The sequence below is a fragment of the Chiloscyllium punctatum genome, chromosome 1, assembly GCF_047496795.1.
Source record: "Chiloscyllium punctatum isolate Juve2018m chromosome 1, sChiPun1.3, whole genome shotgun sequence".
Lineage (NCBI taxonomy): Eukaryota > Metazoa > Chordata > Chondrichthyes > Orectolobiformes > Hemiscylliidae > Chiloscyllium > Chiloscyllium punctatum.
Window position 1 is genome coordinate 102,677,349 of NC_092739.1, and position 72,089 is coordinate 102,749,437.

The 72,089-nt window shown below is 39.7% G+C and overlaps 1 protein-coding gene across 2 annotated transcripts; it reads left to right on the forward strand.

The window, feature by feature from the left end:
• Nucleotides 1-2,755: 2,755 nt before the first annotated feature.
• Nucleotides 2,756-51,294, forward strand: LOC140477943 (embigin-like). 2 transcript variants are annotated; one of them, XM_072571641.1, is made up of 9 exons: nucleotides 2,758-3,034; nucleotides 5,847-5,933; nucleotides 19,330-19,519; nucleotides 28,791-28,879; nucleotides 32,134-32,264; nucleotides 33,674-33,947; nucleotides 35,265-35,289; nucleotides 35,365-35,437; nucleotides 48,494-51,294. In XM_072571641.1, exons 1-9 carry the CDS (start codon nucleotides 2,959-2,961, stop codon nucleotides 48,506-48,508), a joined length of 960 nt encoding a protein of 319 aa, XP_072427742.1. In that variant the 5' UTR covers nucleotides 2,758-2,958; the 3' UTR covers nucleotides 48,509-51,294. The 2 variants fall into 2 exon arrangements, with proteins under 2 accessions (XP_072427743.1, XP_072427742.1); XM_072571642.1 differs by lacking the exon at nucleotides 5,847-5,933 and having other exon boundaries at nucleotides 2,756-3,034.
• Nucleotides 51,295-72,089: the final 20,795 nt, after the last annotated feature.

Below are 72,089 nucleotides of genomic sequence, written 5' to 3' on the forward strand. Positions count from 1 at the left end.
AATTATTGTTACTGTTCTCACAACAGAAGCTGGTTTGTGATTTTCTTTTTTCTTTCCTTATCTTCTTTCAAGTGAAGCTAGTCAAAGTGTGTCAAGGTACATTCCCATGAGGAAGAAAGGGAAGACACGAGGTTGAGAGGTAAATGAAGCTGGAAGACTGTTGCCATAGCAGATATCAATGTGTTATTACTAATGAGAGTCAAATTGAATATAGAAAGGTCAGAGGGAAAGTGCTAGTCCTCCAATTTATCTAGCTTCTTATACTTCTTTTCTCCTATAGTCACATCTCTGTCATAGATATCAGATTATATTTGTTCATTTCAATGTGCACAATTCATTCTTGTCATCAATGTTACACACTCTAAGACACAGTCTTCAAGTTTGCTTCTTGTTACCTTTGTGGGATATAGTGTTGACAGCTGGTATATTCTGAGAATTTTTCAGACTTCTCTTCCTGCCATTCTTTGACCTTTATTTTGCTCCTCTACCTGCCTTGATTCTATGCCTTGACAACTGCTCAAGCTTGATCTCTCCCACCGCCCCCAGCACCACACTCTCTTGATTGTTTAAATCTTCTGCGTTTCTCTAATTGTGCAGCTTGCGAGAACATCCTTTTCAGCATGGTTCAGCTTTGGACTTTTCCAATCATACAGATCCCACTTACCCCCTTACTGTTGCCAGTGCCAAAGAACTCGAAGCTACCACTCCCACATCAGTCTTTCAGCTGTATCTTCTCCAATATAATTCATCACATGGCTCAGACAGTAATCCAGAGACTATTACCTTTGAGATTCTCTTTTCAATTTAGCACCTGAATTCTCATACTCCCTCAGCAGAACCTGTTGCCCAGTTCTACTGATGTCAATGGTACTGACATGGAATATGACTAATGAACCTTACTTTCCCATTTTAAATTCTTCCCCAGCCCAGCATTTTCACTGATAGCCAATAGATGGACACTTCACTTTTTCCTGACGAAGGGCTTTTGCCCGAAACGTCGATTTTCCTGCTCCTTGGATGCTGCATGACCTGCTGTGCTTTTCCAGCACCACTCTATTCTAGTTTTTCCTGTCAGTGGGGGCAGATTATTAGTTTCCTAACTATATGTATCTTGGACGACCCTGGTGGAACAGCATTGTAATATGTGTCCTGATCTAGCTGAGCACCTGGAACAGTGTCTCAGGAGGCTCATAATAACCTCAGTAATGATCCTGCTGATTTCATGGACTTTGTAATATTTTCACACAGCATTGTTTTAAAGGCTGTGTTACTGATATGGCATGTTGAGGACTGACTCATTGGTGCGTGAATAGTGCAACCACTCTGATGAATAGATATCATCATCATCATGTGTGGCCCCTTGCAGATGAAGATGACTCTCTTCCACTCTCAGGGTGAGCTCATAGCTGGCTGTATAGACTGATGCAGCTACCACAGGCTGTTAAACTTGGGACAGGTTGTGATCATGGGAAGGGGTGTAACGTATGACAAGGATGTCATTAATTGTATGGGGTATTCCAACCATTCCTTCCAAAAATCAAAGAATTTACCCTTGGAACCCATTTCATTGATTTAAAAAAAAATTCAATCATGAGACAGGGATGTCGCTGAATGGACAGCATTTATTACCCATTTCTAGTTGCCCTTGAACAGGGGGTGTCTAATTAATTCTCACAACTGTTATAATCTTTCTTTTCCCCCTTATTCTTTCCTCTCTTTTACAATCGCCATTAAAGCCCACTCTAAATATTACGTTAATACAATTTCCTGATATGCTTTCTTTTCATTTTCTCTTGTATTCCCCTCATTCTATACAGTGTCTCTGATTCCTGTTCTGTCGACCTGAACACTTGGATTTTCCAATAACTGCTTGTGGTGTATCATATCAACTACAGTTGTAGCTAAGTTGTATTTGGAAAAATAGAGCATGTAATAATTTGTAAAACAGCTGGTAATGTGCAATTTAGGAAGTTGAGTGGGGGAAAAGTAAATTGAGGTTATGTACAGTGTTACAGCTAAAATGTATTAAGTATTTTCCTGCAATTTCTGGTGGTTCTTCTGTGGAAGGTGGGTGGAATCCCTGGACAAATGGGACAATTGACCGTTTTCCAGTGATCTGTGTATCTCACATCAAACATACAAGGAATATGAGGGCTCAAATCTTCAAATTAAATCTAGGATATGTAAGAATCATATCAAAAAGGTCAATTCCACACAAACAAATCTAGCACTACTGACTCTCCCACTCTCAAACTGATAGGAGCTGGAACATTGTGAGCTTTCAGTATCGAGATCAATAGCATTTTGTGGGTACGGCATCAAGTAATATTGAACTCAAGCTAATAAATGGAATTGAGGTACAGAAAATGCATGATCTTACTGAACTGTGGAACAGCAATGACTATTTCTATGTCATTAAGTCATGATTGTCCAAACAGAAACAAAATTGGATTTATGTAGTTCTGTCCAAATCATAATGAATAAAAATTGCAAGATTTATAAGATAAAAGATCTTGTTGTACTGCCAGTAATAATCTTGTTTTTGTAAAAAAAACTAAATATTTATTCAGACCAACAATACGGCTGTTTGATCAAGAATAAGAATCTGATCTGGGACACTTTTTTGTAACAGCTATGTTCATGAAGTTTAGGTAGATACAGATTTCTGTTGTATCCAATCATGACACTTCCAGTATGACACTTTCTCCCCACTAACTCTTTGTCCAACAAGCCAGTAGGTGTCAGGAACGTAGGTGTTGTTTGAGAGAAGGGTTCCCTCTTGAGGACTGTCGATTGCTTGATGCACACATTGTAACCTTCAGGAGGGTCAGGAGGAGAAAAAGAGGGAGAGGAGGTCCTAGGAGAAGAGATCTCTGAGATTGGGAAATAAAGGTTCCATTAACAGAAGACGACCAGAGGAGATCTCATCCAAAAGAAAAGCCATCATCTTAGTTGGAGATGGCTGGCCTAATAATAAAACAGACTCCTTCCGTTATCTTCTTGCTTGTCTCCTTTTGGGTTCAGGTCGAATCAGGTAAATGCTCCAGACTGTTTGATTTCCAGCCGGGAACCGGGGTTGTGGGCGGTTGTTGTGTTCGATTTGGAACTGGATAATGAATTGATATAAATGCAATTGGAACGACCGGGAGCTGCGTGTGAGCAGCTACGGGTTCCCTTTCGGAAGTTGCGCGGTCCTCCCTGTGTTGTGAGAAATGGTGCATCGCCATGGGTTGGTACGCAGCTGATACACTGCGAACGAATTCACTGGGGGATGGCTGCCGGAGACAGTGCTGCATACACCGTCTTTTCGGCTTCTCTGATGATACCTAGCCATCTCATTGCAGTTTCTCGCCTGCTCCTGACCACAGACACTCATCAAACACGGAAAATTCTAAAACACCTTGGATACAATGCATAGCTGCAAGAATTTGTGTGTGTGTTTTAAGTAAATATCCGGTTTAGGAATCTGGAATATATTTGCTAGGCAAATTTATGTGCAGGATTCACTGTTGTCACTTCGAACAATAATGAGGTTTCCTTGGAGATCTGTTGATGATGTGAGGTGAACATCCGTCAGCTGTGTCTGAGTGGAAAGTTGTTTCTGTGAAATGACATCTATCCTGCATCATGCTGGGTCTGGAAGGTAGGGTTGGAAAGGGATGACTTGAGGAGCTCAGACATGGACTGCTTCTGGGGTTCTAAATGTAGTCTTAATATTCGAAACAAATATACTTCCGGTTAAGATTGCTGTTGCGGACATTCTGGTAGAACGTGTGTGTGGTGAGTGTTTTTTTTTGGGCAGACTGCGTGCTAAGGTTAAAGGGTTACGCTCGGATGCTGCCGGTTGTAGTTTGAATTGAAGCAGGTACTGCAGCACGACATCCGATCTGTTTATGAATTTTTTAATTGGAAGAGGCTGAAACAGGAGAACGATGAACTTTAAGAACAAAATGCTCGCCTCCCCAATCACTTGTCCGACCTCAAGTTATAAAACCTAGGTATATTTTTCAGATACGTTCATTGTCAATGAATTATTTTCCCACTGGCTTATGAGTTCTGTTTGAGCCCAGGAAAGGATGTAGTCATTTAGATATCACATTGCGAAGAATCAGCCCGGAAGTTATTTTAACTTATTAACATTAAAAGGTGACCAATTGTAATTGTATTGTGCACTGCCTTCCAGTTTTTATTACATTAGTGCTTCAAGCTCTTACACAATTTTCTGCACAGGATCTCTGTATTTGATCACTTTTGTTTTATACGTTATCGCATTAACTACATTATTGAATACTCTATTGGCATTCTTGATGACTATTCTGCTTTGGCGCCATATATTGAATGCTGAGTTTCTCACTCACTCATCACCTGTCTTTCCAAACCATTTATATAACTCTATTGACACCTTTAACCAGGGCTTCAAGCTGATTACTTACCTTCAGGAGCTGTGGAAGTTGGCGATTTTTGTTTTAACTTGTCTTCATTTTCTGTAAGTCCTTCCATGTCGCCTCACTCTTCTATATGATCTCCACTCACTTGTAGCCAATTGTGAGTGAACAAGAGGCCAGAATTGAAGGAACAAAGATATCTCGAAAGATTGTGGAGTTGGAGAGGATTAGAGATAGCAAGGGGCAGGATTTAGAGGGATTTGCAAACACAGTTGACAAGCTGACCTCCTGCTTCTTTGACCTTGTGGCAAGCCAAGGGAACAGGACAAGTCCTAGGTAAACTCAAATTTCAGCTTTTACACATGAATACCAAAAAAAGGAGCAACTGCCTTTAATTCAGGGAAACTGGATGAGAGAGAGGAGCAGACAGCAACCAGGGAAAAAAAGTCCCCTTTTAGCCTTCAGGCAGGATGTGGTGGAACTCACTGATATGTCAACCGGATGGAACCTATGGCATTTTAGGTCCATTAGAATATTTGGCTTGGCGTGCCTGGGAATATGAATCACCGGAGTCAGTTAAGGGAAGAGAGCAAGGGAAATGACTTTTGATGGATGTTGGATGTTAAAATTCAATTAATTGAACTGAATTTAAATTGAATTCAGAACAAGCAAACATATTGAACTCTGGATGTGACTTGGCCTGGTTCCTGTAAAGAGTATAATTCTGCAGGAGGTGGAATGTAACAAGCATGATGTGGGACTTCTCATCATGTTAGAAATTTAAGGGAAGATATCTTTTCTGTCATGTACTTAGTAGACAATTTATACACTCATGAAGTTGATGTTGCTTTAACTGTATTTGTTGTTGCTCTTACTGTATTTCTGCTGGTTGGGAAAGCTCTTAGTCAGATGTGTGCAGATTCAACATTCTGTAGGTTTAGGCACTAGAGCAGGAAATCAACAGCATGATGGACAATGAACACAAAATATTGGAATATAAGTAAGAAAAGGCTATGATCAAATGTAGAGTGCTTTAATTGGGCTGCCTTTGGTGATATTACGGACTCATTTACAGCACAGAACGAGGTCATTCAGCCCATCAGGCTCACTCTGGTTCCATGTGAAGGATTCCACTCAGTTAAACTCCCCTGTTTGGATGTGTACAGTTTTGATCAAAACAAAAAGGAAGATGTTTGGAATTAAAGACAGTACAGAGCAACCAAAAGACTAATTCCATAGTGTTCGATGTCTGAGTTTCAGGAAATAATGGAGAAGCTTTAGCTTTTAGGACTTGAAAGGGGACACCCAAGAGAGAAGTCTAATGGAATAAATGTAAGATTATGGATTACAGAAAAAGAAGTTTAAAGTAACCATGCAAGTCCATTTTGCTTTAACAATTGTTTTAGAAGTCAAACTACCATGCAGTGACTTTGTTAAGGTTTATGTGATTTAAATTTCCAGATTATTCTCAATATGCAACTCCAGAACCAAAAACATCCACAGGCGATGGAAACCATTTACCAGTGGTGGAAACTATTCATTTCTCAGGTAATTCCAGGATGAAATTTCTTTCATTAATAATTAAGAATATTTGTCGTGCAAGTCTACTTTACTGCAGCATTTAATTGTACTGTATAGATCATTTAGGTAATTGTCAAAGTTAGCAACCATAAGGAGTATTTTCTTAAATATTCTTTCTTAAACTATAATTGTTTATGATATTGAATTAGATATCAAGTGAAAATTAAAATTCCTTAGCATGCACTAGGTAAGGACTTTATAAAACATAATTATTTAAAAATCACTTTTGTATAGTTTTTAATTCAGGCATCAGTAGTTAGCTGGTGTTATAAATAAAAGTATTTACCGTCAAGATGAAAATATAAAAATTCAAATTTAAACATGAGGATGGAGAATTCCAGACTGAAAAAATGATGGACTGATAAAATTTCTTTGTCCAACTAGGTTAAGGGCTGAATGTTCCAGTCACCTGAAGGTGAGTTTGCACCATAGAAGAGAGATGTCCCCATAAGATTCTGTTGGTGCCATACTGCAGTCTGTCTGCCCACCCCGTCCTGTTTACAATTTAAATGGGCAGTGGGCAAAGCTTCAGGTGGTTCTTTGGCCCTCATGCCAAATAACCTCCAATTAACTGGCCCCTTAAGAGTATCTTTCAATTTTGTAGCTGGAAAGCAGAATCGTGATGGTTTGGAAGCTGGATTGGTTAGCCTATTGAGACCTCAGCTGGGAAAGGATGTGGCTATCTCCTTCACAGGGTTCCTTTCCTGAAGGTAAGTCACCTCAAGGGCCACCCATTCTGGGTGTCTTCCCACTACCCTGTGCACTTTAGCCTTCAGCATCTTTCCACCTCCCAACACTCCCCTTGTGCTTCATATCTTGGTTACATTGAGAAATGATCTGCTCTTCTTCAGGGAGTGATTTGTTGTTTGATAGATCCTCAACCCAATCACATTGATGTAAGGTACATCGAGTATCAAAAGTAGCTTGCTGTCTCCATCCTCCTTTTAGGTTCAGATCTAAGGGGTGTGATCCCCCATAATAATGTGGCAAAGGAAATCCACATAGCAGTCTAACGAGAACAGGCTTTTTTCTTCAATAAGATGTAGTTTATTGAATGTTAGCAAGCAGGTAGAAATTACAATGGGATATAAAGTTGTTACTGATAGAATACTTGTGACTGAGTTAGTAGGTTTATCACCTTCACAATCAAAAGCAATTCTCTCACCCAAGTCAATATGACTTCATGAGATTGAGTGAGAGAATAGGGCCCTCAAAGATCAGCAAGATGGCCTTTGTGTGGAGCCGCGGAAAACGGAGGGATACGAAACGAGTATTTTGCATCAGTGTTTACTGTGGAAAAGAATATGGAAGATCTAGAAAGTAGCGAAATAGATAGTGAAACCTTGCAAGATGTCCATATTACAGAGGAGGAAGTTCTGGATGGCTTGAAATGCATAAAGGTGGATAAATCCCCAGGACCTGATCAAGTGTACCCTAGAACTCTGTGGGAAGCTAGAGAAGTGATTGCTGGGCCTCTTGCTGAGATATTTGTATCATCGATAGTCACAGGTGAGGTGCCAGAAGAATGGAGCTTGGCTAATGTGTTGCCACTCTTTGGGAAGGGTAGTAAGGACAAGCCATGGAACTATAGACCAGTGAGCCTGACGTTGGTGGTGGGTAAGTTGTTGGAGGGAATCCTGAGGGACAGGATGTACATGTATTTGGAAGGGCAAGGGCTGATTAGGGATAGTCAACATGGCTTTGTGCATGGGAAATCCGCCACAAATTCACCTGCACCTCCACACACATCATTTATTGCATCCGCTACACCCGATGTGGCCTCCTCTATATTGGGGAGACAGGCCGCCTACCTGCGGAACATTTCAGAGAACACCTCTGGGACACCCGGACCAACCAACCCAACCATTCCGTGGCTCAACACTTCAACTCCCCATCCCACACCACCAAGGACATGCAGGTCCTTGGACTCCTCCATCGCCAGACCATAGCAACACGACGGTTGGAGGAAGAGTGCCTCATCTTCCGCCTAGGAGCCCTCCAATCACAAGGGATGAACTCAGATTTCTCCAGTTTCCTCATTTCCCCTCCCCCCACCTTGTCTCAGTCCCAACCCTCGATCTCAGCACCACCTTCCTAAGCTGCAATCTTCTTCCTGACCTCTCCGCCCCCACCCCCACTCCGGCCTATCACCCTCACCTTAACCTCCTTCCACCTATCACATTTCCAATGCCCCTCTCTCAAGTCCCTCCTCCCTACCTTTTATCTTAGCCTGCTGGACACACTTTCCTCATTCCTGAAGAAGGGCTCATGCCCGAAACGTCGATTCTCCTGCTCCTTGGATGCTGCCTGACCTGCTGTGCTTTTCCAGCAATACATTTTTAGCTCTGATCTCCAGCATCTGCAGTTTTTTGAAGAAGTAACAAAGAGGATTGATGAGGGCAGAGCAGTAGATGTGATATATATGGACTTCAGTAAGGCGTTCGACAAGGTTCCCCATGGGAGACTAATTAACAAGGTTAGATCTCACGGAATAAAGGGAGATCTAGCCATTTGGATACAGAACTGGCTCAAAGGTAGAAGACAGCAGTGGGGGTGGAGGGTTGTTGTTCAGACTGGATGCCAGTGACCAGTGGAGTGCCACAAGGATCGGTGCTGGGTCCTCTACTTTGTGTCATTTATATAAATGATTTGGATGCTAGCATAAGAGGTACACTTAGCAAGTTTGTAGATGATACTAAACTTGGAGGTGTAGTGGACAGCGAAGAAGGTTACCTCAGATTACAACAGGATCTTGATCAAATGGGCCAAAGTGACAGATGAAGATTAATTTGGATAAATGTGAGGTGCTGCATTTTGGGAAAGCAAATCCTAGCAGAACTTATGCACTTAATGGTAAGGTCCTAGAGAGTGTTGCTGAACAAAGAGACCTTGGAGTGCAGGTTCATAGCTCCTTGAAAGTGGATTCGCAGGCAGATAGGATAGTGAAGAAGGCGCTCGGTATGCTTTCTTTTATTGGTCGTGTATTGGGTACAGGAGTTGGGAGGTCATGTTGAGGCTGTACAGGACATTGGTTAGGCCACTGTTGGAATATTGCATGCAATTCTGGTCTCCTTCCTATCGGAAAGATGTTGCAATACTTGAATGGGATCACAAAAGATTTCCAAGGATGTTGAGCTATAGGGAGAGGCTGAACAGGCTGGGGCTGTTTTTTCCTGGAGCTGAGGGGTGATCTTGTAGATGTTTACAAAATTATGAGGGGCATGAATAGGGTAAATAGACAATGTCTTTTCCCTGGGGTCAGGGAGTCCAGAACTAGAGGGGATAGGTTTAGGGTGAGAGGGGAAAGATATAAAAGGGACCAAAGGGGCAATGTTTTCACGCAGAGGGTGGTACATGTATGGAATGAGTTGCTAGAGGAAGTGGTGGAGGCTGGTACAATTGCAACATTTAAAAGGCATTTGTATGGGTATATGAATAGGAAGGGTTTGGAGGGACATGGGCTGGGTGCTGGCAGGTGGGACTAGATTGAGTTGGGATATCTGGTCAGCATGGACAGGTTGGATCGAAGGGTCTGTTTCCATGCTGTACATCTCTATGACTCTATGAGTGATGCTTAATACACTTAGTATTAAACCCTGTCAAGGCCACACATCTTATATTGTATCTCTCCTATGATGTTTTCCATTATTTATATTTATACATTAATGGATATAATTACACAAGATCTTCCAAAATCACCTTCCAAACCATTACATCTAGAATGACAAGGGCAGCAGATACATGAGAACATCACCACCTTCAAGTTCCCTTCCAAGCCACTCACCACCCTAACTTGGAAATATATCATTGTTCCTTCATTGTCGTGGGGTCAAAACCTGGAATTCCTCCCTGAAAGGCATTGTGGATGAACCCACAGAAAGTGGACTGCAGCGGTTCAAGAAGTCAGCTCGCACCACCATATCAGGGCATCTAAGAATTGGCAATAACTGCTGGCCACAGTTGCGAGATTGGCACCGACATCTCACAAACGAATTAAAACAATACATTTACCACCACCCATTTCCCTTCCTCCCCACCACCCCCAAGTGTCTGTCTTCACAAGTTGAGACAGTCTGATGGTTTCACTTATTTTCAGACATGGAAGATTGGGAGTTCTTTTTACTTGAAGCCCATTCACCTTGATTCTGTTCTTGAGAGTGTGAGGTCTGTAAAGTTCCAGTAAACTGGGAGACCTCTTACCTTGTGAATTTCCTTCACAGAGGATCTCTTTTCTACTGAAGTAGACAATCACTCTGCTCCATTAACTGGTCACCCTTTAATCTCATAAATTTCCTTCCTGTTCAAATGAGAAATTTTTTTTGCAATATCTTCAATCTCTGAGCCAAACAATCTCTTTTGATCATGTTCTGAATTGATCATGCTATCTTGCTGGTGTTTTCCATGGAATTTTATACAGTCCATCTTCAATCTGTATGAGCAAATCCTTATTCTCAAACTGCCAGAAAATTTGTGAAGAAGCATGTGGACACTGAACTTCTACTTGTTGGTTGAGTGGGAATCTTGCGTTTTATCCAGACAACATTTCGGCAATAGTACTGAAGACCTGTGCTGCAGAACTTGCTGCTTCCCTAGCCAAACTGTTCCACTACAGTTACAACACTGGCATCTACTCAACAATGTAAAAAGTTGCGCACGTATGTCCTGTACATAAAAAGCAGGACAAATTCAATCTGGCCAACTATTGCCTCTTCGAGCTTACTCTCCATGTAAGTAAAGTGATGCAAAGTGACATCAATAGTGCTATCAAACAGCACCTGCTGAACAATAACCTGCTCAGTAATGCCTAGTTTGTGTTCCACTAGGGCCACCCAGTTCCTGACCTTATTACAGCTTAGATCAAACATGGACAAAAGACCTGAATTCCAGAAGTGAGGTGAGAGGATAGGCCTTGCCATCAAGACCACATTCAACAGAGTGTGACATCAATGAGCCCGAGCAAAACTGGAATCAATGGGAACAGGAGTTATCTCCATTGGTTGATGTCATATCTGGCACATAGGAAGATGGTTGTGGTTGTTGGAGGTCAGTCATCTCAGCTCCATGACATCTCTGCAGGAATTTCTCAGGGTAATGTCATAGGCCTAACCATCTTTAGCTACTTCGTCAATTACCTTCCCTTCATCATAAGGGGATTTCGCCGATGATTGTGCAATGTTCAACACCATTTGCGACTCCTCAGATACTGAAGCAGTCCATGTTCAAATGCAACAAGATCTGGACAATATTCAATCTTGGGCTGAAAAGTGGCAGGGAACATTTGCACCACACAAATGTCAGGCAATGATAATCTTCAATAAGAGACAATTGGATAGACATTATCTCTTGACATACATGGGGTTACTAATACTGAATTTCCAACTATACACATCCTGAGGTCACCACTGATCAGAAACTCAAGTGGACTTGTCACTTGACCACATTGGCAACAAGACCAGGTCAGAGGCTAAGAATACTGCAGTGAATAACTCATCTCTTAACTCCGCAATTGCTGTCCACCATTCACAAGGTGCAAGTCAGGAGCATGGTAGAATAGTGTCATTGGCCTGGATGAGTGCAGCTCCAACATCACTGTAGAAGCTTGAAACATCCAGGACAAGGCAGCTGCGATATTGGCAGCGCATCTCCACCATAGATCTTCAGTAGGAGCAGTATGTGCTATCTACACAACGCACTACAGAAATTCATCAAAGATTCTTACACAGCACCTTCCAAAACCACAACCATTTCCATCCAGAAAGACAAGGGCAGCAGGTACAGGGGAACACTACCACCTGCACGTTCCTCTCCGAGTCACTCACCATCCTGACTTGGAAGTATACCTCAAATGCTTGAGTGTCACTAGGTCAAAATCCTGGAACTCCTTCCCTGTGGACATTGGGGTCTACCTATAGCCTGGTAGGTAGCATGGGACTGCAGCACTTCAAGATGAAGCTCACCTCCACCTTCTCAAGACCAACTAGGCATGGGCAATAAATTCACCATGAGTCTAGGAAGCCAATGAAATTTTCAACCAGTTGACCCTTGACTATGTATTCACTAGCTGAGATTTCCTTGACCTGCGGCTCCATATCTGACTGTTTCTAGAACAATTATGGAATGACTGGCTGTCTCATGCTGAGCTGTCCATTGACTGTAGCTAGTTTAACTTTCTCTATCATGTGAAGAAGAGTGAAGTGAAGATACGCATTCGTGCTCAAGAGCAGTATCTTCCAAACCCATGACCACTTCTATCTAGAAGGACAAAGGTAAATGATATATGGGATCACCATTACATGAAAGTTCTTCTCCAAACCATTCGCCATCCTAACTTGGAAATATATCCATTCCTGCCATGTCACTTGATAAAAATCTTTGAAGTCCCTCCCTAATAACTTTGTATGTCTGCTTACAGCAAGTGGACTGCAGTGTTTCAAGAATGGTCTTGTTGTTGACCCTACATGCATGGGTTAATAAGCAGGCAATACAGTTTAAAGTAAGGAGCAAGAAGTTTAGAAGAGATTTGAGGAAAATCTTTTCACCCAGAGTGTTGTGAGTGTCTGGAACTTACTGCCTCAAAAGGTAGTGAAGGCAGGAACTCTCAAGAAATTTAAGAACTATTTGGATAATCACTTGAAAATGCTGTAGGCAAGGCAATGGGCCAAGTGCTCGAAATTGGGATGAGAATAGATGGATGTTTGATGACCAGCACTTATATGATAAGTCACAAGGCCTCATTTCATGTTATAAAAACTCTGACTTAATGACTTTGGAGGAACTGAAGTTTGCAAATGGGTGTTTTATGTTTTGTTTCATGATATGAGGATGTCACTGGCTGAGCCAACATTTATTGCCCCTTTGTAATTGCCGAGAGCACAGCCAAGAGTCAACCACAATGCTGTGAGTCTGCAGTCACATCGAGTCCAGAACAAGGTGTGGGTTTGCGATTTCCTTCCCGCAATGGTAGAACTGATTAGGGATATTTGACATGGTTTTGTGCACGGGAAATCACGTCTCACAAACTTGATTGAGTTTTTTGAAGAAGTAACAAAGAGGATTGATGAGGGCAGAGTGGTAGATGTGATCCATATAGACTTCAGTAAGGTGTTCGACAAGGTTCCCTATGGGAGACTGGTTAGCAAGGTTAGGTTCACTTGGAGCTGTGGGGTGGCCAGGGCTTGATGAATCTTTGGCAATACACTTTAACTGAAAATGGAAATATTCTGACCTTTGTGTTTTTCTTTCCTTTTGTGCATATTAAACTTAGATGATCTTTTGTTAAAAGTACATTGTGCAGCATGTTGTGATTATGTTCAAGGACTGATCACCATAAACATGAATTTCTCACTCTTATCAGATAGGTAAGATTTGAACCAGGTAAATGCAGTCCTTCAGCTGGATAACAGTATGTAACCCTTACTTGGATCTCAACTTCATCAGTTTTTTTTTAAAAGCATTGTTGAGTCAGGGGCTTGAACACAGGACCTTCAGATTAACCAGTTGATGCTCTATCAATTCAGGTAACCCAGTGAACAGTGAGCCATTCTTTCAAAGTTTTGGGTTTATATTCAATCCTATGTTTTAATAAGCAGTCAGGACCTAATTCGGGTGGAGTACAATACAGACTAAGAGTGTTGATGTAACAGTGAAATAAGCAATACTTCAAGGTGCCAATGGTGAGAGGTTTTTGTTATTCCAGTCATCAAATAAGGAAAAGTAATTTGTCTATCTTATTCCATTGATTTACAATCAAATCATCAGAAGTCTGTCATTACTTATAAATGTAGTGTTTGTAATGAGGTCAGCCAGCTGAATGTCATAGAATTTGAGTTCCCTGATTGGGGCCTATAATCTGGTCCAACCAGAGACCTCTGGCTGACAGATTAAAAAGGGGAATATTAGACAAACTGATACTCTGATAGCTGACTCTGAAAAGGCAGTACTAGAGATAAGGACTGTTCATGTGTAAATAAAGGGTGACTTGGTAATGGGATAACTCTGTGGAGTTACTTCAATAAATAAAATGTGAAAAGTTAGAAACAAAGGATTATTGAAAAATAAGACTTGGCTTAGGACAAAATGGTTGATGATATTAAAGTAATTTAATGTGACTTCAGAAGTCTCAATGCACAATGGAGTAAGCACTTTGACAGGTTCAAAGTGGACTGGTTGTTCCATTCACATTGCATTATTCATATTTGTACTGTAATTATATGATGATGGGATTGGTAAAACTGTTGAATATATTCAAGTGAAAATCATACATCTGCTTTCTTAATGCTGGTATTAAGTGGACTAATCACTCTGTTGAATAATCAAGTATCACTATCTATGTTCAGTAACAATATTCTTTCTATCTTGTTCCTATCTAACAATGTATGTTATCCATTTAGCAAGATGGTTTATAAGAGTTGGCTGACATTTGTCAGTCTTAATTCTTTTGGTAACAAAGGAAGTTATAGGATACCAAAATCACAGGCAATGCATGCCACCATTGTGATAATAGATGGTAATGAGCCAAAGCTGCTGAATATGCCATGGCTATAAGACATCATCGCCTCTGAGAGTAGAATTCCTTTACTTGTTGAGCAGAAAATCACAGACAATAAGCAAGGAAAAGGACCAACTACTGCCAGGAACCAGTTCAGATGAACATATGTGCTATAATTAGGATAAACTGAGAAAAAAACAAGACCTGTTCAACCATTATATCAGGAATTGATACTTGACTTCCTGAATTTGCAAAACACTAACTTTTCTTTTAGGGAACCACAGTCTACTGCTCATACTAACCAGCTTACAGTTCAATCCTGAAGTTAGAATGGATAATATTTTATCCTGCAATAAATACAATACTTTACTGTGCACTGTGTAGGTATTTAATCAAGTCAATTAGCTCAATGACTGGCTAGCTCATTATCTCCAGTCATGTACCCCAGTTTATCCATATCAAGCTGTTTGCCAGAATGCTGAAGACTTTATAAGCATTACACTGTCAGCAATAAGTATTATAGTAGCTGAAATCTGAACATTCACATCTAATTGTTCAATCCATGTCTTGGTCACTTCTGCATCCGCTTTGACATATTTCTGTTTTCAGTCGTAAAACACAAAGAATAAATTCTATTACTAAATCTTAAAGACTCTGCCTTTAAACTTCCCTTATGCAGTGTTGTTCTTGGATTATCTCCTATGATCTCAAATGGAACTTGCACTGCAAAAGCTGTCAGTGAGATCCTTATGTTTCTCTTTCTTTCTGTACCATGAAGAGTTTGTGGCACCTACATCACACTTTTTGACATGATATTATTTACTAAGCAATACCTCTACCAACTGGTCTCCAACTTTATCTCACTATCAAAATCTTTCTCATCTTGATCGACAACCTACCATCTGTCTTACTTTGTGGCATGTTGTGCTTTCCCTTCTAGGAGATCATTCTTTCCTGCAGTCTCAAAAAGGTATCTATTAGTTTTCCACTGACAATCCAAAGTTTTACTCAAATAAAGCATCAGATTTACATTTAGCTATATGTTTGATGTAGTTATGTATTTTAACTGAGTGACCATAACACAGTTTGAAATTGCCTATTCATTGTCCTGAAGAAGTTAAGAGTTATTTCATTTTATTACCCAATGAAAGGTCATCAGCCTGAAATGTTAACTGTTTCTCTCTCCACTGCTGCTCAGCATTTTCAGAACTCATTTATTTCAACTGTGGTATTTTGTTGATCTGTCATTGCATTTATGTTTGCGTGCATATTTAGAATTTATCTAGTTTTGTTCTCGAAAGAAATGAAGATCTGAAATTTTAATATTCTTAAGTACAATGATTTAAAATTGATAACAGATGATAATGCTGATTGTATAACCTATTCCAAGAGAATCAATCATTGAGGCACTTCAGTAACTATTACACTAATCCACCTGTGAAAGTCAAGGTGGTCCACAGAAATTGTAATTTTCTTCAGGTCCCCCAAAAAAACCAATTCCATAATTGTCAAAGTAAATAATCACCTTAGAGACTCTTTATTTAGTCCAATTAATTTTTTGGTTCTTGCCCTTGGCCTTGATAGTGCTCATGGTTATCAGCTGGCCAGAGTTCTGCTAAGATTTTGTGCGAGTGTGATAGACAGTATTCCTAGGGTTACAGAGAAACCTCTCCAAACATGGTTCCAGGGGAAAGGGGAGAAAGCTACTTGACAATTTTCAATTATTCAGAATGTATGAGTGAAATCTGAGTGGAGCTAGGTTCTGCTTCAAACTCTAACATTGCAGTAAGTAAAAAAATCTCACCTCTGACATTCTGGGGCTGAAGGGCAGTATTTGGATTCTTTAGAAATATGTCTACATTAAATCTGCTTAGATACTCCAAAGAAAACTCTTATTTGAAGCTTACTGATCAAGGAAACGTTCTGTGAGTGGAGAACACAATGTCAGGCCTGGCATTATTCCCTGTGCAATACTCTGGACTTTGTTTAATTCAATACCTTAACTGTGTGAAAAAATATTGAAAACTCCAATGAACTGACTCTACTTGAAAATAGTTTTATTTTACACTCTTCTTTCATTCTGCATTCGTATGGGCCAGGTTTTCTGAAAAGGGGCACTCCCATGTAGATTGCATCTTCACTCCTTTTTTATGAAAATAAAGAGTTCTGCACTTTTAAAAAAATCTCTCCAGTGCAGAAATAGGTCCTTCAGCCCAACAAGTCCACACTGTCCTTTTGAAGAGTAACCCACCCAGACCATTGCCCTACTCTATTATTCTACTCTCACCCCTGACTAATGCACCTAATGTGAACACTATGAGCAATTTAGCATGACCAATTCACCTAACCTGCACATCTTTGGATTGTGGGAGAAAGCCGGAACACCTGGACTTCCCTGTCAAATCCCAAATGTAGCAAACTCTGAAGGAATTACCTAGGAAATTGGAGATTTCACTGGGCAATTCTCCTACCCCTTTGACCCTCTGAATCGCAGTATGGCAAGGGTCAGGCAGGTGATGGAGTGTTTAGGGTATGTCATGGAGGATGAGAGATATTGGGTTCAGCAGGGGGTGCATGCTGAGATGATGTCTGCTCTGGGCTGAGAGGATTGTCGGCTATGGCAGTGGGTCAGAGATGTTCAGGTTTGGTAATGGGACAGGGGATTGTCACACCCTGGTGCAGAGAGGTCTTCAGTGATGAGGAGGGATATTGAGTTATTACTAAGATATGTCAGTGGGGAAAGGGAGTATTGGGGCAGGGAAAGGTGTGGTGTTGGGGTCTAGGAAGTGGGATGGTGGGGAGGTGTTAGGTGTGGTGGCAGGTGAGTGTTAAGTACCAGAAGAGTTGGGGGCATGTATCAGGGATACAGGCAGGGATGCAGAGTTCAGTGGGTAGAGGGGATGTGTTGCAGCAAGTTACGGGAATTTAAGGGGTTTGGGAAAGATGTAGTTGGACACTTGCAAGGGAAGTATGTGAGATTTGACTAGCTACTGAGGAGTTGGGCTTGGTACTTAACAGACTAATGTTTTATAAATAGTTATTTATTTAACTGCAGCAGAAGCCTCCAAATTCTTTGATTTAAATGGAGAGATTCAGAGGGTCAAAGGAGTGGGAGAATTGCCCAGTGAAATCTCCAATTGCCTAGGTAATTCCTTCGGAGTTTGTTACACTCGGGATTTGACAGGGAAGCCCTGTGTATCTCCCATCTATGCTTCAGAAACAATTATCTGGCCACCAGAAAATCTGAGCCTGTATTTTTAAAAGTTGATGTTGTTATCAGTCAGTTTGGTTGGCTGTTTAGGCTGATGGAATCTTTAAAACAAAATATGAAAGTTTACGTCTATCTGAAGTGTATGTTATGGAACAGCACAAGACTACTTTAATCCAGCATCAGATCATACCTGCGTTAATCACTACTCCTTGGATTATGTGCTTTGGAGAGCTACAGAGCAAAGGCACATAGGTTTCAATTCATAAGAGACATAGCAACTGTTAGTGTGGAGGTAGCGCAGGGTCTTTCAATTGGGCTGGCACTTGTCATGAGTGGGGTCCTCCATAAGGACAGCTTGTCCAATCAGGAAAGCTCCCCTAGTTTGCAGGGTTGGGGGGAGGGGGGAAGATAGATGTGAACGCTCTCTGCCACATCAGTGGTTTATTAGAAGACTAAACAAAGTAGAGTTCCAGCAGCAACAGCAACAGAATTCAACTTTCAAAATTTGACCTGCTAGTCCTAAAGAAATGTAACTAAGATTTGAGTGCCTCTGTCAGTGTGTTGCTTTTCTTTCCCTCAGAGGTGAATTTATTGAGGGTAGTGGAGGGTCCAACATCTATCACCAAACCTGGAAGCAGTCCTGACTTAATTTAGTCCTGAGAAAATTAAATCCCTTATTGTCAATGGAAATCCTATAGCCAAAACTCCCGACTCCCCAGGCACATAGAATTGCAGGGCTTTCTTCAAAAGGATGGAAATCTCACCCTCAAGATCTGCCAACTAGTCAAGAGGAGCTTCAAAGGAAAGGGCAAAGGGGTGGCTCATAGTCACCTCCCACCCTCACAGTAAATCTCTCAAATGTCACCTTCTTTAATAAGGTAATGATTGCCTTGAATGAGGATCCTTCCCTACTCAGTCCTAAACAAGCCCCCCAAAATTGTTAATCTCTCCAAGTGTCAAGTCTGCCATCTTATCAGTAATGCATGATGCTGTTATCTGGGTACTAGTTGATCAATTGAGGCCCTCAGTTAGTATCTGGGTTGGAAAAATCCCTGCTCTGCAAGTGTTCCTGCCTTGGTCTTAATCAGGACAAAGGTGGGAAGACCATGGGATCTTCAACTAACACCCTTCGGCCAATTAAATGGCTATCTCACCTCAGAACATGCCCCTGTTGTTTTGAATGGTATGTAATTGGGTACAAAACCTTAGACTCTTGTTGTCTAAATGCCTTTCAAAATGGATTCCAGACCTAATATGGAGGAAAATAAGGAGGTATGCCTTTATGTCACTCAAACTGTTTCCATTATTTTACAACACAAAATCAGTGAGAACCTCATGCTATTGATCTCTGACTTTTCTTGCTTAGCTGTATACTTGGAGGATAAACTTTTCTTGGGCAAAACATTTAAAGAATTAACAATTCCTTTTGAACAGCTCACTGGTGTGTCTCTATAGGTTTTATATATATCACAGTAGTTTCCACTGCTTTGTTTCTACTTAACTTTGAATATGTAGTTTTTTGATTTCTAGAACTTTACAATAGAGCGGCAAGATTTAGACTAAATTCAAGAGAATCCTGAGGAGAAACGGTTGACTAATTTGGTGAATTCTAATTTAAACATCAAAATTAATCTTTTTATTGCCTTTGTGCAACTTTGTTTCAGGATCATCGAGACCAAAGCCAATAACGGTGAACATAACAAAGGTTACAAAAATTGTACTGTCCTGCAATTTGACTCTTCTGACTGCACACAAATCTCCAATAACTGGCATGTGGGAAAAAGATGGAAACAAGATTGACAAAAGAGAATTTGATTTTGACCAGAACACTAGCCACTTGTTTCAAAATTATGAGTAAGTAGTCAAGCTGTAGAACAAAAAACAGCAAATGTTTTAACCAAAAGTCAAAATCTTCATTCAAGTTCAGAGGTTAGGAACTATTAAATGGCATTCCTGCATAGTATTGTGATGTTGGTTTAACAAACAAATTATGATGTTCATTTTTAGATGATAATGCCACTATCAAATGACAAAGTTATGAATATTTTTATGAATATTACAGTATCTCTACCCTCGGGTTTGCTGCTTAGTATACCATTTCATTTTATTGAAATATCAAGGGATGGTTAATTCAAAAGCTGAAAAATGAAAGTATATTGTTGGCCAAAAAAGCAGAAAAGAAATATTGTGATGAAAATCCCAACTATTGGTGTAAGATTTATCATTTGTTATATGTTAACAAATCACAAAAAAAAGGCTTGCTAAATATTGACCAGGACCTACAGCATGCCACTTTATCATTTGGGCATCACAAAGTATCTCACAAGATTCTTATTTTCCTTGATACCAGTTGTCTGTGTCTGAAACCACAAAAGACCTACTGTGCATGAGAGAAAATTATGTGGGACTATTGTCCTTGATTAGTTGGTGTGGAAGTCCATTTCTAGATTACCATGAGGATACATCCTTATCTGTACTGCCTGCATATAATGTGTCACAATATTGGAAGATAATAATGAATTTTGAAAGCAATCTTCTCCAACTTAACTCATCCTTCCAGAAACATTCTAAGACTGCTGATGCCCACCACTCTTCTTCAAATGCTATCACTTCACAGTCTGTGTTTTTTTTAAGTTAAATTATTTCTACTTGCAATGTTTAATATGCTATTAAGAAGAGCATTCCATAAATGGATCACTCTTCATGTGAAGAAGAATTCCCTGATATCAGGTTCAAATTTAACTTATATTGGTTTCAAGATGTATCTTTCTATCTTTATCTCGCAACACCCTTCAAAGTAATATTTTGGTTTAATGTTGTCATGAAATTATGATCAAATTACAATCAACATACAGAAACATGGCTTGGTGGCACCAGCAAAATACATAAAATGATAGGTAGGATTCTCCTGCAAATATTTTCAAATGCAAATATTTCAATTTCCTGCAAATATTTTCAATTTCCTGCAAATGCTCGGTACCCTGAAAATTCCTCAAATCATTGAAATCAGTTAAAAGACTTCAACTGATAAAAGATTCTTGTGAATATTTCTGGAGTGATCTGAAAAAAGTTGTTTTAAATTCAGGCAAATATGGAATAGAGAGCAGAAAGAGCAAGGTGCATGGAGGCACTATATTGGAGTCAAATTCAAATTTGGTGACAGGATTTGATAACCTGGAAAATATCACTGCAGAACTGCTTTATCTTCTTATAATGTGGTGTAATTATTATTTTTACATCATCCATTGGTCAACATTTCAATTCACTTCCTTGGAAGGTTTTTTTCCTTCATTGGATGAAAAAGAGGCATTTATCACAAGCAACTTTTTTACATTATTGTGTTTATTATTTCTTCTCTCGCAGCTAACATTGGCATCCTTTATTGCTGACCCTACTCTTTGGTGTCTTTTGCCTGCTCTAACTGTATAATCCTACCAATGCCCACTTTTAATATACTTGAGGAGCAAGGTTTCTCAGCCCTCTGAGGTAGAGAACTTCAAAGTTTCATGACCATTTGAATAAAAAAAATCCACATCTCATTTTGGAATATCATCCCCTTTATTTATAAATTTTGCCACAGGGTTCTAGACTCCCCAAGCATGGGAAATATCTTAGCTGCATATATTATGTCTATCCCTTTAAGTATTTGTTGATGTCAATGAGATCACATCTCATTCTTCAAGGCTTATAGAGAGTACAGGCCGAATTTGCCCAATCTTTTTTCATAGGACAGTAATTCCACCATCCTGGGAACAAGTTTAGTGTATCTTCATTGCATCCCCTCTCTGGCAATAATGTCTTTCATGAGATAAGGAAACCAAAACTGCACACAGTACACCAGGTGTGTTTCACACTATATACTTGAAGCAAAACTTCACAACTTTTTTTCTCAAGTTCTCTTGTGATAAAGGTAAACATTCCATTAACCTTTTAATTGCTTACTCTACCTGAATTTTAGTGTGAAGTGATTGATTGACAAGGACTCACAAGTCCTTTGTGCACCTACCTCCAAGCATTTCAGAAATACTCTATACAATTGTTCTTCCTCCCGAAGTGAATAATCTCACATTTTTCCACATTATGCACCATCTGCCATGTTCTTATCCAGACACTTATCCTATCTAAGTCTCTCTTGAAACCACTTTATGTCTTTCTCACAGCATATGTTCCTGTTTAACTTTGCAACACAACAATTTGGAAATATTGCATTCGGTCCCCATGTTGAAACTATTTTAATTAAAATTAAAAATTACCCACCAATCACAGACTGCAAATGCAAGAATCATCCATTTATTCATACTGTTTTCTGTCTGTTAGCCAAGCCTTAAGCTAGGCCAGTGCATTTTTTCCTACCCCACCTGCTTAATTTAGCTCACCAGCCTCTTGTGTGGGAACCTATCAAAAACCTTCCGAAATTCTAAGTATTCTATTTCCCTTTTTTGTAAGTAACCTCATCAAAAGAACTTCAGTAAGTTTGTCAAACATATTCACAAATCATGTGGACTATGGCCCAAATCAGATCATGTTTATCCTAAGTGCCCATTTATCACGTCGTTTATGATAGATTCTGGCAATTTCTCCACTTCTAATATAAAGCTGACAGGGCAGTCATTCCCTGTTTTCTCCCTGGGTCCTTTCTTAAATAGTGGTGTGATATTTGCTAGCTTCCAGTCTTCAGGAATCACTCCCGAATCTGTGGAATTTGGAAGATGGTCACCAATTTATTGATTATCTCTATTGCCACCTCCTTCAGCATCCTTGAATTCTGAGACATTCAGATCTTGGAAACTTATCAACTTTTAGCCATATTAATCTCATGAGTGCATTTTCTTACTTCTAGTAATTTCCTTCAACCCCCTTCATTTCCCTTAGTTACTTGTATCTCTAATTCTGGGAGGTTGTTTTGTATCTTTAGTGAGTACAAAGTAACTGTTTAGCTACCCTGGCATCTCTGTGTTCTCCATTACAAGTTCTTCTGTCGGCCTGTAATGGACCCATGTATGTCCTATCCAAACATTTCATTTTTTGCATCAATAACTTGTTATATTTCAATAACTATTCTACTAAATGTTTTAATAGATATTTTTTAAAAATTCTCAGATGGAATAATGCTATTGTAATTATTAGATCATCAGTGATCATGCTAGACAACAATTGTGTAAGTTGTAATTTTGCTAATTTCAGACTCACTTGTTGGATCATGCAATCATATAATCTAAATCTTCAGAACTCCTCCCCCTTAAGAAAAAAAATGAACCATCATAATGAAAAGATGAGTTCTTTTTTTTCGACTTTTTAAAACACATTACCCTAACATATAGATAACTGTAATGTAAGTTCACCTTAATTTCTTCCCATATATCTGTGTATATATGGATCATTAAGTATAAATCTCATCTAAACTTTATCAGTTACATCTGTGATAATGCATCTGTGATTACATTCTTATAACCCGCAACACATATGAATTTTAAATTAATAGTCTGTAACATAAGACTCCAATGAAATAGTCTCATATTCTTGTCTTTACAGCATTCCAGGAATGTAAGCGGGTTATGATTTGTGTACACAACCGTCTCTGATGAAGGTACCTGCCAGTAACCACACATTTAGTCCAGCTTAGTGATCTAACTGGCTTGTTCGATTTTCTTGATATAGTCCTCCAGTCTAGGAATTGGATATGAGTCCGATTTTGTGACAATGTCGACCTTCTGATAATCCATGCAGAATTGTTGATTCCCATCCAGTTTGGGAACTAAGGCGATCGGCGAACTCCACTCGCTCTGGCTTGATTCGATGATGTCCTCTTCGAGCATGGCCTCCACCTCCATCTGGACCTGTCTGGCTTTGAAGGGATTAAGCCGATAGGGGTGTTGTTTAATCGGAGTAGTATTCCCTACATCTACTTCATGTACAATAGCATTAGTCCTCCCCAGCTGATTCTTACATTCTCAAACTGCAGTAACAAATTTTTCAACTGTGTTCTACGCTGCTGAGGCGGATAGCTTACTAACCTATCCCACTCCTCAAGGACTTCTTCATTTTTTAATCTATTTTGAGGGACATCAAAATCCACATTATCTGAATTTGATTCCCCACTCGGCGGGGCAGAAACTAAGAGCTGTTACTCCAGTTCTTTCTCTCTAGTATAATACAGTCTCAACATGTTCGCAAGACATACCTGATACCGTTGTTTTCTATCTGCCATGTGTACTAGATGGTTCACCTGACTCAACTTTTTCTCAATTTGAAAGGGAGTATTTGAAGGGATCTCCTATCACTAGTAATAGTACTGACACGTCATCCATTGGGAAAACGTCACTGTCTCAGAGCTTTTATCTGCCGCCTACTTTACTCTACACTGTGCCCTCTTTAGGTGCTGTTTAGCTAACTCACCTACTCAATTTAGTCTCTCACTCACCTCCCATACATAATCAAAGTGTGAGATTTCCGACTTTGGTCCTGTCAATTTTTCTTTAGTTAATTTAAAAGGGCCTCTCACTTCATGACCGATTATTAACTCAAAGGGAGTGAACTGAGTAGATTTGTTTGGGGCATCTCTAATGGCAACAATATGAATGGGATACCTTGATCCCAATCAATCGGGTAATCCTGACAGCATGCTGGCAACATGTCTTCAAGGTTTGATGCCACCTTTCTAAAGCTCCCTGGGATTCAGGATGATACACACTGGATTTAAGAGTGCTGTATACCTAAGCTATCTATAAACTTCTTAAACTGCCTTGTAGTAAAACTTGACTCTCGGTCCGACTGAATCTCTCTGGGTAGCCCATACCATATGAAGAAAGTTACTAAATCCTCTCCCACCTTTTTTGCCATGATACCCCATGGTGGAATTGCCTCTGGAAATCTGGTAGACACATTCATTATGGTTAACGAGTACTGGTTCCCATTTTTAGTTCTTGGGATGGAACTTCACAATCAATTATAACCCATGTGAAAGGTTCTTCAAACGTGGGAATTGGCAACAAAGGTGCTGGTTTTACTACGACCTGTGGCTTACCTACCGTTTGGCATGTATGATACGTACAGCAAAAGTTAACCACACTCTTGTGCATTCCAGGCCAATAATAATGTTTTTGTACCTCAGCCTGACTTTTTCATACCCTACATGACCTCCGACAGGTAGTTCATGTACTACCTCTAACGCTTCCTATCTGTATGCTACCAGCAACACAATCTGGTACACTTCAGCCCATTTCTCCTCTGCACTAACCTGCTGTGGTCTCCATTTATGTCTTAGGATTCTATCTTTCAGATAATAACCCTCTGGAATATTCTCTGCCACTTTTTCAGAATACACATCCACATATTTATATATATATTTTATCATCTTATCTTGCTGTTGCAAGTCCCTTAACCTTTCAGGACTAAACACTTCTGTTTGACCCTCTGCCTGTTCAGGTCTTCCCTGCACCATTACGTCAAACAGGGTAACACGAACTGAACCTCAACTCCTTCATCTTTCTGTTTACTTTTCGCTTCGTGCAGTGACTTATGATAGTGGGATCTGGTTACCACACAGTCTGGGAAAACATCAGGATATTTCTGTTTTAACTCATCAGTTTCTTATCTTCCTTGGGCTTCTCCACAACAAGGGGTGTCACTCCCACCTTGGATCCAGCCAAATCATTCCCAAAAATAAACTGAGTTCCTAGAACTGACACTCTGTCAATCACTCCCACTGTAACTTCCCCAGTCTTGAATTGGCAGTCCAACCTGATCTAATTTTCTGTCCATCTGTCCCACAATTTACCACATTCTCAGGTAACAGATCAGAGAGAGTGCTTATCCCTTACAGGATCTAACCAGTCACTGATTGTATCTCTCAAAATTATGACTTCTTGTCCTTCTTCCCCATTCTTTCTGAGTAAACTTTACCCACAGAGGCGAATTCTTTGTAGAAGTCAGGTACTAACTCCATACCCAGTCCCTGTCTAGGCTGTGCACTGTCCTGCAGCTCCTCAGCTCTTCTTAGGATCTCCTTTACTACCCTCACTAATGCCACTGGCTTAGCTTCTTTTACCACATCTTTTCCCACGGTGCCTTTCTTTAACGACCTGCACTGTGACTTTACGTGTCCCACTTTACCACAGTGGAAACACCTGAGGCCTTTCACCTGCTTTCCACCCTATCAGATTTTTTTTTATCCTGTGGTAAGTTCTTACCAGTGCTCTTTACTCTTCATTTTGTAGTGTAGGATCTCCCCTTCTCCTAACTTCTATCTCTCACAGAATGAAATTCTGGCCGTAAGCTTATCTTATGCACCAACATGTACTCACCTGCTAATCATGCTGCCCATCTCACTTCCTGAACTTTCAGCTCCTCCCCGTGAATTTTTACCATCTCTGGAAGTGAGTTTTTAAGCACTCCCAGTAGAATAATCTCTCTTAGAACCTCAAAGGTCCTATCTATTTTCAAAGCATACACCCATTGATCAAAATGATTGCGTTCAATTCTTTTGAACTCAATGTAAGTCTGACCTGGTTCCTTCTTGTGTTTCTGAACCGCTGTCTCTATGCTTCTGATACCAATTCATAAGCACTTAAAATAGCCTGTTTAACCTCTTCATAATCTCTTGACACCTCATCTGACAGCACGGCAATATACCTCACTCGCTCTGCCGACAGATTAGTCTGAACTAGCATTACCCATAAATCCTCGGACCACTCCGTTTGCTTAGCCAATTTTTTCAAATGAAATGAAGAAGCCTTCAACATCTTTCTCATCAACATGTGGCAGAGTTTTGACATTTTATATATATCACTACCTTCTCTTTTTATCTCCATCCTGTTAACTTGACTTTGCTGACTAAGTCGCAACTTCTCAAGTTCAAATTCTCTCTCTCCCTTTCTTTTTCTCTCTCACTCTCTCTTTCCTCTCTTTGTCTTTGTTTATCCTCTAACTCCATTTTCCTCAATTGTAATTTAATTTTTTTCTACCTCTACTACACATGTAGATTTCTCTGACATGCCTAAGTTCCTTCCAATTTCAGCTTTACTTTTGTCCTTGGTTAAACACAAATCTAATTTCTTACCTAATTTTAAAAGTATGGCCTTTTTCTTCTGAACTTTATGGGCAAATTTGAGAATTATCTTCAAATCCCAACACCGGCATCTCCAAATCATGTCTCATCTACGTTTTATTTAAAGATCTTGGACACGAACCTGCAAATGTTTAAATCTGCTGAGATTTTTCGTACCCCTAAACCTATTCAAATCTGTCTAAACCAGTTCACATCCTGACAATGAGCCTCCAAACTGTTATGACATGGGGTAGACCCTCCTGCTTAATTTAAATCAGCAACACTAGTCTGATAAAACCCCTGATTAAGATTTACCAACAATTCAAGTTTTCAAAACCAACCAGATGTCAAATCTTCTCTTCCTTGGTCTTCTTTTCTTCTTCTTAGGGATTTCTGTTTCACAGGTCACTGAATGATAAAGGTACCTTTAAGAGAGCTATTCTCTGAACAGTCTGCAGATGCCAGTGGTTTGGCAGTTCTCCTCCAAACTGTTCAATTTTCCCCTGTCTTAACCCTCCCTCCCCCACCCCGAGCATCGGATTGTTTTATTGGCTTTTCAGATTGTCAATATACTAAATTCAAACTTGATAAGAGTTTGATATTTTTTGGGGTATAATTTAAACTGATTGACCTAATTCAGTTAACATTTTGGGTCCAGTCTGAGGAAGGGTCACCGGACCCAAAACGATAACTCTGATTTCTCTTCACAGCTGCTGCCAGACCTGCTGAGCTTTTCCAGCAATTTCTACTTTTGTTTTTGATTTACAGCATCCGCAGTTCTTTCAATTTTTGTAACCTGGAGAGTATCAGCTGCCATTATGAAATCATGGTTAAGGAGTTGTTAGGAATGTTGTTTTCAGCATTGATGGATTGCACTGTAATGTTTAGGAAGAGAAACATCATTCTATGACCAAAGAAGATTTTGTCCATTTGACATTCATCTTTTCGTGGCCCTGGCAACTTTCAAAAACCTTGCTTGTCATCACGGTCAGTATGATGTTGGACACCTTGGCCTGTCTCTTCACACCACTTATCTTTTATCTGTGGGATTTGTTTTTAAACAACCTTGAGCTGTTGAAATTCTGCCTTCTTGAGTTGCCACCTTGAATTATTCTGCCAGGCACCAAAAGCTGCAATAGCTCTGCATCCTTTTTTTGTCGAACCAGTCCTGATGATAAGAATGCTTAATGATCTGGGCATAGAAGTCCTGTATCACTGACTGTATTGATTTGCCGTGAACAAATCCATGCTGGTTTTCCTTAATTAACTCACATGTCCTCAGGTGAATATTAATGCGGTCCTGTATTACCATTTCTGAAAGCTTCACTACCACCAAAGTTAAACTAATTGCCCTGTAGTTCATAGGCTTATCCACTGCGCTCTCCATATCGTCCTTGTTGAAGATACGTAAAATATACATTTTAAGTATCAGCCAAGCCTCCTGCCTCTCAGTCAGCACAGTCTGCTTACCGTTTGTTAACCATTAATTGCCTATATTACCAATAGAGAGTTTGAATTCCCTTTCCTGATATATATATTTATATATATATAATATATATATATATATATATTTTACTTTGCTCTTTAGAATTAGCAGTGTTAACAATTTTCAGCATATCTATTCAGTTAGGCTGAAGACTCCATGTTTCATGAAGTTAAACAACAGAGAATGAGTGGGAATTCAAGGTTTAAGAATTAACTGCCTTATTTGGTCCAACTAAATCAAAAGGTGTAGTTATGTGATAGGTGTAACATTGTTTGGTGTGAATAAAACCCATCACATATCTATATCAGATATCCTTTGGTTAGCAATGCCATTATGTAGAGATGTATTAATATAGAATGGCAGAGCATTTAAAGTTCAGTATCATGCAATTTGGCTGTGCTAGAATTGATTCTCTGCATAGGATTCCTTCCTATCTATTCAATTCATCCCATCCAATCAACATGTGGGTCTATTAATTTCTGTCTCATGTACTTATCAATCAAGGTATTAGAAATGGGAAAAATATCCAGTGCATAAAATTTAAAAAAATATTTGGGGCTTTTACAATAATAACTCATGATTTGTGTTTGCAGGTTTGATTTTCAGAATGGCAGTGATGCTGGCAACTATACTTGTGTCTTTGATACAAACCCAAAATCGGAAGGCAGGTTTGAAGTACAAAGTGAGTTTAATGCCTACGGTATAAATAAATTAGAATTATAGAACTTTACAGCCCAGAACGAGGTCCATAAGACCATAAGACATAGGAGCGGAAGTAAGGCCATTCGGCCCATCGAGTCCACTCCACCATTCAATCATGGCTGATGGGCATTTCAACTCCACTTACCCGCATTCACCCCGTAGCCCTTAATTCCTTGTGACATCAAGAATTTATCAATTTCTGCCTTGAAGACATTTAGCGTCCCAGCCTCCACTGCACTCTGTGGCAATGAATTACACAGGCCCACCACTCTCTGGCTGAAGAAATGTCTCCGTATTTCTGTTCTGAATTGACCCCCTCTAATTCTAAGGCTGTGTCCACGGGTCCTAGTCTCCTCGCCTAACGGAAACAATTTCCTAGCGTCCACCCTCTCCAAGCCATGTATTATCTTCTGAGTTTCTATTAGATCTCCCTTTAATCTTCTAAACTCCAATGAATACAATCCCAGGATCCTCAGCCGTTCCTCATATGTTAGACCTACCATTCCAGGGATCATCCGTGTGAATCTCCGCTGGACACGCTCCAGTGCCAGTATGTCCTTCCTGAGGTGTGGGGACCAAAACTGGACACAGTACTCCAAATGGGGCCTAACCAGAGCTTTATAAAGTCTCAGTAGCACAACAGTGCTTTTATATTCCAATCCTCTTGAGATAATTGACAACATTGCATTCGCTTTCTTAATCACAGACTCAACCTGCATGTTTACCTTTAGAAAATCCTCAGCTAGCACTCCCAGATCCCTCTGTACTTTGGCTTTACGAATTTTCTCACCGTTTAGAAAGTAGCCCATGCTTGTATTCTTTTTTCCAAAGTGCAAGACCTCACATTTGCTCACATTGAATTCCATCAGCCATTTCCTGGACCACTCTTCCAAACTGTCTAGATCCTTCTGCAGCCTCCCCACTTCCTCAGGCATACCTGCCTGTCCACCTAACTTTGTATCATCGGCAAACTTCGCTAGAATGCCCCCAGTCCCTTCATCCAGATCATTAATATATAATGTGAACATTATATATAATGTCCTGTGGCCCATCATGTACAAGGCAGTCATCTGGTATCTATGATCCTATTTTTCTAGCTCTTGACCTGTAACCTTATAAGCTATGACATTTCAAATGTTCACCTAAATCCTTCTTAAATGTTGTGCTGATGTCTACTACCCTTTCAGATAGTGACTTCCAAATACTCGCCACCATCTGGGTGAAGCAAATTCTTCCTGAAATCCCATCTAAACTTTCTACCCATTACCTTTAGTCTACACTCCTTGTTAAAGTGCCCTCTACTAAGGGAAAGGTTATTTCCTATTCACATGGTGTATATCCCTCATAATTTTGTATACCTTAATCAGGTCCCTGTTAGTCTCCTCTGCCCCAAGGAAACAAATCCCTGCCTATCCAGCCTCTCTTCATAGCTGAACCTTTCCAGCCTAGGCCAACATCTTGGTGAACCTCCAAACAAATGTTTCTTATAATCTGATAACCAGAACTGAACACAGTACTCTAGCTGTAGCCTAACTAATGTTTGATTCAGCTCCACTATAACCTCCCTGCCCTTATATTCAATGCCTTGACTAATACATATCCATCTGTTTTCCTAATCACCTTATCTACCTTTCCTTTTACCTTCAAGGATCTATGGACATGCACATCAAGGTCTCTCAGATCTCTTAGACTTTCTAGAGTACTAACAATTATTATGTATATCCTTGCCTTGATAATCCTGCCAAAAATCATCACCTCACACCTTTTGCTGCTGTTCTGCCCATCTGCCTGTTCTTAGAGTCCTTTAATCTAAGACTTTTGTTGAAGCTATTTACCACACCACCAATTTTTATGTCATCAATGAAATTAATGAATAAACCTTCTACACTACTGCAATCATTAATGTTCACTACAATCAGCAAAGGATCCAGCACCAAACCCTGCAGTATGTCACTGGCCACAGATATCTTGTCACCAAAACAACCTTTAACCATTACCCTCAGGCTCCTGTCACTAAGCTAATTTTGGGTCCAATTTATCAAATTATCGGGGATCATGTAGGCTCTAAACTTCTTTACCAGTGTCCCATGTGACACCTTGTGTAAAGTGTTACTGAAGTCCGTATAGATTACATCCACCACATTATCCTCATCTACACACCTAGTCACCTCCTTCTAAAAACTCAGTCAGACCTGTCAGACACGATCTTCTCTTGACAAAGCCATGCTTCATTAACGCTTGCCCCCCCAAGTGGACATTAATTCTGTCCCTCATTTTTTTTCCAAACATCTCCCTTTTACTGACATTAAATACATTATAGTTGGCCTATATTTCGCTTGTAGATCCATGGCTTAACACTACCACCTTTTGTGAATAATGGTAATATCTTAGCTATCCTCTAGCATGTATTCATTGGCAAGATGGGATTTGAAAATTACTCATGACATCTTCAGTCTCCTTCCATTTCTTCCAAGCAATCTGGGATACACTTCACCTGTTCCTGGAGATTTATTGAATTCTACACAATATATCCTTCTGTTTACTATGAGGAATTTCATAATAGATTTGCTGTCACAGGGATAAGAATTTTCAGGATTACAAATAATTAGTGTGTTAGGAATAGCTTTTCAGGCATTCTGAAGAGAACAGAAATGGCAAGAATTAATGCAGCTAGGCTTGTAAAGATTACATTCAGTTCTCGTGTATTCCTTAGATCTAGGTATCTATTTTAACAAACAAAGCAAGATTTAAAAAATACCAATCACATCTGATATGGCTAATGTATTGGCCTACTCTGCACTCACTCCTGCTTTAGCTTAAATGTGAAGCAACAAGTACATAGAAGTCAAAGAAAACATCTCCAAGACTTGGTGTGAACTAGGCAATAGTCTTTCTGAGTTCTTTACATAGGTGCTAATGGTAATGTCAAAATAAAATTTCTGCAAGATTAATTTTTCACATCATTTTTCAACAGGACACACTCAAAAATTGATATTGATTTATTTTTCTAGCCAGTTATCCTGCACAACACTGCATTGTCAATGAAGATATGACCGCAAGGCAATGGTTCAGTTAAAGATGTTTGCATTTATTAAGCATATCAAATCTGAAACACCTGCAAGAACAAGTAATTGTATATAGAGAGTCCATAATTGTATATACAGAGTCTGTAATTGCATAAGCAGAGTCCAAAACCTGGAGTAATTTACATTCAGTTTGTCTGTTTTTCCACAGTTCCTCCTATTTGGACCAAAAATATAAATGAAATACGTTCTGATGGTGATCATATTAACTTAACCTGCAAAAGTGACCGATATACTCCTCTTTACTGGATTTGGTCAAAGGAAGTCAAAGGCAGCAAGGTGGTAAGTAGTACCTGACTTTTATTACAAATAGACTAGCTATTGTTGCTGGTATAAAACATGATTATTGTGCAACGTACACCCATTGTGTCTGGTTCAATTCTACAAAACAGATGACAGCCATTTCTCAGAGCAATGCCTTGACAATTAGTCAACCTGCATAGTTTAAAATTTAAACAAATCTCGGCAACTGACTCTCAGTTATCATCTAATGGATACATTCTCCATGACAATATCTGTATCAATCAGAATTGGCTAGTCAACCAATCAGCACTTTTTTTTCATACAGTATAACTGTTGCTTTCCATTTATACTGGTATATCTTGCAAATTATCCTGATGAGTGCAAGATGAAAATTTTCAAATGTATTTTTCAGCAATACTCATAAATGGACAAGATACTCTGATAAATGCTTAAAAAGATTATGCGAAAAACTCTAAAGAAAGCCCTTAGTTGGTGAAATACTTAAGTAACAATACTTCATGCAATATTTTCTTGGTAGGTTCCATGATCCATTTGGAATTTACTTTTTTTTTTAACCCGTTGTGGAGATCAAGTGTTTGTTGCCCAATTCCAGTTGCTATTGAACTGAGATGCTCAGCCATTTCAGAGAGGAATTTAGAGTGAACCACATTTCTGTGCATCCTGAGTCATATTAGGAAACCATACAGTATTTTTACAACAATTGCCATGTTCACCATTGCTGAGACTAGTTTTGTATTCCAGATTGTCAATTGCTTTGAAATCTTGCCAGCTGCCAGAGTGACATTCGAACCCATGTCTAATGCAATGTCCACATTACATCGGAAAAACACACAAATATTTTAAGGCTTTTAAACTGCTGATGTACAGAATTAGATTTTTGATTCATTTATTTGTATTGAATAAGGTTGATAATATTGATATGGAGGCTGTTTTTAGAAAGTCAGCTTGTAGGTGTAGAACCATTGGCCCAAGTTTTATTTTAGGTTGACTCATTTGTGGGAAATGGGGTTGATTTCTTATTCTGCAAAGTTTTATTACATCTCAAAATATCATTGTTTGATAGTTTATTCCCACTCAAATCAAGTTTTTAATCTAGGGATTAACAATGAAATTTAAAAAATCAAAAGTAGTTTGAAATCTGCGTTTATAAGTTGCATAGATTGAAAACATTTGATCCCCAAAGTTTGTACTAAAAACAGGTCAAAGTTATTCAGCCCTTTAAGCCTGTCTGACCACTTGATTAGATTTTGGTTGATGTGCACTTGAACTCCTTTTGTTACTTTTATTTCATATCCTTCATAACCTTTCCAAATAAATGTAAAATTTGCATTATTGTGCCATAGAAGCATATCTTCACTTAAATCCTACCCAATGCGAAAGTACTGCAGCAATTCTCTGTTTCTTTATCTATTTATCTATTTATCTAGACCCTGAATAATGAAACAGGAGACCGATATTACATCCATAGCCTTGGCAACAAATCATCACTTTTAATAAAAAGCCTGATAATGGATAACACCACTTATTACCATTGTGATGCTGTCTATGAAGTGGGCTTCAGTGGTCTGCGGATTCATCTGAAGGTTAACAGCCTGGTTGCTGCTGTCATACCATTTGTTTGCATTGTTGCTGAGGTGCTAGTTTTAGTTATCTTCATTCTTGTATGTGAGAGAAAGATGAAACAGAAGGAAAATCTTGCTGGTAAGAGTTTTTCTTGCATTTTAACATTTACTTAAAACTGAAACAAAATGAATTTTATGCACGTCACAACTAAAATCTGTATTGGCACCTGTTTGCTCAGCACAACTTTTGCACTTTTAGGAAAACAGAATGTATTGAAAATGTCCTTTTGGCTGAGCAAAAATTATGCTTTTAGCAACTAATCTACAAGAAATGAAGCAGTAGCACTTAACTGACTAATTGTACTGACTGGTACTGGTAAGGAGAGATATCATTTTCCAGGAGGGGGGAGTCTAAAACTAGAGAACATAGATTTAAGATGAATGGGGAAAGACAAATGGTCTGTTTCCATGCTGTATGACTCTGTGAGATAGATAGATTCTTGATCTGAAGCGGAATCAAGGGTGTGGGGAAAAGCAGGAAAATGGGTGTGAAGAATGTCTGATCATCCATGATTCCATTAAATGGTGGAGCAGGCTTTAAGGGCCTCACAGCCTACTTCTTGGGGAACAACCTTTTCACGCAGAGGGTGGTGCATGTGTGGAATGAGCTGCCAGAGGAAGTGGTGGAGGCTGGTACAACTGCAATATTTAAAAGACATCTGGATGGGAATTTGAATAAGAGGGATATGGGCCAAATGGGACTACATTTATTTAGGATATCTGGTTGGCATGGACAAGTTAGACTGTAAGGTCTGTTTCCATTCTGTATATTTCTACGACTCTAAGACTCTGTGATTGGTGCACATGTACCTCTAAGTCTGTTTGTTCCCGCACCTATTTTAGAGTTGTGCTCTTTGTTCTTTATTGACTTCCTTTGTTATTCCTGTGAAATACAGCACTTCCTACTTAACTGCATGGAATTTTGCAAGTCACAAATCTGCCCAATCCACCTGCCTGGTTACATGCTCTTGATGTCTATCACTATCCTCGTGAGAGTTCACAAGTTTCCAAGTTTTGTATCTGTAAATTTTTGATATTTGAGTGCCCTATGCACTCATTGGTGAAGTCTTAAGCTGGCAAGGGCACAGATTAGGATTTCAGCATCAGGTTGATTAAGGTAAAAGCAAAGATAGGAGAAATGATCTCCATATCTGACCTTTAAAAAAGTACAATTTCAAGACATCTTTTCCTCTGACCCACACATTCATTCTATATCCATGCTTTGATCTGTTTGAAATAGTGAATACAGCAATCATTGCTATAACCTTCATCAATTAATATAGTTTTGTTCTGTATTGTTTTATTGGGTTACTATTGCAAGATATATGCTTCATGTAACTTGATTTTCCTGGTTTCTTTTCCATGTAAATATTCTGACAAATGACTGTGGCCACAGAAGGAGAAAAAATTCCAGAGAAACTGTAAGTACTTTCCTTTGGTTGTAATTCATTTTGAAATATATACTTTTCTAATGTAATTAAAGAATATTTCTATAGGACCATAGACGAGTTGCCTGATGTCACTGAAAATGGAGCTCGGCACAGAAAGGTTGAATCTACTTCAGTGCAAGTGAGTGAATAACTCATTTTAATTTCATGGTTCATAAGTTCTGTGAGTATTCTGTACCTCCTGCCAAATGTACTATGGGAAACTGAACAGTCACCTAGAATCTCTGGATGCTGCCTGACCTGTTGTGCTTTTCCAGCACCACTCTAACCTTGACTCTAATCTCCAGCATCTGCAGTACCCACTTCTGCACAGCTGTACAGTGCTCATGACTCAAGCTAAATCAAAGTGGGCTGACCCTCTTTAATTTGATTCTGACCCTCGGCACCCTTTCCGTGTGCCCAGTCCCAGAAACCACTCCACTCCCTCCTCACAAAGTATTTACCTGAGACCCTGGCTCGCAGGCTTCGTGGTGCCACCGAGTGCTGAGAGCTGCATTCTGCTAATTGGGTAAGGTAGCAACTCTCGATGGGTGAGTGGGGGAGGAGATGAAGGTGATACCCATTGTACTCTATGCTACTCTCTCCCCACCCCCACCCTCCTCTAGCTTATCTCTCCACGCTTCAGGCTCACTGCCTTTATTCCTTGTGAAGGGCTTTTGCCCGAAACATCGATTTCACTGCTCGTTGGATGCTGCCTGAACTGCTGTGCTCTTCCAGCACCACTAATCCAGTATTTGCTTTCCAGCATCTGCAGTCATTGTTTTTACCTCAAGAATTGAATGAAGACAGGTGATTCCACCCATGATCTTCAAGTAGCTAATGAAGCAAAAAAGTACTTGTTGCACTACTCATTGAGCTCAAATTAAGCCTTTGCACCCATAGTTTTAAACTTTATTGCAACACTTTATTCCTATCAACTTGCTGTCTCTTGGATGCTGTTTTTTCCAAGGAATGTGTGTGCAGTGAATTAAATCCCCCAAAAGTGTTGTCAAACCTGAGTCCCATTGTCATTTCCCTTTGTTCCTGTTCATGATAGTGCATCCTGAGACAAGTGGAGGACCCTGTCTGAAACCAATTAATATACCAAATTTAGTTCTATTTAATGCTTTCACTGCCAATGGGCAAGCTTCACACTGTTCTATCTCTCATTAAATCAGAGAAGCTCAGTGTTGTATAAAGTTATCCTGTTGATAACAGTATGAAGGTTGAAACCAGCAAGTTTGTTATTCGCCATAACGAAAGATTCGCACTGGCTTCTGGACTGAATTAATTTCATTCTTTCAAGAGACCAGCTTTGTTCAGCTATTTGCAAGTGCTTCAGTGTCTACAGAACTGAATTTGAATGTCTTGCCTGTGGGATTTCTCTGTAACATTAGCTTAACCAAGGCCACAGCACCTTGCATCCCCATTGAGAAGCAGCAGCTTTATCTAATCCAACCATAGCAAAAGGCGCAATAGCAGCAAGTTCTCTCAAACTACATGCAGCGTCACAGTACAGAGGGGTTGGACACAGGCTAGGGCAGGGCCACGAATCCTGGGCCGTGGTTATAGGGCCTAGATGTATATAAGAACTCGTGAACATCAGAACTCGGAGCAGGAGTAGGCAAATCATCTCCTTGAGCCTGCTCTGCCATTTGATATGGTCATAACTGACTTCACTTTGGCTTCAACCCCACTTTCCAGTTTGCACTTCATAATCCTTCAACCCATTATTAATTAAAAACATGTCTATCTCCTCCTTAAATTTACTCTCTCTCTGGGATAGTGAATTCCACAGATTCCTGATCCTTGGAGAGAAATAATTTTTAAATCTGCCACACCTTACCCCAAAACTACGACCTTTCACTCTAGATTGCCCCAGATGAATAAACATCCAGATGAATAAGTCTACTTGATCAATCCCAGTTGTATTTTATATACCCCAATTATTTTCCCCTTCTTCTAAACTACAGTGGATAGACACTTAAACTGCTCAACCTCATAAGTCAAACCTCTTAACTCTGGAATCAATCCAATGAACCTCCTCTGAACTGCCTCCAACTACATCCTTCCTCAAGCAGCGGAAGCAAAATTGTGCACAATACTCAAGGAAAGGTCTCACTAAGCCTCATACAGCTGTAGCAATACTTGTCCACTTTCATATTTCTTTATGCTATTCCTTTAGCAATATATGTGAAAACTCCATTTGCCTTTCTTATTATATACATACTAGCTTCTATGATTCATGCACAATAGATAGATAGATAGATAGATAGATAGATAGATAGAAGAATACAGCGCAGTACAGGCCCTTTGGCCCTCGATGTTGCGCCGATCAAAGCCCACCTAACCTACACTAACCCACTATCCTCCATATGCCTATCCAATGCCCGTTTAAATGCCCATAAAGAGGGAGAGTCCACCACTGCGACAGGCAGGGCATTCCATGAACTTACGACTCGCTGAGTGAAGAACCTACCCCTAACATCAGTCCTATATCTACCCCCCCTTAATTTAAAGCTATGCCCCCTTGTAATAGCTGACTCCATACGTGGAAAAAGGTTCTCACTGTCAACCCTATCTAACCCCCTAATCATCTTGTACACCTCTATCAAGTCACCCCTAAACCTTCTTTTCTCCAATGAAAACAACCCCAAGTGCCTCAGCCTTTCCTCATAGGATCTTCCTACCATACCAGGCAACATCCTGGTAAACCTCCTCTGCACCCGTTACAGTGCCTCCACATCGTTCCTATAGTATGGCGACCAAAACTGCACACAATATTCCAGATGCGGCCGCACCAGAGTCTTATACAACTGCAGCATGACCTCAGGACTCCGGAACTCAATTCCTCTACCAATAAAAGCCAGTACGCCATATGCCTTCTTCACTGCACTATTTACCTGGGTGGCAACTTTCAGAGATTTGTGTACATGGACACCAAGATCCCTCTGCTCTTCCACACTACCAAGTATCCGACCATTAGCCCAGTAATCCATCTTTTTATTACTCTTACCAAAGTGAATCACCTCACACTTAGCTACATTGAACTCCATTTGCCACCTTTCTGCCCAGCTCTGCAGCTTCTCGATATCCCGCTGTAACCTGCCACATCCTTCCTCACTGTCTACAACTCCTCCGGCTTTCGTATCATCCGCAAACTTGCTCACCCAACCTTCTAACCCTTCCTCCAGGTCATTTATAAAAATGACAAACAGCAATGGTCCCAAAACAGATCCTTGCGGAACACCGCTAGTGATGACACTCCAAGATGAACCTTTGCCATCAACTACTACCCTCTGTCTTCTTCCAGCCAGCCAATTCCTAATCCAAACCTCCAACTCACCCTCAATGCCATATCTCTGTATTTTCTGCAGTAGCCTACCATGGGGGACCTTATCAAACACCTTACTAAAATCCATTTATACCACATCTACCGCTTTCCCCTCATCTACCTCCTTAGTCACCTTCTCAAAGAATTCAATAAGGTTTGTGAGGCACGACCTGCCCTTCACAAAACCATGCTGACTATCCTTGATCACATTATTCTTATCCAGATGTGCATAAATCCTATCCCTTACAATTCTCTCTAAGACTTTGCCCACAACAGAAGTGAGACTCACTGGCCTATAGTTACTAGGATTATCCCTACTCCCCTTCTTGAACAAGGGAACCACGTTTGCTAGCCTCCAGTCCTCTGGCACTACTCCTGTAGACAAAGAGGACACAAAAATCAAGGCCAATGGTTCTGCAATCTCCTCCCTTGCTTCCCAGAGAATCCTAGGATAAATGCCATCAGGCCCAGGGGACTTATCTATTTTCACCCTTGCCAGAATTTCCAACACCTCTTCTCTACATATCTCAAAGCCATCCATTCTACTTATTCGTGCCTCAGTATTCATATCGACAACAATGTCCTGTTCCTGAGTGAATACTGACGAAAAGTATTCATTCAGTGCCTCCCCAATCTCTTCAGCCTCCACACGCAACTTCCCATTACTATCCTTGATTGGACCTATTCCTACCCTAGTCATTCTTTTATTCCTAACATACCTATAGAAAGCCTTAGGGTTTTCCCTAATCCTACCAACTAAGGACCTTTCATGTCCCCTCCTTGCTGCTCTTAGCTCTCTCTTCAGGTCCTTCCGGGCTACCTTATAACTCTCAATCGCCCCTATTGAACCTTCACGCCTCATCTTTACAAAGGCCGCCCTCTTCCATTTAACAAGGGATTCCAATTCCTTATTAAACCACGGCTCCCTCACACGACCCTTTCCTCCCTGCCTGATAGGTACGTACTTATCAAGGACACTCAATAGTTGCTCCTTGAACAAGTTCCACATATCAATTACGCTCTTGCCTTGGAATCTACTTTTCCAATCCACAAATCCTAAGTCATGCCTCACCGCATCATAATTTCCCTGCCCCCAGCTATAACTCTTGCCCTGTAGTACACACTTATCCCTCTCCATCACTAGAGTAAAAATCACCGAATTGTGGTCACTGTCCCCAAAGTGCTCACCTACCTCTAGTTCTAATACCTGGCCTGGTTCGTTACCCAGAACCAAATCCAGTATGGCCTCACCTCTTGTTGGCTTATCTACATATTGTGTCAGGAAACTCTCCTGCACACATTGGACAAACACTGACCCATCTAACGAACTTGAGCTATAGCTTTCCCAATCAATATCAAGAAAGTTAAAGGCCCCCATAACAACCACAATAAAACCCAGATCCCTCTGTATCACATCACTCTGACAGTTGTCTCCATTTAGATAATTTGCCTTTCTATTCCTCTGGGAGGAAGTGCGGACTGCAGATGCTGGAGATGAGAGTCAAACAGTATGGTGCTGGAAAAGTACAGCTGGTCAGGCAGCATCCGAGGAGCAGGAGAGTCGACGTTTCAAGCATAAACCCTTAATCAGGAATGTATATTCTTCTGGACAAAATGGATAACCTCACACTTATCCATTGTACAATTGATCTACCAAATTTTGGCCCATTCACCACTACTTTCTCACCTATTTTAGTGTCTCCTACAGATTTGGCAATTGTTCTTTCTATCCTTGAATCCAAGTCATTAATATAGATTGCAAACAGTTTGGACCCAAGGATCCTGTGGCATCCCACTAGTTATATCTTGTCAACTGGAGAGAGACTTATCCTGACTCTCTGCTTTCTGTTGGTTAGCTTATCCTCTTTGCAAGCTAATAAGTTACCCCTTCACCATGTGATCTTACACTGTGTGTACCTTTTGCACAGCACATTATCAAATGTCTTCTGGACATCCAGGTTTATGACATCTACAGTATCCCCATTATATATCTTGCTTGTTACATTTTATAAATCGTTCTTGGGATGCAGGCATCACTGGCTTCGCCAATTTTTATTGCCATCCCTAATTGCCCAGAGGGTGGTTTATAGTCGACCACATTGCTGCAGGTCTGGAGTCACGTGTTGGCCAGACCAGGGAAATATGGCAGATATTGTCATGGAGAAAATGTAGAGAATCACCAGGAGACGCAGAGACCAAAAGAGAAAATGCTGGAAAATCTCAGCAGGTCTGGCAGTATCTGTAAGGAGAGAAAAGAGCTGACGTTTCAATTCTAACTGATCATTTGACAAAGGTTTGACATCCGCAGTAATTTGCTTTTATTAAGGAGACGCAGTGAGTTCTTCAAGAAGTAGGTCTTTTGTTTGCAAACAAAAAACTGTGACACTGAGAAAGCAGATTCTCGAATGCCTCCGAACCTCTGGGTCCATGGACTTTTTATATTTTTTTTTTAATCATGTTTCTGTTAGCTTATTAGCATGTCCAACTATAATAATCAAAGTACCTCACTCTAACTACCCAATAAACCAGTGATGTTAGTCCCATTATCTCTTTAGTTGTACATTCTACTTAATGTTATCCTAATGTCACGGTTAAATATTTATTATCGCCTCTGCTACAATGATCTTCCATTCCAGACTAACCTGTCATGATTAGATATTTAGCTATTCCATCTATTACAGTAGTGTCCTGTCTCAAGCTGACTCTACTAACTATTAATGACATATTTAATGTCATATCCCAAATATTTATGATCCCAATCTTGCCATAATGACACTTAACAGGGAGACTACGTTTACTAACTGTGTTATCTCATCTCGCCATAGTGACCTCTCAGCCTTTACCTTACTCTGCTAAATGGTGTAAGAGCATTCCACTATTCTTATCCCATCCTGCCTTCCACAGACCACAGATTGCCAGTGGTCTTCATGTTTTAACCCTTCACATGCTTTCATGCTCTTTATTTTCCATAATATCCTTCTCTAACGGGCATTAATAATGAAAATGGATTTCATCAACATTCGATAATGCATTTGTAGCCATTATTAGACTCTTAATTCCGGTCTTTTTTTTATGGATTTAAAACTCTACCACATGCCATGGTGAGATTTGAACTGAGGTGCCCAGAACATTATGTGGGTCTCTGGTTTAATATCACAAGAACATCACATCCCCTTCAAGGGCAACTTCAAACAATTCTAGGGAATTAGTCAAACATGATTTATGCTTTATAAAAGCATGCTGACTTTGATGGATTGTGTTTTGACTTTCAAAACGTCCATTATGACCTCCTTAATAATGGATTCCAACAATTTCTCAATTAATTGTCAATTAATTTCTGAATTGTCTAGACCTAATTTTTAGACTATGTTCCCGAGTTCTTAACTCCAACCAGTCAAGCTAGTTTATATTTGTCTACTCTATCATTTCCTGTTAATTTCTTGAAGACTTCGATCAGCTCACCCCTTAACCTTTTAGATTTTAGAGAAAACAGGCTAAATTCTAGAAAGCGTGAAAATAGATAAGTCCCCTGAGCAGGATGTGATTTATCCTAGGATTCTCTGGGAAGCTAGGGAGGAGATTGCAGAGCCTTTGGCTTTGATCTTCATGTCATCATTGTCACGAGAATAGTGCCACAAGAATGGAGGATAGCAAATGTCATTCCCTTGTTCAAGAAGGGGAGTAGAGACAATCCTGGTAATTATGGACCAGTGAGCATTACTTCGGTTGTAGGTAAACTGTTGGAAAAGATTATAAGAGATAGGATTTCTAATCATTTAGAGAGGAATAATTTGATTAGGGATAGTCAACACGGTTTGGTGAAGGGAAAGTTGTGCCTCAGAAACCTTACTGAGTTCTTTGAGAAAGTGACCAAACAATTGGATGAGGGTAAAGTGGTTTATGGTGGTGTATATGGAGTTTTGTAAAGCATTTGATAAGGTTCCCCACAGTAGGCTATTGCAGAAAATATAGAGGGTTAGGATTGAGGGTGATTTAGTGGTTTGGATCAGAAATTGGCTGGCTGAAAGAAGGCAGAGGGTGGTGGTTAATGGGAAATGCTCATCCTGGAGTTCAGTTATTAGTGTACTGCAAGGATCTGTTTTGGGGCCACTGGTGTTTGTCATTTTTATAAATGACCTGGATGAGGGTGTAGAAGGATGGGTTAGTAAATTTGTGGATGACACTAAGGCCAGTGGAGTTGTAGACAGCGCCAAAGGATGTTGCAGGTTACAGAGGGACATAGCTGAGCTTCAGAACTGGGCTGAGAGGTGGCAAATGGAGTTTAATGTGGAAAAGTGTGAGGTGATTCACTTTGGAAAGAGTAACAGGAAGACAGAGTACTGGGCTAATGGTAAGGTTCTTGGTACTGTGAATGGGCAGTGAGATCTAGGTGTCCATGTACATAGACCCCTGAAAGATTGTCACCTGGGTTGATAGGGTTGTTAAGAAGGTGTATGAAATGTTAGCTTTTATTGGTAGGGGGATTGAGTTTCAGAGCCATGAGGTCATGCTGCAGCTGTACAAAAGTCTGGTACGGCCTCACTTGGAGTATTGCGTACAGTTCTGGTCACCGCATTATAGGAAGGACGTGGAAGCATAGGAAAGGGTGCAGAGGAGATTTACCAGAATATTGCCTCGTATGGAGGGAAGGTCTTATGAGGAAAGGCTGAGGGACTGGAGGCTGTTTTCGTTAGAGAGAAGAAGATTAAGAGATGACTTAATAGAGACGTAAAAGATGATCATTGGATTAGAGAGGGTGGACAGTGAGAGCCTTTTTCCTCGGATGGTGTTCACTAGCATGAGGGGACATAGCTTTAGATTGAGGGGTGATAGATATAGGATAGATGTCAGAGGTAGGTTCTTTACTCAGAGATTAGTAAGGGCATGGAATGCCCTGCCTACAACAGTGGTAGACTCACCAAATTTCAGAGCATTTAAATGGTCCTTGGATAATTATATGGATGATAATGAAATTGTGTAGATTGGTTTCACAGGTTGGTGCAACATCAAGGGCTGAAGGGCTTGTACTGTGCTGTATTGTTCTACGTTCTAATGTCTAAAATCACTCCTCATAACTGAACCCCTGAACTCCAGGTATCATTCTTGTAAACCTATGTTGTACTTCCTCCAAGACCAGTATTTCCTTCCTAAGCTGGATCTACTATCACTACTGCCACTTTCGATAAGAACCTCGGATGTAAGCTGTCAGGCTCTAACTTGTCTAAATTCAGTCTCAATATTTTGCTCAGTGCTTTTTTCCTTGTGCTGATTCTCATTTTCTTTCACTAGCAGCTGCATTACCTGTTACTATTAGGGTGGTACTAGTGTCCTCCACAATGAAAATTGAAGCAAAATACTGATTTAGTGACTTTGACATTTCTATATTGCCCACGACTAACTCCCACTTCCCAGTCTCATGTTCCAAGAGATCAACATTCACTTGAGCTATTCTTTCCTTTATACTTTTTAAAATTTGGTAATTTTCTTTCAGAATTTGCTTTTGCTCTTTTCATTACATTTTTAGGAACCCTTTGTTGACCTTTAAAATTTTCATAACCTTCCTGCCTGCCTCTTGCCTTAGCAATATGGTATGCCTAAGTTTTTGTCTTTATAATATCTTTAACTTGCTTGCTTAGCCATGGATGTTTCCCGCTCCCCCCCACCCCGGGTTGAATCTGGTTGGGTAGTGCTGCAAAGCAATAAGGGGAAGTAAAGATTAGTAGGAGTTGTTTATAGAATACCAAACTGTGGTATTAATAGTGAACATACTGTACATCAGGAAATTAGTGATGCACATAACTTTAATAATGGGTGACATCAATTTGGAAATAGGTTGGGTTATCCAAGTCAACACTAATGCTGTAGAGGATGAATTCCTAGAGAGGATAGATTTCTGGAGCAGGGTGTTGAGAAGCCAAGTAGGAATCAGGCTAGTTTAGATTTGACATTATTTAATGAGAAAAGGCTTATTAATAACCTTGGAGAGATAAGCTGGAGGAGCCTCCTCTTCAGGCTCTCTGCCTTTATTCCTGATGAAGGGCTTTTGCCCGAAATGTCAATTTTACTGCTCCTCAGATGCTGCCTGAACCGCTGTGCTCTTCCAGCACCACTAATCCAGAATCTGGTTTCCAGCATCTGCAGTCATTGTTTTTACCTTATTAATAACCTTGCTGTCAAGCAACGTTTGGAAATAGTAACCATAATATGAAATAATTTTGGAATATGTTTTATGTGATATGGTTCATTCCGAAACTGAAGTTCTAAATCTGAGCAAAGGAAATTAAAGAAGTACAAGGCACAAGTTAGCTAGGCTAGATCGGAAATATCCGTGAATGATATGATGGTATATGGGCAATGACTAGTATTTAACACAAATCCTATAAGGTCTACAAATCCTATAAAGTCTACCAGCTCATTCATGCCACGAAGGCACAGGCACACCAAGGGAAAGTTGAATCAATCATGTTTAATGGAAGAGGATAAAGATTACATTAATCAAAGAAGTGACAGATGCAAATGCCAGAAGTAATGGTGATTCTGAGGATTAGGAGCAATTTCTGGCCCAGTAAGGCAGGAACAAGAATCTGATAAGAAAAGGGAAAACAGAACATGAATGAAATCTAGCAAGGAACATAAAAGTGATCCAAAAGGACTTATCAAAATCAACTTAAATCTGGATACTAACAGAGATGTGAAGAAAGAGTTGGTGGAAGCAGCCTAGAAAATAGACTAAAGGGAAGGTCAGTAGATGAGCAGTGGCAGACATTAAAGCAGATACTCAGCAACACTCAGGAAAACTTTTGTTCAGGTCAAAAAGAATGCCTCAATGAGAAGGATGAACCACCATATAGTTAAGAATGGAGAGTATTCAATTTAAAACTAAGATACACAAAATGGCAAAAACTATTGGTAGCCCAAAGGATTGATTTTTTTTAGATGCCAGCAATGGATGATGAAAAAAAGATAAAACAGAGAAAAATTATTGTGGAAGTAAATTGACGAGAAATATTCACACAAACAGCAAGAGTTTCTGTGGGCATACAATAAAGAAGAAAGCAATGGAAGAGTGCTTGGGACTCATGAAGGATGCAATCGGGGAATTGATAAAATGTAACAGGGAAATAGCAGATATTTTAAACTGATATTTTGCATAGATTTCCACAGTGGAGGACACTATAAACATCCCAAAGATATCAGATAAACAAAATGCTAATGAGAAGCAAGTTCTTGTAACAGACTCCATTGTAATGGTCAAAATACGTGACAAATCAATGCACTGAAGACAGCCTGATTACCCGAGAAGGCCTCTTAGAAGCCTGAAAGTGTGCTCTTCCAGCACCACTAATCCAGAATCTGGTTTCCAGCATCTGCAGTCATTGTTTTTACCTTATTAATAACCTTGCTGTCAAGCAACATTTGGAAATAGTAACCATAATATGTTCCTACTTCCTCACAAGGCACACTAGTATCTCACTATTCAGCTGAAAAGGACGAAGAGGTGAGGGAGAATCCAAATGCTTCTTAACTTGCTCTTTGAGCCTTTGCTGCATTGAGCTAAGAGACAAGTTGATGGTATACAAGTCTGTGCACATCACTGGTATGCACTGTATTTAATTCTTCAGGGGAGTTATCAGTCTGTGGATTCTGGAGATTTGAATTTAAAACAGGAAGTGCTAAAGTAACTCAGCAGGTCTGGCAGCAGGGATTCTGAAGAAGCATCATTGGCCTCAGTTCTTCTCTCTCTGTAGAGACTGTCAATCCATCTGAGCATTTCTAGCACTTTCTGATCTTATTCTTATTTGCAGTTAATCATAGAATCATAGATGTACAACATAGTAACAGACCCTACAGTCCATCTCGTCTATGCTGACCAGATATCCCATCCCAATCTAGTCCCATTTACCAGCACTTAGCCCATATCCCTCCAAACCCTTTCTGTTCATATACCCATCCAGATGTCTTTTACATTGTACCAGCCTCCGTTATTTCCACTGACACATCATTCCACCACCCTCTGCCCCTTAGGTCCCTTTTAAGTCTTTCTCCTTTCACCTAAACCTAAGCCCTCTAGTTTTAGACTCCCACATCCCAGGTAAAAGACCTTGTCTATTTACACTATACAGGCCCCTCATGATTTTATAAACCTCTACAAGGACCTCCACCACCCCCCACCCCCCACCTCCCCCCAGCCTCCGATGCTCCAGTGAAAACAGCCTCTGTCTATAGCTCAAACCTTCCAACCTTGGCATCATCATTGTAAACATTTTCTGAACCCTTTCAAGTTTCATAATATCCTTCCTACAGGAGAGATAGCAGAATTGCACACAATATTCTGAAAGTGCCCTAACCAATGTCCTGTCCGGCTACAACCTGACCTCCCAACTCCTACAGTCAGTGCTGTGATCAATAAAGGCAAGCATACCAAATACATTCTTCATTTTCGTATCTACCTGTGACTCTATTTTCAAGGAACTATGAACCTGCACTCCAAAGTCTCTTTTACTGTTCGTGTTTGCTTTGGCACTGGTTCCTAGCCTTAAAAAGCTTCTTTTAAGATGTTTGCCTTTAAATTTGCTCATAGTCTGGTCACTTCTTATTGCACTCCATCTCTATGTTCCTCTTGTGCATTCCTCCCTTCCTCACTACACAATTGGTAACCATGTTTTCAGGTCTTCGTGTTTAATCTCCTATGCAAATCTGTTTTGCCTCTCCTTTAGGTTTCTCCTTAAAATCCATTTCTTTGATTAGGTTATTGGCTTCCTTGTCCTTATATCCTCTGTTTTGGCTCAGTCTGTTTTCCAAGTATACCTCTGGAAAGAGCGAGGGATGTTTCTCCTACATTAAAAATGTTCAATAAATTAAGTAGTTGATCTACAGGCAGCAAGCCTATAAGTTTTTGGTTTTGCATTATGATGTGCTCACTTGGTCTCTTTGATTATGTGAGCCTGTTGCCTATTGATAATCACTGTATTATTGGTTAAGCTGGGTGCAGATTCAAAGAAAAGTTGTAGAAAGCGTTGGAAATCGGAGCTTCAGCATGAGTACAGACATTTGTGGCCAGTGATATTTTAAAATATTGGAAATAATTTCTCATTCACATAACACCTTGATTTTATCATATCTGCATTGCTCTGAGATATAAACTACACAACAAACTAGTGAACACAAAATGTTCGCATGGTGTAGATCAAAAAATATCAGAGTGCTCATATATAAGTAATAACTCAGGAAGATATGAAATGGGAGCTGCAGAAGGCCTCTTGGCTCTTAGAACCTGCTCTGTTATAACTTGCTAGTTGACTTATGATTCTCATGGATTTCCTGAGATCTGTTGATCCGTTATAAATGAAGTTCTGTTTAATGTTTTCAGGTGGGGATAAATGAGCAGTAAACATGCTGTTAACATCAATGCCAGATAAATAGGAAGCTGGAAAACAGCAAATGAGCTTAGCATCCCAATATTCACCTACAGTAGCTGAGAAACTCTACAGATGCTGGTATCCCATCACCAAGTCATGCCTTATTTGCACATGCAAAGTCCTTGACACTTTCTCGGAGTCAGTTCTCAAAGTGAACAGAACCTCTGACACTCCTGTTTATATCTGGCAGCCAGGGCTCCCTGGTGGGACTGTTAATCTGGTCCAATCAGAGAACTCATTCTGTGAGGTCCACCTGGCTGACCTTATTCCAATCACTGCAGTAGCCATCTTACTTCATGTGGCAATTAAAATAGCCATTCGTATCTACAAATGTAACTAATAGATGTGACTTAGACCTGCTGCATTTGAGTGACTTTCTCATGGATGAGAAAAGATTTTTAAGTTGACAACTTAGTAATATGTGTGACTTTTTGTTTTTTTGCAGGAAATGCAAAACTAAGCAACAAACCTGCTGGAGCACCGTTACTTCGATATGCACCAACGTGGCACTACTGTTGGATGAACTAAGCAATATCTGTATTAAATGCTTATTCTTCATTTGTATTAGAATTAGAATAACAGCTCAAGATTAATCCTCCTGTTACCCATTCGAGCAAGGTACTTACTGAGTCTCTAATACAGCATTACTAGGCACTGTACCTTCTATAATTATTAGGTTACTTTGTCCTTTAATAATATCTGCATTATCACACCTTCTAATAACTAGTCAGCTATTGTAGCCTCCCATACCTAGTGATACTAGTAAGTTACTGTAACATTTAATAATCACTCAGATCCTGTATCCTCTATTATTTGTTAAATACCATTCCCTCGAATGAGTATGAGGCCTCACACTGTCTAATAAATATTGGATGACCTGGGGTTGTATGTAGACATAAATTGTTGAGGGTGGCAGACTGGTCACGGAAGTGGTTAATGAGCTATGCAGGATCCTGGGCAATGTTGCAAAAATAAAGTGAAAACTAATATTAGAGAGGGTGCAGAAACAGTGTATGAGAATAGTTTCAGAAAAGAGGACATTCAACTATTTGGATAGATTTAAGAAGCTAAGATTGTTTTCCTTAAAGAAAAATTGATTGAGAGATCATTTTGATGGTGGTGTTCAAAATCATCAAGGCTTTGGAAAGAGCAGATAGGGAGAAGCTGTTTCCTTTGGCTAAGAATCATTGATTGAAAATGAATGACCAAAAAGCCAAAATTGATCTGAGGAAAAATAATTTGTGTATGAAATTAGGATCTGGAATGAATTGCGTGAGAGTGCTGGAGGCATATTCCATCATTTCAAGAGATAAATTATCTTGGGAAATAAAAATGACAGGATTAAAGAGAAAAACAGGGAGAATTGGTGAAACTAGCTGAGTTGCAGAGTACCAACATGGGCTGAATGATCTCCTTTTGGTCTATTAGTAGCCATTCCAATAGTCTGTAATACTAGGTAGCATACCCTCAATAACTATTATGCACCATATACCAGAATTACTAGGCTATGCTATTCTTTAACAATTCCTCGGTGTCACAATGATTAATTACAACAGGGGTGCCTCACCTTCTATTAATACCAAGAGTATTGTCCAATCAAACAACAGTGTATTATTCCTACTTACAACCAGGAAGTATTGTAAACTCTAATAACTGCTAAGTTATTGTAAAGTCCGGTATTAGAATTTTTTTAATATATTTTTCAAACAAACAGCATTGAACTTGCCAACGATAATGGTTCACCCATCAAATACCTTTTTAAAGAAACAAGATTCAGAACTAAGAAATAGATTGCAGTTGAATGAATTTGCATTATTGGGTATGGAATTCATGACCCAAAGCTTAGACAATTTCAATCATAATATTTTTATATTAATGATAAGTTGTCCTTATCCCTATTAAGAAGAGCCCAGTTTTCCATTTGTTGTTGGATGGGAAAATAACCTTGTGCTGTAGAAAGACATTGCTTTACAAATTTATATATTTAAATGTAGTGTATATTGTCATACACTGCACTATTGTGATGTAAGAATCAATTATATAACTTAGATAGGGAGTTTATGACATATAAAATAGATTCCCTGACTAATTATGTAATTGATTTTTACACTATTATAGTACAGTGTATGATAATAAGTAATGAAACAAATGTTGAAAGGCCACAGATATACATTGTATCAATTCAGGTTAGAAAATATAATAAACACCTATTAAAATAGCTGTTGACAGTTGTGTAAAAGGATCCAAAATACCTGCTGCCAAAAACCTTGAGAACAGTGAAAGTTAATTTTTTATCTGGCAATGCACTAATGTAATTTTGGAAATAATTTAACAAAAGCATTAAAGTGGCAGTAACAAATCACAGAACAAGTACAGTCCTCCTGTGGGAGCAGAGTGGATACTGAAGCTGCTTAAACTTTCTACAATTAGTAACAATTACTAAAAGGTTTGTGGTATTCGTTGTATTATCAAATGAAGCATCACATTTCTTTCAAGAAAAACACGAGTTTTGCTTTTTTATTATTCCTACCCAAAATAGTAATCCTTCAATTGCAACAAAACTCAGTGCAATAAATTTTAGACTGAGCCAAATATTTCATTTTGCATTATCAGTGATAGTGGGGCCGATCTGAAAAGTAACTTATTTGAAGAGCAGATTGTGAATTTTAAGTGTTTTGTCAACATGATTGAACTCCTTTACTTTTTGAAGGGTTGTTGCTAACAGGAATGAACATTATAAATAAAACTATTGACTTCATGATAATGTACTTCATGATAATGATACTTTGATGCACCATTATTAGGTAGCAATCTTGGGATAAGCCCTTTTAATCTTTACTCATCCACTGGTGGCTTGTGAGTGGGGGTAGGAGTTAGAAATTTGCCTTAACTGCAATTAAACTCTTATGACACGAAGAATGTGATTGCTATCAAGTCAATTATACATATGCAAACAGCTAAGCTAAATGTTACAAAAAGGACTACCTTGTGTGTATGTGTATTGTCTTAAAGTCACAGGCTTTGAAATGCTGGTGGTAGTGTTTCACTGATCTCTTGCTGTTCCACCTGACAGAGGGAAAAGACAACCATTTGCACCATTATTCTATGCATTTTGTTGGTCTCCCACCTGAGTTCTGATCACAGATCAGTTGTATTTCACACGTTGCAGATTTTGTTTTTAAAGGAATGATATGGTTTCTTCCTGTAACTATTTTTGACAATGCAATAAACCAACATTTAAGTAAACCAATTCTGATCTTTAACTCATTACATTCCGATGACCAAGTACATGATAAGCAAACAGGTGAGAGATTTTTCATATTCTGAACAGCAGTTCTTTACTTTCTGTTACATTGATATCAAGATGACTTGCACATAGCCTTAAGTAGCAAGAGTCACATTAGGTTGATAATGCAATGAGCCAAGCAGCGAGCTAAGCTTGTAGAGACCTTGATAAGAAACAGGCCCAAAATGTTCTCAGACAAATTCTCACTCTGCTGCGAGAAATGCAACGCAAACTGAGATCAGGCACTAAAACAAATTTCCTACCACATTTTTAGCAAAGTTATTACATTGCAGAGACAGAAAGTCAACTAATATGGTGGTGCAAGTGATAGACTTATATGTCTAGTCATGGTTGGATCAGTGGCACCAGTGGAAACAGGCAAAAGTTAATACTGCAAGGGACTCATTAATATGGAGAACCAAGGTTGTTTCCACTTTGTATATAAGTGCAAAATAGATGATGTATGATCCATTTTGTAGCCAATAAGATCATTAGACATAAGATTAGAAGTATGCTTTTTAAACTATTTAATCTGCTCCATGATTCAGTGAGATCACGGCTGATTTGATAATCCTCAATTCTACTTTCCTGCATTATCCCCATCTACCTATTTCTAGTAATCTATCTCTCTCAGCGTTGATCATACTTATTGATCCAGCCTGGATAGCCTCCGACAGTAAAGAGTTTCACAGATTAACTACCTTCAGAGAAAAAAATCCTCAACAGCTCTTTCTGAAATGAGTGACCATTTACTGTAACATTATGCTCTCCCATCATTAGAAACAAACTCTTCACATCCATCCTATCAAGCCCCCTAATAATCTTATGTTTCAGTAAGATCGCCTGTCATTCTTCCAAACTCCAATGATTATAGGCCCAATCTACTCAACCTCTGTTCATAGAAAAAAAACTCCATATCTAAGATTAACCAAGTGAAATTTGTCTGGTCTGCCTCCAATATCAATATATAATTTCCTTACATAATAGGGCCAAAGCTGTTACCAGTATTCCAGCTGTGATCTGACCTGTACACAACCTCCCTATTTGTGTCCTCCATTTCCTTTGAAATAAAGGCCTAATTCCAGTTGTCTACCTTATTACCTGCTGAAGTTGGCATACTTTTTTTTGCTTCATGACCAGAACTACTAAATCCCTCTGTGCTGTAGCTTTATACAGCTTTTGGTTTTCAACTATCTCTCTTGGCTGGATAGCTGATTTGTGGTGCAATGTGATGCCAACAGTGGAGGTCAATTTCTGCACCATCTGAGGTTACCATGAAGGATTCTCCTTCTTAGCCTCTCTCCTCACCTGAGGCATGGGACTCCTCAGGTTAAACTGCCACCAGTTATCTGTCTGCAATGGTAAGATCATGGCAACTTGACCATTAGTAAACAAACAGTTATATTTGTGTCCCTCACTTTTTGAATAAGAGATTTTTCCAGAATCTAAGGATTCTTGGAAAGTTGCTACCAGTGCATCCATTATCTTCACAGCTACTTCCTTTGAAATCCTAAGCAATATAGATGAAGAATAGGAAAGATGTGTAATAGGCGCCTGATCTGATATTACCTATTTTTACATGATTACACAAAGTTAAATTTGCACCTAATGAGTTTAAATTAACATGTTTATATCAACTAAAAGAACTCATTTAGTCATGCTGCTGTTGTTGTTCATTTACATGCCAGTTATGATTTCCTGAATTCCCTTTGTGTTTTTTCTTAGTCTGCAATTTGAGAAGCCTATTTTATTGTGAGGCTTTTGTCTGTTCAGTAAAAAGAGCTTAAAATACACTATAGATAATAGTTAGGGATATTTTTGTAACATCTCCTACTGTTGTAAATTTTTTGTTATTCACAATGATAACCGAAAGACTCATCCATTACATGCTGTTGCAATCTATTAGTTTTGTTGTAGAATAGTAAACTACCATTCAGAACAATTTACTTAAAGCTTTGGACTGAAAGGTAGGACTACTTGATAAACAAACACATGAAATCCAGCTCACATTTTTAATTGTACTGTTGTGACTGATTACATCAGGTCACATTTTTGAAGCTATTGTCAGAGATACATTGTTTATTGTTACATGTTACAGCAATTACAGAAACCTTTTTGTCTCTATTTCATCCTCTGGAAATAGACCGTTTTAACTTGTTTTATCTTTCTGAAATTTTAACGTGACTGACTTGTTTTGTATATTTAACACTAGTTGATATATTTTTTACCTCCATCACTTTCTTAAACAGCCTTTCTTTCCATTATGCATTTAGTTCCCTCTCTCCACTCTCCCTATGTCTGTCCCAGTGAACGCCCCTTGTTCTTGGCAGATATCCATGTTCTATTGTAACGCTGTCATGTGAGTTGTTTACCTTTAGACTGCTACTATTTTGTTCTAGTGTTGAAAATAGTGTAAACCCAATGTATCAGTTTAAGTTGCTGCATACCAATGTAGAACAAGAATAATTGACGTAAAAGTCTCAAAATTTTATAACTGCAACTCTTTTAAAGCTATGTTATAATCATAGCAAAGACTATTACAGTACAAATCATAACTGATACACAAACCTGACTTGATTGCTCATATTTTGATTTGTTTTGGTTTTAACTAAGTGGGTTCTCACTGAAACATAAGCATGCAATGATAGAGAGATTTCCCTTTACTAATAAAATGCAAGTTTATAACAAAAGAATTCAAGATAAAATAGAATAAACTATCTACTTATAATACAAATTCAAAGATTTTCAAACACACTTTTAGGCATACTGTCACTAATGCCAAAACTTCATATAAATTGAGAAGAATAAAAGAGCTTTGCATTGTGTTCAAAATGAGGAAATGCTGATGGTGGACTATGGTGGACAAAATCAAACAACACCAGGTTATAGTCCAACAGGTTTACTTGGAAGCACTAGCTTTTTGAGCAGTGCTCCTTTGTCAGGTAGCAAGTATCTTCAGACTAGCTACCTGATGAAGGAGCTGTGCTCCGACAGCTAGTGCCTCCAAGTAAACCTGTTGGACTATAACCTGGTGTTGTGTGATTGTTAACTTTGTACTCAAGAGACATTGCTGAGGTGCAGTACCCAAACACCACTCATACAATTCTCACACCATAGGCCCTGTATTAAACATCTTGGTAGATTTATGACTTTAATGTTTAAACTGGAATTGCAGATAGCATCTTTCTGAAGCTATTATATACCTCAGCTTTAAGTAACGTCTTCATGAATTTACTACAACACTTCTGGTCTAGGAGTGAAACTAACTCTTCACTCTAAGGCACCCTAGCTCAGTATATGTCATTCACTCCTCAGGAGCTCTGCTCAATGCAGCTGCCTATTCCAATGCTTCACATCACTTCCCCAAATTCAAACTAAAAAGTAACAAAAATAGGAATTGTTGGAAAAGCTCAGCAGGTATGACAGCATCTGTGCACAGAAATCAGAGTTAACGTTCTGGGTTGAGAGACCCTTCGCTTGACCCAGAATGTTAGCTCTGATTTCTCTCCACAGATAATACCAGACCTGCTGAGCTTTTCCAGCACTTTCTATCTTTGTTTCTGATTTACAGCATCTGCAGTTCTTTCAGTTTTCAAATTGAAAAAGAAAAAATTGAAACAACCTCTCTGAACTTCTAGATTGGATCTTATTTATTTTGTTTAGTTGTGAAATCATACCAATGTACACAGGAACTCATTAATTCTAAAGCTAAGCCTCAAATATTGTTTTAAGATAATTGCCATGGTTACGACAACTCTTGTAAGAAATTATTAACTTCAGATACACAGAAAACCCATCAATTACTAATTCAGAAACCATAAACCTAAACTTAAAATAATTAACATTAAAAGATATGAACATATCTCTAAACTCCACCGCTTATATGACAGCTAAACCTGATGGGTAAATTATATTGTTCTGATGAACTCAATGCATTAAGTTTTAAGTTTTGTAATTTTTGACCACAAGATGGCACCAAATTACTTTTTAAGATCTGGCTTCCATCAAGAGGTTAACAGGATGGATGACGATGCATTTTGTACAGTTTGTATTTGAAACTGTATGAATTGTCTCCAGCACATTTTTAGATCTAAAATCTCAATATTGAAACAGATGCATTTCAGATATTCTTGAAGTGTGAGGCACTGGTCCCAGAAATTAGTTCTGATTGCAATATTTTAAACAAATGCAAAGACGTAAGTGTATTCAGCTTCACAAACTAAGGTTATGCATTTAATTTTCCTACTAGGGACAAATAATATATTTAGCTGGAGTCTGAATTCCAAGCATGTACTGTTCCTCAAGAGTTGTGATTTCTGAGTGAACTCTGACCATTGATTAGTGTTCATTAGAATCAAGAGTTGCTTTGTTTTTTACCCAATTTCATCACTACTTGCGTAGTTTCAATTCCCAAAGGTTAACTCTTTGTTTATAGCTGAGCTACAGATCCTCTAAAGGAAAAATATTCTGCTTCAGTCTTGCCCAATGTTACAAGGCTAATTATAAAGCAACCCAAACAAAGTCACAAGGCAATTTTTCAAGTTGATCCTTAGAGAGAAGATTGTGTTGAATTATTCACAGTGGTGTCTTATGATCATGTCAGAACTCCCAAACTCCCTATACATCTTTTTAAATTGGGAATGGAAAGAGGAGCAACATGGTTTTAAATTGTGCCCATCAAAGACACTGGTGTCTTATAGACAGACAATTTGTTACCTCCTGTTAACTGCATTGTCAAGAATAAACCTCGTCAAGCTAGAAAATCGAATTGAAGTAGCAGCTTTTCATCAATGAGAACATGACCTTTCAGGTATGTAGATCAAGGAACTGATATAATTAAATAGATTTATCAGGCCTTCCAAACCAGTTGCTGAAAAATATTTGGGATTTCTTGATATGATTTCTTTGTGGAAATTACAAAGTTGTTATAAAATGTCTGACAGAAGTAACAAAACATTAAATAATAGAAATAGATTAATGACTACTTCTCATGATTGGGTAAGTCCATTACAGGAAACATTGACTATGAACTGAGTGGCTTTATACACAAAGCAATATTAATTGATAAGTGCAGTGGATCAGTAGACTACATGGTCAATATACAAAATATTCAACTTTATTAACTCTCATTTTGCAGCAGTAGATATGTGGTAAACAATGATTGATAAATACAAGGTGTGGGTATCCACAAGGAGGTAAAAGCAAAAGATCATAAGAAATAAGAGGAGGGTTAGGATGCCTGGCTCCTCAGTCCTGCTCCACCATATAGCATCATCCTGGTTGAATGGTGATCTTAATACCATCTTCCTCCATTATCCCCATAACCCTTAAATTCCCATATCTATCCATCAACCGCTGTCTTAAGTATACTCAACAACTGAGAATTCATAGATCTAAGGGTGACAAATTTAGCATTTAAAAACCCTTTGATTGAAGACATTTCCTGTACAACTGTGTTCCTTATTCTAAGTCTGACCTCATGTTCCAGATTACTTAACCAAATTAAACAGCTTCTCTAACTATCTTGTCAAACCCTTTGAAGGAATACAAATGTAGTGAATATCTCCACAAATGACAACTCCCAGAGTCAGACAGAGGAGGACAGAGAATATAGGAGACAGAGAGGACTGCGGATGCTGGAGAGTCAGAGTTGATAAAGTGTGATGCTGGAAAAGCACAGCCGTCAGGCAGCATCCGAGGAGCAGGAGAATTGATGTTTCAGGCAGGACCCTGCTTCAGGTCTCAGGATTTAAGTTCCGAAAAAGGGTCCTGCCCAAAATGTCGACTCTCTTGCTCCACAAGTGCTGCCTGACTTGCTGTGCCTTTCCCAGAATCACTCTCTTTGCCAATTCCGAGACTGTAGATGCTGCAGATCAGAGTCTCCACTGGAAAAGCACAGCCGTTTGGGCAGCATTCGTGGAGCTAGAGAATCGGCGTTTTGAGTGTAAGCTGGAAACATCAATTTTCACATTCCTTGGATGCTGCCTGACCAGCTGTGCTTTTCCAGCACTACATCTCACCAATTCCTACAGTCAATCTGCTAACAACTTTACCGTGTTTGTTTACACAGATGAGGTGGTTTCAATTGTCTTGCATTTTCAGATGTTGAAATTCTAAAGGGTCTAAATGATTTATACTTTTGTTGGGGTGTAGTGTATGGAGGACATTTTTTGACATAGTGTCATTAGTATAGTGAAAATCTTTGAATTAATCCCTTTGTAAAACTATTTTTGTACATGCAATTGTTACTATAGAAATTAATGCTGGTGCAAAGTGGTCTGTTTGCAGCTGACACCCACTGAGCAGGAATGGGGATCCAGTTCCAGAATTGGCATTTCCCAAGGCATACATGCATAGCCAAGAATATTCCCAATGCTTTCCACCGAGATTGAGGGTGAAAACCTGGCCCATTGTGACACATAGTTATTTAGTGCACAGAAGGAGATAATTTAGCTTGTCAAAGCCAGGCTGGCTTCACACATACAAAACCAGTCAGTCCAACTCCCCTGTTCTCTGTCTGTTCAGGATTAGTATATGACCCCTGAGAAACAATTTTCAGGTGGCATAAACTGTGGGAGAATTGTGCAGTTTGAGAAAGATAGCAATAAACATCAAAAGAGCAAAGACATGTGGAGTGGCCTGATGAATGGCATGGGATTTTGTGAAATAAGTGGACTTTTACAACAATTAATTCCAGATTTTTTGTTTATTAGTTAACCAAATTCAAATTCCACCATTGGCCATGATTTGATTTCAACCCATGCATTCAGGTTATTAACCCCTACCTCATAGATTTAGTGATATTACCATTATCGCACCATTGTCCCATGTTGCTATGAATTCACATTTCTGACATATTATACTCTGAAAACTTATTGGGCAAAGTCTAATGAACGGCATATGTTGAAAGATGGACCACACCAATTTGGCCCCCTTGGCTTAATCTGAAATTTGTCACTTTTTTAAAGGAAGCGATTTTAATTGAATACCTGACCAAGTAATTGATCACTCCACATCTGGCAGCAACCTTTCAAGAGAAAAAGCTGTCACTAAGCTGAAAAGAGATGTCAAGCTGAAACATATTCTGAAACTGATGCACATTTCAAGAAACTAATTTGCTTTTATTTGCAAACCCACAAAGAGCAGAGCATGTCTGATATCATGACTGGAAGTAACAATATTTCAGCACAGCATTGTCATCATATGAACTTCTGGTGCTTCAGGATCCTGAAATGTGTTCAGAATTTCTGAAAGGTGGAGTTTCTGTTGGTAGTTTTCCAGTATGACCACATAGAAAGAAGTATAATTTCTGCAAAGTAGCCATGGACAATTAAGGGAAGCACTCCCACAACCAGCCCCATAAGTAAATTCTTTCCTCTATACAAACACTTTCCACTAGCCTTTTCCTGTGAGTTATTGATTAGCTTTGTGCTTGCTTTACTGTATATATCCAAGTCAAACAGACACTGTAAACATGCAACCAGCGTTGGCATTACTGTATGAAATTAAGTGGAAGTGCTGGGAATGCACTAACACAATCTCACCATTTCAAAGAGAAAAATCGAATAATGTTTTGGATCAAATCCCTCAAAAGAACTGGGACATCACTTGGCAACATTTAGGCAATGTATTTTCAGCATGCTCAGTTTCCCGGAGTTATAGATTATGCCTCTGTTGCATCAATTTGTTCAGAATAGGTACTTATCTTAGGGTTTTCTCAGTTCATAAATTGGAAAACCATTAGTGTAGTGATCAATGTAATTTGTGAACATAGAATAGATGCAGCCTACATGCAAGCATAGGAGCTGGGGTGCAACCGGTAACACAACAGAAATTAATGGAAATCCTCAGTTCATCTGGCAGCATCTGTGGAGAAAGCAATGGGTGAACTCTGAAATCCAAAGATTCACCAGTACTAATTGATAGTATGACTTGATCTTGTGCTCCCTGTTCTAAATTCTAAACCTTCTGTTTCACTTGCTCCTCCTCCCTGATGTCAACAACATTTAAAACATAATTTTCCAGTCCCAAATAAGAGTATTTGGACTCACAACACTAACTCTGTTTCTTTCTGCACAGATGGTGTCAGACTTGCAGAATTTCTCCATCATTTTCTGTTTCCATTTACATAGAACATAGAACATAGAACATAGAACAATACAGCACAGAACAGGCCCTTCGGCCCACGATGTTGTGCCGAACTTCTATCCTAGATTAAGCACCCATCCATGTACCTATCCAAATGCCGCTTAAAGGTCGCCAATGAATCTGACTCTACCACTCCCACGGGCAGCGCATTCCATGCCCCCACCACTCTCTGGGTAAAGAACCCACCCCTGACATCTCCCCTATACCTTCCACCCTTCGCCTTAAATTTATGTCCCCTTGTAACACTCTGTTGTACCCGGGGAAAAAGTTTCTGACTGTCTACTCTATCTATTCCTCTGATCATCTTATAAACCTCTATCAAGTCACCCCTCATCCTTCGCCGTTCCAACGAGAAAAAGCCGAGAACTCTCAACCTATCCTCGTACGACCTACTCTCCATTCCAGGCAACATCCTGGTAAATCTTCTCTGCACCCTCTCCAAAGCTTCCACATCTTTCCTAAAGTGAGGCGACCAGAACTGCACACAGTACTCCAAGTGTGGCCTAACCAAAGTCCTGTACAGCTGCAACATCACTTCACGACTCTTGAATTCAATCCCTCTGCTAATGAACGATAACACTCCATAGGCCTTCTTACAAACTCTATCCACCTGAGTGGCAACTTTCAAAGATCTATGAACATAGACCCCAAGATCCCTCTGTTCCTCCACCTGACCAAGAACCCTACCATTAACCCTGTATTCCGCATTCTTATTTGTTCTTCCAAAATGGACAACCTCACACTTGGCAGGGTTGAACTCCATCTGCCACTCCTCAGCCCAGCTCTGCATCATATCTAAGTCCCTCTGCAGCCGACAACAGCCCTCCTCACTGTCCACAACTCCACCTATCTTTGTATCATCTGCAAATTTACTGACCCACCCTTCGACTCCCTCATCTAAGTCATTAATAAAAATTACAAACAGCAGAGGACCCAGAACTGATCCCTGCGGAACTCCACTTGTAACTGGACTCCATGCTGAATATTTACCATCTACCACCACTCTCTGACTTCGACCGGTTAGCCAGTTTTCTATCCAATTGGCCAAATTTCCCTCTATCCCATGCCTCCTGACTTTCTGTATAAGCCTACAATGGGGAACCTTATCAAATGCCTTACTAAAATCCATGTACACTACATCCACTGCTCTACCCTCATCCACATGCTTGGTCACCTCCTCGAAGAATTCAATAAGACTTGTAAGGCAAGACCTACCCTTCACAAATCCGTGCTGGCTGTCCCTAATCCAGCAGTGTCTTTCCAGATACTCGTAAATCCTATCCCTCAGTACCCTTTCCATTACTTTGCCTACCACAGAAGTAAGACTAACTGGCCTGTAATTCCCGGGGTTATCCCTATTCCCTTTTTTGAACAGGGGCACAACATTCGCTACTCTCCAGTCCCCTGGTACCACCCCAGTTGCCAGTGAAGACGAGAAGATCATTGCCAACGGTACTGCAATTTCCTCTCTTGCTTCCCACATAATCCTAGGATATATCCCGTCAGGCCCGGGGGACTTGTCTATCCTCAAGTTGTTCAAAATGTCCAACACATCTTTTGTCACCATTTCAGAATCTTAATTGTTTCGATTAGACCACATCTTACTCTTTCAATTTTCAGTGGATATAGGCCCACTTTTTCTGACTCACCTCATAGGAAATTCCTTTCATCCTAGGAAGCAGTCCAGTTTTTAATGTTCCTGGGAAGCACCTTGGCATATTTTATAATAAAATTCAAGTTGTTGTTCTACACTGTCCATACCAGAAGAGGGCAACAGTCAAACATAGAATGAAAGCTGTGGATGAATTGCTGTAAAAAGCCTAAGCAGAGCAACATGAACCAGCCTAAAACTAATCTTGCACTTGGTCTGAGTGGCTGTTAGCAGCAAGTGACTGCAATTTGTATTTTATTATCAATCTAGCATGATTCCTCCATACCAGTTATTCATTGTTGGGTATTTATGCCTGATGAATTATGCCTCTTGCCACTCTGTGTGTCATCAAGATACTAGCAATAGGATGTATTCCTGTTAGAAACTGTGGAGAGGAAATCTCTGTGAGCAAATTTCAGTTCTGTTAATAATGCAAAACTTTAGGAATCAGATTGAATTATTATAGCTAGTTTGTGAACTTGCACTGAAGTTAATCTAGAGTCAATACTTGCATATTGTTAATATGAATGCATGTGGCATCTACACAGATCAATGTTTATGCTGTATTCAGTACAAATTAAAATTGTTGCTGTATCTTTTAACAATACCCCACAGCATTTTGCAATGTAACAACTATCACACATTCATTTTATATACAAAATACCGGCAATAATTGCATGCTGGTATCAGGTTAACCTACCTCTTAATGTCAATGAAATACAGAAATATTTTGACCTGATTTTCAAGTATTATTATCTTCACATTAATTGCACAGGACAATATTTTCAGCCTGATACTGTCCTATAAATATTTTCTAACCACTCTGTTCAGAAATATTATTGCATATCTCTAGAGCAGGTGGAAATTGAACCCAAGCCTGGCTTGGTTTAGAGGCAGGGATACTACTGTTACACCACAAGAGCTCTTCCAGTCACACAACACATAAACACTCATCTATTTGTCTCACCTGCTGTGAATCAGATGCACAATTGTTATGGATTCTCAATCCCTGAATAGCATCAGAAGTCAAGTATACATTAAGTTAAGGGATATATATGAGGTTCAGCACCAACATTTGCACACTTGTCCTTCTTACGTTTCCTTATGAAGAAAATAGTAGTTGTTAATACAACATTACAATTACAGTTGTAATTACAATATTACAATTCTGGATTCTAATGAAGAGTCACTGGACTTGAAGCATTCCACATCCAAGTGCTGTCAGGCCTGTTGAGTTTTGCCAGCAATTTTTTTTTACAATTTTTTTAGGTTGTTTTTTACTGTCCTTACTCATGATTATTTTGATCTCAGATCATGTTCATGGCTACATCTACATCATATCACTTCATACATTTGATATTTAAGAAAATGTCACGTAAAATGTACAGAAACAATGAAACAGAAAACATTGTTAATTTTAGTACTGGTGTTGCAATATGACTTCATGGAAAGTCTTTTATCATTGATACATAAGATACAGACAATATTTTAAGTTCAAAATTATCATGTTAATTTATGTGACAAAAAATTGAACATGTAACTGTAAACAATGCAAGCACACATGACAGGAGAAAGCTTTGGCCTTCTCCCTCAGGCAGAAAGACAATAAAAGATCACACTTATGATTAAATCCAAATTAAGGGGAGGTGATGGTCCAATGGTGTTATTACTGGACTATTAATGCAGAAGCCTAGGTAATGTTCTACAGACCCAGGTTCAAATCCTGCTAGGGCAAATGGTGGAATTTGAATTTAATAAACATCTGGAATTAAGAGGCTAAATGATGATCTTGAAGCCATTGACGATTGTTGGAAAACCCCACCTGGTTCACTAATGACCTTCAGGGGAAGAAATGACCATCTTAGCTGGTCTGGCCTACACATGATTCCAGACCCTCAGCAATGTGGTTAACACTTAACTGCCACCTGGTTAATAAATGCTTCCCGGGACAGTGACACCCACATTCCATGAATGAATTAAGAAAGCTCCCCATATCTTAAAACATAAGGAGCAAGAGTAGGTATTTCAGACCTTGAGTCTGTTCTACCATTTGATCCAATCATGCCTGACCTCATCTTGACCTCAACTCCACTTTTCTACTTGCTCTCCATAATCCTTCAACCCAGGACTAGCTAAAAATCTGTCTATCTCCTCCTTACATTTACTCAATGCCCCAGCACTTCATGCACTCTTGGATAATGTTTTCCACAGATGCATAACTCTTTCAGAGAAGCAATTTCTCTTCATCCCCTTTTCAAATCTACTACCCTTATTTTAAAACTGTGATCGTTCATTTTAAATTATCTCACAGGAGGAAGCATCCTTTCTGCATCTACTTTATCAATCCCCTTTAGCATCTTATAGTCCTCAATTAGAGCTCCTCTAATAATCCAGCATGAAAGAAAGAGTGACATTTCAGGGAGACAGTAAGTATATTCTCTACTGATTGGTAATAGCTATTAATCACACTAGGTTGCTTTCAGATTAAAGGTACAGAGGGGAAACATTTACAGGTTATAAACTAAATGACCAATAGGAAACTTTTAAAAATTAAATTAATAGCTAAGTAAATACAGTAGAGCTGCTGGGCCAAACTACATGATTTGGGAGATGGTGGGCCCCATTGTGCTTCTTAGTCACCACATCCAGAGTAAATGTTGGTTGCTTGAGGAAGTCTGGCTCAGAGTTGATGAGCTGGAATCTGAGTTTTGAACACTGATACATCATGGAGGGGGACACTCTGTTTCAGGGGACAGTCACATCCCTTGAAATTCAGTCAGTGGTGAGGGACAGGAGGGCGTGACTATGACTGAGGCAGGTAAGGGGATCCAGAAGGTAGTGCTGAAGGATCTTCAGCCTTGGAGCGTGTCTGACAGGCTTGAGATTCTTGCTCCATGTCTGGATGAGAGTGGAGGCTGTAGGAAGGATGAGCAAACTGACCACAGCATCATGGCACAGGGAGCTAATCAAGAACAAGAAGAAAAGAGAACTGTAGTTGTAGTTGAGGATAATATAGTCAGAGGAGTTCTCTGTCACTAGCATAAAAGTAAAGAAAGCACATGCAATGCAGTGAAGATAACTGGAAAGCCAGAGGATTGAGAAGCTTTTAAAAACCTGCAGAGGTCAAATTAAAAAAAGCAGTAAGTGAGGAGAAGATGAAATATTAGCATAACCTACATAAAAGAAGATTGCAAGAGTTTTTCTTAGATATCTAAAAGGAAAAGGAGAAGTAAGAGTGAACATTGGGCCACTGGAAAATAATAGACAATAGACCATTCTGCCCTTCGAGCCTGCACCACCATTCAATATGATCATGGCTGATCATTCCTAATCAGTATCCTGTTCCTGCCTTATCTCCGTAACCCTTGATTCCACTATCTTTAAGAGCTCTATCTAACTCTTTCTTAAATGAATCCAGAAACTGGGCCTCCACTGCCCTCTGGGGCAGAGCATTCCACACAGCCACCACTCTCTGGGTGAAGAAGTTTCTCCTCATCTCTGTCCTAAATGGTCTACCCCTTATTTTTATGTTGTGCCCTCTGGTTTGGCATTCACTCATCAGCGGAAACATGTTTCCTGTCTTCAGAGTGTCCAATCTTTTAATAATCTTATATATCTCAATCAGATCCCCTCTCAGTCTTCTAAACTCAAGGGTATACAAGCCCAGTCGCTCCAGTCTTTCAGCATAAGGTAGGCCCGCCATTCCAGGAATTGACCTCGTGAATCTACGCTGCACTCCCTCAATAGCCAGAATGTCTTTCCTCAAATTTGGAGACCAGAACTGCACACAGTACTCCAGGTGTGGTCTCACCAGGGCCCTGTACAGCTGCAGAAGAACTTCTTTGCTTCTATACTCAATCCCTCTTGTTATGAAGGCCAGCATGCTATTAGCCTTCTTCACTACCTGCTGTACCTGCATGCTTACCTTCATTGACTGGTGTACAAGAACACCCAGATCTCTTTGTACTGCCCCTTTACCTAAATTGATTCAATTTAGGTAGTAATCTGCCTTGCTGCTCTTGCCACCAAAGTGGATAACCATACATTTATCCACATTAAACTGCATCTGCCATGTATCTGACCACTCACCTAACCTGTCCAGGTCACCCTGTAATCTCCTAACATCCTCCTCACATTTCACCCTGCCACCCAGCTTAGTATCATCAGCAAATTTGCTAATATTATTACAAATACTATCTTCTATATCATTAACATATATTGTGAAAAGCTGCGGTCCCAGCACTGATCCCTGCGGTACCCCACTGGTCACTGCCTGCCATTCCAAAATGGAGCCGTTTATCACTACTCTTTGTTTCCTATTAGCCAACCAACTTTCAATCCAAGTTAGTACCTTGCCCCCAATACCATGTGCCCTAATTTTGCTCACTAACCTCCTATGTGGGACTTTATCAAAAGCTTTCTGAAAGTCCAGGTACACTACATCCACTGGATCTCCCTCGTCCATCTTCAGAGTTACATCCTCAAAAAATTCCAGAAGATTAATCAAGCATGATTTCCGCTTCATAAATCCATGCTGATTCTGACCTATCCTGTTACTACTATCCAGATGTGTCATAATTTCATCCTTTATAATAGACTCCAGCATCTTTCCCACCACTGAGGTCAGACTAACTGGCCTATAATTTCCTGCTTTCTCTCTCCCACCTTTCTTAAAAAGTGGTACAATATTAGCCACCCTCCAATCCGCAGGAACTGATCCAGAATCTATCGAACTCTGGAAAATAATCACCAACGCATTCACGATTTCTCGAGCCACCTCCTTCAATACCCTGGGATGTAGACCATCAGGCCCCAGGGTCTTATCAACCTTCAGACCTAACTGTCTCTCCAACACCAATTCCTGGCAAATATAAATTCCCTTAAGTTCAGGTCCTTCAGCCACTGTTATCTCAGGGAGATTGCTTGTGTCTTCCCCAGTGAACACAGATCTGAAGTACCAATTCAATTCTTCTGCCATTTCTTTGTTCCCTTTAATATATTCTTCTGTTTCTGTCTTCAAGGGCCCAATTTTACTCTGAACCATTTTTTTGCCTTTCATATACCTAAAAAAGCTTTTACTATTCTCCTTTATATTTTTGGCCAGTTTACCTTCACACCTCATTTTTTTCTCTGTGTATTTCCTTCTTAGGCTGGAAGAAGTATTAAAGGAGATGAAAGAAATGGTGGAGGAACTGAATAGGTAACGTTATAGAGTCATAGAGTCATAGAGACGTACAACACGGAAACAGACTCATCAGTCCAACTCGTCCATGCCGATCTGATATCCCAACCCAATCTAGTCCCACCTGTCAGCAGCCGGCCCATATCCCTCCAAACCCTTCCTATTCATATACCCATCCAAATCCCTCTTAAATGTTGCAATTTACCAGCCTCTATCACTTCCTCTGGCAACTCATTCCATACATGTACCACCCTCTCTGTGAAAAGGTTGCCCCTTAGGTCTCTTTGATATCTTTTCCCTCTCACCCTAAACCTATGCCCTCTAGTTCTGGACTTCCCGACCCCAGGAAAAAGACTTTGTCTATTTATCCTATCCATGCCCCTCATGATTTTATAAACCTATATAAGGTCATCCCTCAGCCTCTGACGCTCCAATGAAAACAGCCCCAGCCTGTTCAGCCTCTCCCTATTGTTCAAATCCTCCTACCCTGGCAACATCCCATGTAGATCTTTTCTGAACCCTTTCAAGTTTCACAATATCTTTCCGATAGGAAGGAGACCAGAATTGCACAGAAGTGGCCTAACCAATGTCCTGTATAGCTGCAACATAGCTGTGGACAAGATCAGCAACATATCAGAACTGCAAGATAATCAGGGAGCAGATGTGGATGTAGCGGCCATCACTAAAGAGAATGTGCTGGAGGAACTGTAATGCCTGAATGTGGATAAACCAGCCTGATCAGATTGAGTGTACCCCAGGGTTCTGAAGGAGGTAGCTGATGAGGTTGTGCAGGCAATGGTGGTGATCTTTCAGGAATCACTGGAGTCTAAGAAGGCTTCAACATGTCTTATGAGGCAGAAGATAGGAAATTATAGACTGGTTAGCCTGACCTCATTCATTGGTAAGGTTTTAGAGTCCATTAGTAAGGATGAGATTACAGAGTACTTGGAAGTGGATGGTAAAATAGAATGGAGTCAGCATGGCTTTCTCAAGATGAGGTCCTGCCTGACACATCTGTTAGAATTGTTTGAGGAGGTAACAAGCAACTTAGACAAAGGAGAGTCAGTGAACATGATCTGGTTGAATTTCCAGAAGGCCTTTGACAAAGTGTTGCAAAGGAGGCTACTAAATAAGAAAAGCACTCATGGTGTTAAGGGCAAGGTACTGGCATGGATACAGGATTGGCTGATGAGCAGAAGGCAGAGACTTGGGAAAAGGGGTCATTTTCAGGGTGGTAGCCAGTGACTAGTAGAGGTCCATAGGGGTCCATGTTGGGACCACGTTGCAATTCATGATCTGGATGAAGGATCTGAGGATATTGTTGCTAAATTTACAGATGACACAAAAGATATATCGATGGATAGATAGTGTTGAGAAGGTGGGAAGGCTACAGAAGAACTCAGACAGGTTAGGAGAGTGGGCAAAGTGTGGCAGATGGAATTCCATGTGAAAAATTGTGAGGTTATGCACTTTGCTCAGAAGAAAGGTGATGTAGACTATTTTCTAAATGGGGAAAGTCTTTGGAAATCTGAAGTACCAAAGGGACTAGAAAGTTCTCGTTCAGAATTCTCTTAAGGTTAGCATTCGTTTCCAGAGCACTGGAATACAAGAGCAGGGATGTACTACTGAGGCTGTGCAAGGCTCTGGTCAGACTGCATTTGGAATCTTGTTAGCATTTTGGGATGGAATCTAAGGAGAGGGTCTAGAGGAGGTTTACAAGAATGGGCCTGGTGATGAAGGGCATGACATGTGAGGAGCAGTGAAGACTCTGGATTTGTACTTGATTGAGTTTACAAGAATGAGTGGGAATCTGGTAGAAGCTTACAGACCACTGAGAGGCCTGGATTGAGTAGACATGGAGAAGATGTTTCCATTAGTAGGAGAGACTAGGACCTGAGGGCACAGCCTCATGGTGAAAGGATGACCCCTTCGAACCGAGATGAGGACAAATTCCTTCAGCCAGAGGGTGGCAAATCTGAGGAAACCATTCCACAGAAGGCTGTGGAGATCAAGTGATTGAGTTCATTTGAGATAGAGATAGATCGATTCTTAAATAGCAAAGGTATCAAGGTAACGGGATAAGGCAGAAGAATGAGGTTGAGAAAGATATCAGCTATTACCGAATGGTGGAGCAGACTCGATGAGTTGAATAGCCTAATTTTGCTCTTGGATCTTATTGGAATCCCAAGCCATTTCCATTCCTTTCTCTGTGAAATAGTAAGTGCTGTTTTGTGGGTGGCTCTTGTGATTTCCAACAATATCTACCATTTCTGCCATTAAGAGAGTTTGTGCATCCCTGTTAGAGTCAAGGTCAATCAGTATAAAGGCAATAAAGTTATGCTGGACTTTTATTTTGCAGCGGTTTAGCCCTACCTGGAGTTCTATGGTCACTTTCGGATACAAATCTTTTGGGAAATCAAAGGATAAATTACTGGCATAGCATCAAATGTGAAGGATTTCAGTTATGTTGAGAAATAGGTGCTTTTCTCATTCGCACAGTCAAAATTTGGTCAAGATTTGTTAGGCGTGATCAATATCCTGAAGGCTTTGTTAAGGTAAAGAAAAACAAACATTTTCATTGGTTGAGGACACCGATAGGATGATTTATAAAAGAGGAGAAAGTGAGGACTGCAGATGCTGGAGATCAGATTTGAGAGTGTGATGCTGGAAAAGCACAACAGGTCAGGCAGCATCTGAGGAGCAGGAGAATCGACATTTTGGGCTAAAGCCCAAATTCCTAACGAAGGGCTTTTGCCCGAAATGTCAACTTTCTTGCTCCTCGGATGCTGCATGACGTGCTATGCTTTTCCAGCACCACACTCTCGACTCTGACTTATAAAAGAGCCAAATACAAAATGTGATTTGTTTTCACAATGTTATCATGATGTGGAACACATTAACAATGCTAGAAGCAGATCTCCTAATCATGTTCAACTAAGAATTTGACAAATATTTGGTTTGGAAAGTTTGCAAGTGTAGCTACGGACAGATCAGTTGATGTTGAACTAATTGAATAGTTCTTTTATAGAGTTGTCACAGATATAGTGGGTCAAATGGCCTCCTACTTTGGTGACTCATTCTAATGATATTGTGAGAATTGCATTACATTTCGAAGCGAAGGATTGAAAAGTGATGTGCTCGGTTATATTTCAGTGGCTGTGAGAGGAAATGCATTCACCAATAAAATACAAATGAGGATGTAAATGAATGCCTGACAGCCTGGTGTGTAAACAATAATGCTGCTATCCTGAGCACATAGTACATCTCCAGAACAAAAGCCTAAAGGAGGAGACACAAGCTGCAAAATAGCAACAAACAAACTGGTGAGAAATATTGTTGGGAGAGAAATAGAAATGTAGGGAAAAATGATTCCACAGAGGAATGGTCTCACATAACAGAGGTGAATGGGAGAGTAGTGAATCAGTCTATTGAGAGAGACGCACACATGTATCAGAAACTAGAACATGACAGGAAAGATAAATCAACAAAAAGATTTTTATACGTGAATGCGGGAAATAAGATGCCAGAATTGAAGGCCGAGAGAATTATGATGCAGCTGGAACATTAAAAAAAAGTTAAGCCCAGAAGACGAAATTAATGTAATATTCAAAGGCATCAAACAGACAGAACGAAGACAGACTGCAAAGAAAGGGAGGAGGTGCAATATGTGAAGGTCACCTGGGTGCCAATTTAATTTGACTCAATGGGTGGAAGAATACAACAAAGCATCTGCTCTAATTAGAAATCATAAATGCACAGTTATATAAGCAAACAATAGGTGCATGCTACAGACCTCAGGTCAGTTTGGCAGGAGGTTCCTTAAGGAGATGAAAAAAATATGTAAAATTGGAGAGCTGTTTCAGTGAGAGGTTCCCATCAACCATTTATAAACTGGGGAAACAAATGTTCAGAATCAGAACTGTAATGGTGTCTGCTTCATAAATAATTGCATTGAACAGGCTACAAAATAGGATTGTTACTCTTATCCTTTAATTTGCTGATAACTCAGAAAGCATTTAGAAAGTGAAAATCTCAGCAGTGATCTCAGCCAGCATAAAATTAATAAAATGGTCAAGGTTAACATGATCTGGGCTTCAGGTATCAGCACCGGAAACTATCTCAGAGTTTATTTTGCTTCATTGCTGTGACCTGGAGAGAAATCTCCTTAGATGTATAAAAAGGGCCCATTGTATTTCCACAATGGTTGTAGTAGTGGGGCAGGGGAAACTGCTGCAAAATATACCATAAGTCCTCAATTCCAAGGAATGAAGAAAATGATGATTGAAAATGAATTAATAATATTCATCAATGTATTAGTAACTGAACAGTGTGAGGATACTTTTAAAGAACTAATGAAAATGTTATAGGACAAAGACACTTTGTGACCCTGTGGCTAACAGGAATGAAGCCTAACTTGCATGATGAGAAATTACACTAACTTTATGTAAACACTGGATCAGCTTACTGCGAAAGGAAGAAGTAAACCAGACTGCTGACTGGGCAATTGGCTGGTGCTAAAGATCATTCGACCACTGAGGCTGAGAAGAGAGATAAAATAAGACTGATTAGAGGAACAATGGAATTAAATGTATCCTCACTACACAACTCTGGGAATCTCAGATTCATGGGGATCCAAGCCAGGAATATGTCATTGGACATTCTGGAAGGTTGGAAGGAAACATATTAAAAAAAGGGACATCAGGAGTGACAACTTGAGACCCACCGTCATAAAATGGAGATCCTCCGTTCGGAACGGTGGCTCAATGGTTAACACTGCCGCCTCACAGCATCAAGGATCCATATTAAATTTTACCCTCAGGCAACTGTCTGTTATAGAGTTGCACATTCTCCCCATGTCTGCATAGGTTTCCGCAGTGTGTTTTAGTTTCCTTCCACAGTACAAAGATGTGCAGGGTAGGTGAGTTGGCCATGCTCACTTGTCAGTTCTGTCCAGGGATATGTAGGCTCTGTGATTAGTTATGGGTTACAAGGATAGGGTAGGGAATGGGTCTGGCTGGGATGCTCTGCGGAGGGTTGGTTTGGACTCAATGGGCTGATTGGCCTACTTCCACACTGTAGGTATTCTGTGGAATTCAGAGAAGATTTGTTGGGGTGAACCTGATCAGTTCATCAAGCACAATGTAGTGAGTAACAATGTAGAGGAGTGACTTACATACAAAGTTACTGAGAATTACTGAGATACAAGTGATTTAAATATTAATAAAGATTACGTCGTATTAGAATCTAGCTTGATTGTCTTTTTGTCTGTCATGTCAGTGATGCCTTAGTCCAAGGGTCAACAATACTTTGTGTCAAGTCAGGTTAAACAAGCATGATTGCCAAAATAAAAGATGTGAAGAGGAAAATGATCCCCACAGATGCTCTCCTAACTGGTTTACCATTGCCCACCTTGTTAAACTCCTTGCTTTCATTTCCTCCGATTTGGCACTTCAAGCCTGTTCTGCCATTCAATAGGATCATGCCTGATTCTCGATCTCAATGTCAAAGCTTTGCTTTCTCCTTATATCCTTTGACATCTTTAAAATCTAAAATAAAAATCTCTATCTTGAATATATTCATTGACTTGGCTCCACCACCTTCTGTGATAGAGAAGTCCCCAGGTTCACTAACTGTTGAATGAGGAAAGTTCCCACATTTCAGTCCTAAATAGTCTACCCTGTATCCTAAGACCCTGTCTGCTGGTTGCAGACTCCCCAGCCACAGAAAATATCTTTCCAGCATCAATTCTGTTTAGCCCTGTTGGAAATCTATAC

Bases quoted from the DNA above. Each gene is read 5' to 3' on its own strand.
- LOC140477943 (XM_072571641.1), top strand. From the start codon at position 2,959: ATGGCTGGCCTAATAATAAAACAGACTCCTTCCGTTATCTTCTTGCTT. The intron at 5,934-19,329 runs GTAATTCCAGGA...ACTTTGTTTCAG, and splicing joins GGAAACTATTCATTTCTCAG to GATCATCGAGACCAAAGCCA. The intron at 28,880-32,133 runs GTGAGTTTAATG...GTTTTTCCACAG, and splicing joins AGGCAGGTTTGAAGTACAAA to TTCCTCCTATTTGGACCAAA.